This window comes from Amblyomma mixtum, chromosome 5 (assembly GCF_055824585.1).
Source record: "Amblyomma mixtum isolate Tamu chromosome 5, ASM5582458v1, whole genome shotgun sequence".
Taxonomy (NCBI): domain Eukaryota; kingdom Metazoa; phylum Arthropoda; class Arachnida; order Ixodida; family Ixodidae; genus Amblyomma; species Amblyomma mixtum.
In genome coordinates, this window is record NC_143016.1 from 185,234,357 (window position 1) to 185,306,445 (window position 72,089).

Below are 72,089 nucleotides of genomic sequence, written 5' to 3' on the forward strand. Positions count from 1 at the left end.
CTCACGCACGCGGTGTTCTTTTCGTCGGTTGCTCTCTCCCCACGCGCTTACCACCAAGTAGCTGTTCTGAACAATGTTTCAGCAACACTTAGAGCGCTGTTAGGTTCTTGACATTTTTTAACTTTTGGCTTCTGGTGCGTGAAGAGAGGTCGCAAGACACGATTCGTCCATCTTCCAAGCAGGCACTTTCGATAACCAGGGCCGTCCGCCATGCCCGACAGCTAGGCATGCTTATCGCAAATGTCTAAGCAACAAATAAAGGAAAGAAAAAAATGAATGCATGTGTATTAAATAAATAAGTGCTCATTGACTGGCCAGAAATTGCATTCATAAATTAATCTAAAATAAATGTCCGAGCTTGGATCATAGTGGTCACAACCGCGCAATAAGAAGGACCCGGGTCAAAAAGTGAGAGAGGATGCAAAAGCAAACATTTAAGCCACGCGCTTATGTTTCAATGGCAGTTCTTGTGAAGCCCCTGGTACTTCGTCCTTGCCGTTGCTACAACGATAAATTAACCGACTTGATGGGAACCGAGACGGCCGTATGACACGCTGTAAATAAGTCGCAGGATGCGGAGAAAAGCCTCTGTTTTTCAAAGGGTGCGCAGCACACACAGCATTTAGTTCTTAGTTTCACATCGCAGTTATGCACTACGCCATCTTTACGCATTATTGCGGTGGCTAACACAAAAAACGCTGCTTGTGCAGATGCATAGACAGATAAAGAGGGAAGGCCGGGAAGCTAACCGGAAGGGTGTTCCGGTTGCCTACCCTGCAACTGGGAAGAGGGTATTTTTAATGGGAAAGAGTGAAGGGGCAAGGAGGAATCTGAACTGGTCTTTTTGCCGCGGGAACTCCATCTACACATTCCGAGCATTCTTAGAAACGTCGATTTATTGCCCTGTGTAGCTGATTTTCTTAATTAAATCGAATTAACGTCCAGCTCCCGCCTTTTTTTTTAATTCTCCCTCGTACGGTGGGCGGAGTCTACCAACGCGTGGAGTGCCTTTCAGCCAGTCCCGTGGCGACTTGCCGCTCTGCCGTCGGCGGAGTTATACGTAGTAATCCGTAGAAGCAAATAGTCCGCGCGTATTTTTATTTCTGCGGGCTTATTTTGCGGCTATATTATCTGCGAATGAAACTATTTATTCACGGATACCTAAAAAACAAAATAAAGCGAAAGCAAAGCCTCCACGGAGCTGGCTGCAAGGCACTCCACGCGTTGGTCGACTCCGCCCACCGTACGAGGGAGAATTAAAAAAAAAGACGGGAGCCGGACGTTATTTCGATTTAATTAGGAAAATCAGCCACACAGGGCAATAAATCGAATTTTCTAAGAATGCTCAGAACGTGTAGATTGAGTTCCCGCGGCAAAAAGACGAGTTCAGATTCCTCTTCAGTGCACCTTTAAGCCAGTCTAATACCCCTGTCACACTAGCAAATTTAATGTCATTCGAATCGAATGACATCAGCACCTAATGTCATTAATCGGCTGCTACACGGGAACATGTAATGCCATTAGGTTCGAATGACATTCGCCATCGAATCAGTTAGGGGAACTCATTCGCATTCGATCTCGAACCGAATGCGTACTCTGGACACCAGATACGCAGCAGGAACAAGCGACGCGAAAAAATAATGTGCACACTGCCAAACTTAGAAAGTGCATTTATTTAGTTCTGATAAAAAAAGGTAATGTTGGTGTGAATCTGTTCACACTACAGGCTGTCGTGAATAGCTATTACTCTCGTTCTCAGCAGCAGCCAACAGCAGCGGCCGAGCGTGAGGCAGCGTCCTTCCCGCGACCGTCGGTCATTTTGGGTTGCGTGATTCTTGCTGGTAGGCGTTGTGATGGCCCGGTTTCTTAAAATTGGCCTGGGTCCACACTGGGTACGAGGAGATTGATACACAGACTCCAAGAATGATTTTAGAATATGATTTAATTAATGGATCTGGCTTGATGCCGCTTACGGGAAATGCAGTAGGGCTCGTCCACGTCGGGGCTCAGTCAGCTTGTTGTGGCACGGGCTCGACGAATAGCTGGAAGTCTTCTGCGGCCGGGCTGGGGATTCTTCGCGGCTGTGCGGCTCTCGTTCTCGGCCAGGCGTTGGATGAACTGCCAGGTATCGAAGCTTGCTGTCGGAGGCCGAACGCGAGCGAAGGCTAGACCCCGGGCTCCCTGGTCCATGCGCGGCCCCGGTCTTCTGCCTTCCACCGTCTCGTCCGCTCGCTCGAATCGTCCCTGTCTGTCCTTTCCTCCCGTCGGCTCCCCCTTTTTAAGCCTTTTTCTTCTTTCTTTCTGCAGCCTCCACCTTCGCCGTAGGCGCTGGCTGCTTCACGCCGCCCCCGCGGCGCCGCCCGCTCGCCGCTTCCTTTTGTTCCCTCCGCGCAGATCTCCCTCCTCGTGACAGCGTCGAGCCCCCCCCCCCCCCCCCCCCCCCCCCCTCCGTGGCGACGCGACGCCAGTCTCCCGCTTCCCGGGAAAGTCGCTGGCCGGGTCCACTCCGCACAGCTCTCCCCTGGAATCTTCGTGACAGGCTTAATCCCCACCGTAGAGTCGTCGACGGCCATCCTATGCGCTATGTGGCCTTGCCCCTCCGTGGAGACACGCCGCCAGGATGGCGCGGTCTGCCGCCTCCCGGGAGTCACTGACCGTGTTTGTGCGGCCACTGGTGTACGCGCACGAATCGTCACAGCGTGCCATGTTTGTTAAGCTCGAAGGTACTTAAAGACGTAACTGAGCAGTTCACCTTTTGGAAGTCATTTCCAAGCTCCGCGCGCCGCCATGTCAGCCATTTTGTTTGTTTACATTTGTCGGATTTGTAGATTTGTGGTGGTGGTTGGCTTGGCTTTTGTTGTCTAAAGTGGTGCAGAATGGCCGCAAATAATATTTTAAGCTTATAATACGGCACACAAATGTTCTCACTCGCTTTTGAAACACTGCACAACAATTTCAAACATCTTTTATGCGCGCTGATGTCGTTCAGTTGGACTATGTTTTCTTGACTGATCGTCGATGCCGCCATTTTCGAATGACATTATTTTTTTCCTGTAGCACTGAAAGAGACCAAATGACATTCGATGCATCGAATGCCATTAGGTTCGAATGACATTAAATTTGCTAGTGTGACAGGGGTACAAGAGCACTTCCTGCTGGGCTAGTTGGTTTTTGTTCATATTTGAATAGGTGTCAGGCGCAAAAAACAGACGAGACACACAGGAAGGCGCGCTCCAGGAAATTCCTGGAGCGTAGTTCTTGTCGTTCCTGAACTTTAGATGTCGTTCCTGCGCATGTGACGACAAGCTTTATAAGTACGTTTCATGCATGAAATAAAATCAGTTGGAAGTTGGCGCTTCCTCCTGTTACCTTCCTATGTGTCTCGTCTGTTTTTTGCGCCTGAAACCTATTCAAATATGATTTAAGCCAACCGCTGTAAGGTAGCAAAACAGTGCGGTTTCCTTCAGTACGGCAGTGTCCGTTCATGTGTAGGTTCTCGGATAACGGCAGCAGTTAAGTTGAGCCGCAATAATTGGATGTAGCGCGTCCACTACTTGCAGTGCGTTGCGTTCTGCTGGCGTGCGCAGGCTAGAAAGCAGAGCATGAAGGACATCCATAAAAAAAGCGAGCATCGCAGTCACTCGAAGATCTCGGACATGGTCCGGATCGTGGCTGTTGTCTTGGCCAGCCGTAGGCGTTGGACACGTAGAGTGCGGCAACGTCACTGACAGGTAGTGGTGACCAATAAATAGAGTAAGTAGGTGACGCCGGCCTCCCTTCACTTAGCGCGGTTGTTGGAAAAGCCGGACAACCTGCGGTGGCGCTTGGGGCCTAGCAGACCAAAGCACTAGCTGGTAATGTTCTGACACGTCCGGAAAAGTTTTGGACACAGTTCCTGGCGCCCGCGAATGTTTTCGGGGGCATGTTTCGCAAGAAACCGCACGCTAAAAAAAAAAAAAAAACAATCCAACCAATACGTGTTACTATAAAGCGCAATTTTCCTTGCAATAAACGAGCCGTAATTTAAACGTAAAATGCTTCTATTTTGGATTGCATCTGATGTACTTATTTTGTGTTTCGCTTTTTATGAATTGACCAGGGAGAGAAAAAGTTACTTAACCATTGCCGTTAACCTAGTGATAAAAAAATAATTTCTAAAAATTCTAACGATTACAGCTAGTGTACAGGTGTTTACTGGAAACTCTGAGGCTGTCGTTTTGTGGAAGCTTAGTCAATAGGCGATATTCAAAATTCCGCAAGTGCGCTTTCCCACATAACTATGTCGCCAAAAACAAGATGGCCGACTTCGCTGTAAAGCAACAACGTGAAAGGTGGGGATAGAATGTAAGAAACGTATTTTGGAAGAATAAAAAAAAAACTAGTCTTTCTTGCTGTGTTTCAGCTGGAAACGCATGGTCAGCCATCTTGTTTTGGGCAACATTGTTATGCGGGAAAGCGCACTTGCTGAATTTTTAATATCCCCTATTCTAGTCAAAATTTGAATTAACGCGTATTCGCGCCTTCCTCTCGTCACTTTTTGCGGGCTGAAATATCGGCACTCCTCCGGCGGCCACACTCACTCTCTCCCTCCGCTGGCTGCGAAGCGCGCGGGTGGAGGGGGCGGAGCTTCCAGCCGCGGCCATGGGGGCTGCGTGACGTCAGAAAGAGACGCCACGGTGAACCAATCACAGCACCTCGCCGCGACGCAACGATCGCTGCGTGACGCATTGCGCACGGATTCGGGCGAAAGCTCGGCACCACAGGTCGCTGCGAGGCGTGGAAGGGAAAGTTTTAAAATATATACTGCCAATGAATGGCTCGTTTTTGAGGTCCTCTATGCGGCAGACCACTCGGTAGCCTGAACTTTACATAATGCAAGCGTATTAGAGGCAAAATCGAGCACCCTTTTCAGAGACCTTAATCCGATTTACCGCGCCTTCAAGGGAGTCAGGGTGGAATAGAAACTCTTTTGTATTGCAGTGAAGCGGTTGCGTAAGATATTTCTCCCATTTGCTTGGCCGAAATTGGATGGCAAGCCGTTAACCACTTCACCTGTCGCTCTGCACCGTTTGGCGGAAGAAACGCCATATGACCAACACAGCTTCAACCGCATCGTCGCCGTTTTGTATGTGTACTGGTGTTGAATTGCAACTCGGGACCCATGGGTGTTAAAAAATTCCAACAAAATTAACATACATGCGCGTCACCCACAGTGTCTTTAAAGTTTATTCATTTATTTTATTTAAAAAGACGGGATACAACTATTCTCTCACTCCGTGTCTGTATGTAATGGTATAGCCTGCGTGCGTGAACAGCGGTCACGTAATCCCCATCATCTTTCTTTTTAATGTTGCAAATAGAATTTTGAGCACTCTGAACCCTAACGGGCAATGAGAAGTATCTAAAAGGCCCACTTTGTACAATTAAATGTTGGCTTGTATTTAAAGGGTACGACGTTCTTATCACAAATAGCCAAGCTTCGGAAAACCTGCTCTAACAGTATAACAATGCTAGCATGTGCCACGTATTTTTTCCAGAGGAATGTAAACAGCTTTCCTTATTTATTTATTTATTTATTTATACAAGTACCTACATATCGCCCTGGTGGGCATTACAGTAGGGGGGACGAGGCAGAAAACTGGAACACTTGTCAGCGCCAAAGTTCTAAAGTGTAAACAGTACAGGCATCAAATACATTGTCCTGATGGGCATTGCAGAATTGAGGAACGATAGAAACCCATTTCAAAGCATCAGAGTGATAACAAATACAAGAAACAAACGCGGGCAATCAATAATTGCTCCAAAGTAATAAATAAACACACGCAACATACACGGGTAATCAATCAGTAGACACAAAGGGGAAAAATGAAGAAAGTTACGCGTAATGACTAAGTGCATCGACAAACTTTGCACGATCAGCAGTTTCAACAATGTCAGGACGCAGCTGGTTCCATTTACTGATAGTGCACGGAAAAAACGACTTCTTATAAACAGATGTGCGGGCAAAAATTTCTTTAATCTTTAGGCTGTGATCTCGCCGCTCAGATACATAACTCGGTGTCTGTAAATATCTACTTTTAGCTAACGGTGTTTCGTTGTACAGAACGTCCCGCAAGAATAAAAGGCGAAATCGTTCACGGCACAGGGAAATGTCCTCCCAGTTAATCTGACGTTTTATACCGGAGATGCTGCTGGGAAATTGGTAACAACTAGTTACAAAGCGAGCGGCACGATTCTGAATGGCTTCTATACTATTAATAAGATGCTGTGTGGGAGGGTCCCACACAATACAGGCATATTCAAGAATAGGGCGGACATTGGTAACGTAAAGTGTTTCCCTAACGCTTTAATATCTTCTTCGAACACGGATGTTGTTATCGGCTGCGAATCATGGTTAGATGAATCCATTTGCAGCGCTGAAGTGTTTCCTTCTGAATATGTGTCTTACCGAAAAGATAGAAACACACACGGAGGAGGCGTGTTCTTGCTCGTAAGGCAAAATATAGCAAGCTTTGCGGTCACTACTGGTGATATCAAATGTGAATCGGTGTGGTGTAAATTGGTGCTTGAAAATCATGAATACCTTACTATCGGCGCTTTTTATCGCCCGCCTAATAACGACTCCCATTCCCTCAATGCCCTTTCGAATGTTTTGCTGAAAGTTACAACTGATTATTTCCTGATCGGAGGGGACTTTAACATGCCTGAGGTTCAGTGGCAGAATAAATTACCAGTGCTCTCCTCCCACTTGCCTTTGTCCTACGCCTTTAATAATCTTATCTCAACACATGGTCTTTTTCAATTTGTGGCAACTCCGACCAGACGACAAAGAGGGACAAGTTCTATTCTTGATCTCTTGTTTTCAAACTCCCCTTCATTGCTCGACTCTCTCTCGGTTGTGCCTGGAATAAGCGATCATGACGTTGTAGTAGCCCGCGTTGTAAGTCCAAAACCGATCATTCCTGTGCCGCGGCCTCGCAAAGTCTACAACTTCGAAAGAGGAGATTATAATAGTATTATCGTTGCCCTACAATGTGAACTCGACAGCTTTGTTCAGATTAGCGGTAGCCGAAATGTAGATGAATTGTGGTCCGACTTCAAAGATAAGGTCCTGAGCTTAATTGATACTTATATACCTTACCAAATACTTTCGGTAAAACGCAGAAGGTCTAAGCCATGGTTCACGAAAGAAATAAAGACACTTATTAACAAAAGAAATCGCATGTTTAGAACCTATAGAGACCAGACTAACTCTCCTGCTTTTCAGAGACTTGAGCGGTTGAGTGCGGAAATCAAGTCTAAAATCAAAATAGCAAAAAAAAGAGTTCTTTGTTTCACTAGGACCGAAAATTGCAAGTAATCCAAAAACTCTGTGGCATTTAGTTAAAGCCAATAACAAAGACGAGGTCGGTATACCTCCGATAAAAGATGAAGGTAACATTCTTACTAGTGATGCAGATAAGGCAACCTGTTTTAATCAGTATTTCACCTCTGTTTTCTCGGACTTAGCACCAGGGCTTACTTCAGTTACTACGGGTACTGAGACCATGCCTGACATTACGATTAGTAGGTCTGGTATCTTTAATCTTCTGCGAAAGCTAAAACACAATTCTGCTCCTGGCCCTGATGGAATACCGAACTTTGTTCTTAAATCTTGTGCAGACATTATATCTTATTATTTATCCATATTGTTCACAAAATATCTGGCCACAACTGAACTCCCCCATGAATGGAAAATAGGGAATGTAGTTCCAATTCATAAGAAAGGACTAAGGGACTGCGTCTCAAATTACAGACCAATTTCCTTAACTAGCGTTTCCTGTAAGACACTTGAACACATAATTTACACTAATATTTGTTCCCATCTTGATAATAACAATTTCTTTGTAGATTATCAGCATGGGTTTAGATCAGGGAGGTCGTGTGTTACCCAACTAATTGAATTTTCTGAAGACATATTTAGCTCATTCGATAATGGTTTCCAAACTGACTGCATTCTCCTTGATTTTCAGAAAGCATTCGACAAAGTTTGTCACGCTCTTCTCTTTTGCAAACTATCTGCTCTCGGTTTACCTCAGCATATTCTTTTCTGGCTGCAAAATTACCTAACTGGCCGTTCGCAGAAAGTAATCGTAAATGGAGCTGAATCTGCTACCGCTTCTGTGACATCCGGGGTACCACAGGGCTCTGTATTAGGGCCTCTTCTTTTTTTAATTTACGTTAATGACATTGGTACTGGAATAACTTCAAAAATCAGGCTCTACGCTGATGATTGTGTTTTATACAGGGAAATTAAACATGATTCAGATCGATTAGCTTTACAGTCCGACCTCCATAGAATATCCCATTGGTGTCAAAACTGGCTTATGTCTCTAAACGTTTCCAAGTGCTCTTATATCCGTTTCACCAGAAAGCGTAATTTCATGCAGTCAAATTATTACATCGATGGTCAGCCCCTCGCGTCAGTTAACGAAGCTAAATACCTAGGTGTCACATTTTCTTCAGACTTAACATGGAATCATCACGTTCAATGTATAACCCAGAAGGCAGGTCGCGTTCTGAACTTTATTAAAAGAAACTTCAAACAAGCCCCACAAAACGTTAGGGAAACACTTTACGTTACCAATGTCCGCCCTATTCTTGAATATGCCTGTATTGAGTGAGTCATGCTGCCCGTCTGCAATGCCCCAGCAGGACTTGAAAAGAATGCGTGAAGGGTACGATCGAGTATGAAAGAAATGCCTCCGTGTACTCATCTCTCGATTCCTGAATACCCTTCACTCCTTTTTCTTTTCTTTTTTTTTTCACAGGCGCGCGTTCTGCTGCGTTCTTTCGTATGACAGCTGAACTTGCTTCTTTGCGACCCACTGCGAGTTTTACTCATCATGCAAGCACTTCCACAACGTCGCCACGATGCGGTAGGTGGCTTTCGCTTTGTGCGAACCCGTCTAGTCAATTTGGTTTTCGTGCGGAGCCAACCGCATCTGGTGTGCCGCGGTGTCAGTCTCGGACCGGCCTTCACCCTTACAATGTTTTGGGCCCATCTGTCGTACTTTCTCTGCGGACTACCACTTCGCTTGGCTCTCCTTGCGCGCGGCCGCTTTCGAGAAACTGCCCTAGCTGCTCTGTCTTGCGCAGTCCCCTTTCTCGCAGTGCCCTCACCTTTCACATCCGCTCTTTGACTCAGCACCAAGCCGCATGTAAGATCGCGCCTCGTACACGACCTCGCTGGCTCTCCCCTTTGTACTTCCCGCGTGGCTCGCGCAGTGCAGCAACAAATGCGGAAGCAATTACCGGCATGGGGAGGACGCCACTTTGGAACGCAGCCGTGACGCCTCGGGCCGAGGGCGCGCATGCGGCGTGGCCTTGCCGTCCCGAAAGGGGTGGTCTCCCTCCCACCGCGACTGATCAAAGGACTGATCCGCTGACTGATAGCGTTGTAGCCATGCGGGGAGGTAAACAAAGGTCTTCCGGTTGGACGCAGCACGAGAGGGTGGCCGCCTTGAGGCAGTTACGCACGTGCATGCACTTAAGATGAAAAGTGCGTTCTTGGGGGAAGGCGAGGGTGTTGCGTGGAGAGCGTTTTACGAATGTTTTCTTGATTTGTTTATTTATTTATTCGAGCCCTGGTTTCGAGGCTATGCCCAACCCACAGGGCCGTGGCTACTGCGAAATTAAGTAGCGATTGGTTGATCAAAGACTGGGGCGGGTCAAGAGAAATGACCGCCCCAGCGCCTTTGTTTATGTACCTAATAAAAACGGAAGGAAAAGCCAGGTATGGCAGTCCTAAACAGGCTCCGTGCTTCGCACGTACGGAAAACTTCTAGGCTCTAACCGAGACCGCCGGTCGATGAGTAAGATTTTCCGAAGTCGTATCTCTGTGTGAGATAAGTCCCAACCAGGCTCCGTGCTTAGCACGTAAGGAAAACTTCCAGGCTCTAACCGAGACCGCCGGTCGATGAGTAAGATTTTCCCGAAGTTGTATCTCTGTGTGAGATAGTCTCTCTGTGTGAGATAGTCTCTCTGTGTGAGATAAGTGCCTTCTAAGTTACAGTACTTGAACGTCTGTGTGACTTCACGCTTCTGCAACTGAGTTTGCCTTGTATATACTCTGTAAATATAACTTCCCTTTCGTACCTTCTGCTTCTGGACTCCTGTGCTTCAAAACACCACCGAACAATTCACGTTTGGAGGAGGCTGAACTCCCCCGAAGAAAAGCAAACGAACCTGAAGGAAGAAAAAGAATTTACTGGCGCAGTCACGACAGAATTCGGCAATCGTCGACCGTGAGCCGACACCACCATCAAGCCAGCAGCGTCAGGCAACGAGCGTCCGGGAACCCGGGAAGGAGCCGATCTTCAGGTCCAGTCAAGGGAACAAGGTAGTCCAGAGCGCCGACCCTGAGGCGTCCTTCATCCTGCATCTCTGGACGAGGCAGCGGCAACTGAGAGGCAACGGATCCTACTAGCGACACCAGCACGGGTGAGCGGGATTCCTTGCGTACCTCTGAGGTGGTTATGGCTCATGTGTAAACGGGCGTATGGTGTTGACAAGGAGCATGATGGCGAGCTCAGACCCACGGTGCTCAGACCGCAGACAGGAAAATGCGAGTGCATTAAAGGGGATGGCTACAGAGGGCTATGATCAGCCAGGCGAAACGTCAGAGGGCGATGACCAGTTAGGCGAAACGTCGCAGCAGGACGCAGCGATATCAGAGCCGATAGCGGGAGAGCTACGAAAGGTAGCTGCAACGCCGGGTTCCGATGCATTGGCAATCCGCCGCATGGAACTGGATTTCGAGCTTGCGCTCGCAAAGCATAAGCTCGAAGTCGAATCTCGAGAGCGCATCGAATTGCAGAAGCTTGGGATAGCGATGACAGGTGGCCGGCAGACCCCCTTGATATCGGAATCAGGGGAACAACGGCGAACGGGCCTCGATCCAATCTCCCAATGCGCCAAAGTCCTAAAGGGACTCAAGTTGCCGGGCGACGCGGACGTACCGCTTTGGTTTGACGAGGTCGAAAGAGTTTTCACGACGTACGATGTGCCGGAAAACAGTCGCGTACACTTGATCATGCCGACGCTGACCGAGCGTGTGCGGTATTTGCTTCGCGGTCTTAAGGACGACGAGTGCAGCGACTACGAGTCAGTGAAGGCGGCCGTATTAAGCGAGCTAAAGCTGAGCCCCGTCGAGTACTTGGATCGGTTCGAACGCGCCGCAAAGCGTAAGGAGGAGACTTGGGCCCAATTCGCCTCTCGCGTGAAGACATACTTTCACTATTGCCTTCGGTCGAGGGAGGCAGACACTAAGGAAGATGTGGTGGCTCTCGTCGTAGCCGATCGCATGAAAGCTAGCCTGAGCACCGAGGGTCTGGAGTATGTGCGCCTCCGCGAGGGGGAAAAGTGGGCGAAACCGGATGAGTTATCGCAGATGCTTCAGACTTTCGAGCAAGCTAAAGGAAAGGGGCGCGCGGTGCGACCAACGACCGCACACGCGGAGAAAGAAAGGTCCCCATGCCCACCTTCAAGTAGTGACTTCAAACTACAGACACAGTGTTATGTGTGCCGCGCAGAGGGTCACGTCGCTAAACACTGCCCCCGCGCTGCGCAGAACGCGCAGATAAACGATAAACGCGCCCGGGTTCAGAAAGTGGCCGTCGCCAGCGAGGACGCTGCCGAAACCGCTGAGTCGGCCTACTCCCACAGGACTCTGGTTGCAGAAATTAAATCCCCGAGATCGCCAGAAGAAGTGCGCAAATCGAAGCTGCAGCAGGTAGAGATCGAATGCGGCGGAGTACCGACAACGGCGATTATAGACACCGGTAGTGAAATAACGGTAGTCCGAGAAAGCCTTGTGCCAGAAGCGTCTCATGAGCCTTCCGGGAAGATAAAGCTTGTCTCAGCTTTCGGGGAAACAGTAGAAGCGAAGCTGGTTACGCTCGCGATCAGTATGAGGCGGCGCCAAACGCTTGTAGCTCGACCAGAGGCAGTACGTGTCGTGTGCGCAATTACGGGCAAGCTCGCGGAGGGAGTGGACTGCTTGCTCTCGCGAGAAGACTGGGAGCTGCTAGCACAGTGCGAACACGGCAACGAAGCGGTCGCCCGGAGTGAGGCACACATTAAAGCTGGCCCTACCACGGCATCTTTCACCGTTGGCAGCGAAACTTTGGAGCCGGCCTCAACGACAGGCGCGGTTCACGCGAACGATTCGCAGGCAGGCGAGCCGGAGAATAAAGAGTTACCCGTGACATCAGGCGAGCAACATGAAGAAGGTAGTAACGGGTGCCCCGCCGAAGTCCGGCGCTCAACGCGTGACGATGAAGACGAGGCCCCAGAGCAGCGCGAGAGCTTCCGTTCGGCACAGCTGTCAGATGAAAGCTTTAAGAAAGCTCGGGCTGATGCAAAAATAGTAGAAAGTGAGCATGCTCATCCCGTGGTGTGCGTTGGTAAAAAGGACGGCTCAGTGCGTATGTGTATAGACTACCGTGCGCTGAACGCGGCTACACGTACTGACGCCTTACCGATTACACCTCCGCAGGAGTTAATTATGAGGGTCGGCAGCGCGAAGTTCATTACTCTCGTAGATTTGAGACGCGCTTATTGGCAGGTACCAGTGGCCGTCGAGAGTCAGCATTTGACAGCCTTCGTAACCCACGAAGGGCAGTACGCTTGGCGCGTCATGCCATTTGGGTTAAAAAATGCCCCTGCAACATTCCAGCGAATGATGAATACGCTGCTGTCGAGACACCAGAGCTACGCGGCGGCATATCTCGATGATATCGCCATTTTCCCCGCTTCGTGGCAGCAGCACCTGAAGCATTTAAGCATCGTGCTCGGCTTACTACGCGAAGCTAAACTGAAGGTAAGCCCCGAGAAGTGCCAGATCGCACAAGCTCAGATCAAGTACTTGGGTCACGTCGTGGGTGGCGGTACACACGGACCGGACCCCGATAAGCTAGCCGCTGTTCGCTACCTTGCGCCGCCTACTACGAAAAAGCAGCTGCGAAGCCTGCTTGGGCTATGCGGGTACTACCGCGAATACGTAGAGAACTACGCTGAGGTCGCTGCACCGCTCACATCCTTGACGAAGCGAGGCGTGCCAAACGCGATTCCTTGGACTCGGGAAGCGCAGGAAGCTTTTACTCAGCTTAAAACATCGCTTTGCGAAGCTGCAGCGCTAAATACCCCTAATATGCTCAAGCCATACTGGCTGTTCACGGATGCGTCCGCGATCGCGGCCGGAGCTTGCCTGGCCCAGATGGGAGACTCGGGGAGAGAGGAGCCGGTCGCCTTCGCCAGCCACCGGTTCACTACAAACCAAACCCACTGGTCAACAATCGAGCGCGAGGCATTTGCCATCATTTGGGCGCTCAAGAAATTCGACCATTGGTTGTTCGGAGCACAGGTTAACGTGGTCTCCGACCACAATCCCTTATCCTATCTAACGACGAGCACGCCTCATGGGGCAAAACTGGCAAGGTGGGCGCTGGCCTTGCAGCGCTACAATGTCGTTGTGACACACAGGAAAGGCACCTGTAACGGCAACGCCGACGCGTTGTCTCGCGTCCCTAGCACGAGCTGGGGTAAGGAGCAATGAGCCATGGCCCCTCGGGCTACGTGAATGTTCCCGTTCGCCCGCTGCAATTCGTGATGTGATCGGTGATCTGTGGCCAGAACTCTGTGCAAGGATGCTTGCTGCCCCTGACTCTCGTACTGTGACGGATATCGTGTATGCTCTGTGTATAGTCCATGAGTATTTTTGTGCGGTATCGGCGAGTTGTATCTTTGTGACCCGAGAGCCGTTTTTCAGCATGTCAATTTCTTTCTATGCATATTGTGTTTGTAGACAGCCGCGATCTTTTGTTGATCTTGTCTAAACGAGCGGACTCTCAAGCTCGTTTATCCTCTCAGGGGGGACGTGTAAGATCGCGCCTCGTACACGACCTCGCTGGCTCTCCCCTTTGTACTTCCCGCGTGGCTCGCGCAGTGCAGCAACAAATGCGGAAGCAATTACCGGCATGGGGAGGACGCCACTTTGGAACACAGCCGTGACGCCTCGGGCAGAGGGCGCGCATGCGGCGTGGCCTTGCCGTCCCGAAAGGGGTGGTCTCCCTCCCACCGCGACTGAGCAAAGGACTGATCCGCTGACTGATAGCGTTGTAGCCATGCGGGGAGGTAAACAAAGGTCTTCCGGTTGGACGCAGCACGAGAGGGTGGCCGCCTTGAGGCAGTTACGCACGTGCATGCACTTAAGATGAAAAGTGCGTTCTTGGGGGAAGGCGAGGGTGTTGCGTGGAGAGCGTTTTACGAATGTTTTCTTGATTTGTTTATTTATTTATTCGAGCCCTGGTTTCGAGGCTATGCCCAACCCACAGGGCCGTGGCTACTGCGAAATTAAGTAGCGATTGGTTGATCAAAGACTGGGGCGGGTCAAGAGAAATGACCGCCCCAGCGCCTTTGTTTATGTACGTAATAAAAACGGAAGGAAAAGCCAGGTATGGCAGTCCTAAACAGGCTCCGTGCTTCGCACGTACGGAAAACTTCTAGGCTCTAACCGAGACCGCCGGTCGATGAGTAAGATTTTCCCGAAGTTGTATCTCTGTGTGAGATAGTCTCTCTGTGTGAGATAAGTGCCTTCTAAGTTACAGTACTTGAACGTCTGTGTGACTTCACGTTTCTGCAACTGAGTTTGCCTTGTATATACTCTGTAAATATAACTTCCCTTTCGTACCTTCTGCTTCTGGACTCCTGTGCTTCAAAACACCACCGAACAACTCACGTTTGGAGGAGGCTGAACTCCCCCGAAGAAAAGCAAACGAACCTGAAGAAAGAAAAAGAATTTACTCCGCACTTGCCACTTGAACTGTCGGCTCGCGCTTTCGGTGGGTCACTGCACGTCATAGCCCCTAATTGTCTTGAATGCATTTTACTTTCCGCTCAACCTGGCAACTCGGTCTCCTGAGGCTTGCTTGCTATCCGACCCCATAATCCTAGCTACCTGGCCCGCAACTCCACCTGAACCACACTCTTTGGTTAACGCTGCGTTCTGACCTGGGATTTCAGCGGCGCACTCAGGTGACTCACTGTCACTCTGATTACGCTCAAGCGTCTCCAATACTTGGCTACTATTGTTCGCCAGTCGCATCGAAGGAGAGTCCCCTTTGATTCCCTCACTGCGCCCGCCTGCGAGCTCACTACTGTCTCCCTGAAGGAAAGCATCGGCACCACTCGTCAAAGCAGCCTCTGCCTCAGAGCTGGAGACGGCCGCTTTGCCTTTGTTGTCGTCGAGTTGTTACAACTTTTTTTCATCGCCTCTAAGTCGACAAATACTGCCCCTGCAGATGCCGAACTGGCGTTCTTTTCTGGGCTTGAACCTGCCCTACCGTTACTCCCCTCCGCAACGGCTGTGTTCCCAGCTGACCAAGCGGGGTTCCTAGGCCGGTCGCTGACACACAAGTGGGAGCGCTGCTCGCTTCCATCACTTCGGTCTTTGGAGTCCGCCTTTCCACGAATGCCAAAGTACCTGTAAAGTGCTCGTTTCGCGGTCTCATAATTGTCGACCTCCTCGACGGACAGACGCGCTAGTATGCCGCCCACGTCACCTGGGAGGATGGCCACGAATATCGTTGACCAGTAGCCCTGGTCTCAAGCCGGCCTTTTCTCGAGCCGGCGGAGAAAACAGGCGCAGCGACGAAAGTTGGTCGCGTGTTTAGTTCCACTCGGTTCTGGGATATAAGCTCGGATAGCAGTCCATGACAGCACAGCTTCCGTGAAACCGGAAAGCGCCATGTAGTTCAGGCACACTCGCGGGAAAGTGATCGGTGACCCGGCGCCACTCGACAGCTGCGGCGCGTCTGCGGTGCTGCTTGCATAACTGTGGACTATGTACCTGCGCAGAGCCGTTGATTTCCGAGCTGTATTACATAACTGACCGTGATATAACGTTTCATACTTTAATCTTAGGCTGACCTGCAAAAGACATGCGCTTCGTTTTTCGATGGAGTCGTGGCACTGCCTGCTCTTCGTCGTCTTCTACGTGGTACCCATCCCGTGGTTCTGTCTATACCAAAACCGTCTCTTCCGTGTCTGCAGTTGGCGTAGCGCGAACGCTTTGTCCCGCGGCACTTACCGCTCATCGTTGTAATCTACGTAGCGAAAACCAGCGCTCTCGGTTCTCTAATCAGATGGTTGGATCGAAGATTGGAGCGCCCCCTTTGAAACGCGGCGGTGGCAACTGCCGCCGGGATCGGCTTGTTTTTCATATTTATTTTTGTTTAACTGTGTCGTAAATTACTAAAGTTGTCCATTTTCTTCAAATAATTTTTCCTACAATTCTAACCTTCTGTCACCTCCCTGCATTTGAGCCACCAATCTTCCAAACGCTTTTTGCTAACGTCCACCGCAGATTTCTTTGCATTACCATTGTTATATTTAAACCCTAGAGCCTCAGGAAGACTGACTGTGCCTGCATCGACATCCGGATGGATGCCATCACATTTGAGTATGAAATGTTCAATTGTTTCTACAAATGTGCCGCATACAGCAAATGTGTCATTTTCTTGGTTAAATTTCTTTTTTTAGCCGCACATTCTAAGGCAGCCTGATCTACCTGCAAAGAGAAGGGCACTGCCTCTTGAGTTATCATAGAATGATTCCTTTCTGATCTGCCTTTCACAGTATCTATATGATATGATTCTTCCATCCATGCGTGGAGCGCAGCATGGCCCAGGTTGCGATCCCTATCCATGATACCGCTTCTGTTAGCGCGCTGACACCAGCCGTCCCTCGGAAGAGAGAAAAGCAATGTATCATGTGGTTGTGTTTCTCTCCTGCTGTCTCTCTTTTCGAGAAGGGTGAGAACGGACGAGCTCGCCCCCTCGGCGGCCATGCGCTCTTGTGTGAGCCATGCTGATACCGGTATGGCTTTGCACGTGGGGCTTCCTCCTCGCACACCAGAGCTTTCTCCTTCTCCTCCCTCTTGGTTCGCTCTTCAGAGGGCTCTCTACACGCTCTCTCCACGCCCAGTTGTTGTCTGCACTTCTGTGGGGACGGTCGGCTCGTTGTCAGTGCCGCTCGTAGAGACGCCAACGCCATCGTAGCATCGCTCACACGTGGACTCTAGAAGACTTCGACACAGCGCGTCATACTTCTTCTTGCCTGTCAGACCTTTACGGTGAGTGATAACAAGCTCCTACCAAGGTGTTCTTTGCTGCGCTCTGAAAGCTTTCTTTCATTCGAATTCGCCCTAACCTTACGCGAGGCCTCCTTTCCGCGAATTTTCGTTGGAGGAAGCTAGCTTACTCTGAAAGCTCCACTCGCGTGCCGCGCGTCTCGGTTTGAGGGTTCCTTCACAAGCTTTATGCGATCGCCCTTACTTAATAAAAAAGTCAGTCACACAAATGTGGAATTTTTTGCTAATATACAGGAGGAGCTAACCGATTTCTGCCGCCAGAACAATTCCGCCAGTTTCCATCGGCCAATAGGACGCCGAGTAGGGAGTTGCATTTTTGGGGCGACAAACATGGCTGCGCCCTTCGAAGCTGAACCCCTCGGTCATAACTGGTTTGTGACATGGAGGAAGGAAAGAACTAAGGAGAGGCCCTGACGTCACTTTTCATAAAGCCGCCCCGCAACCGGAAGTTGGCTCGGCTCTCCTCACTATCTGCTTTCTCAACCGAGCTACGGTTGCTTTCTCAACCGAGCTACGGCCCGCCGGGGATCGCGCGCGGCTCGCAAGCGCTTCGTAAAAGAAAGGTATAAAAAAAAACGCGCCGCTCGCCGCTACACTCCTACACCTCCCTCCCCGCAAACACGCACCTAGACACAGACCGGCGCACAGGTGCGGTGAACCTTTTCCGACGCCAGGCGAAAAAGACGACATTGCGCGCAGCTCACCATCCTCCTCGGGCTACCGTACACCCGCCGTGTGGCCTTCGAAACGCAGCTCAGCATCGCCGAGAGCGGCTTCATGTTTCTGTGCTGTTTGGTGAGGTGCGAAAGTTCGCTGATCTAAACAATCAACGCTTCTTCGCGTGTCGAAGCGCGGTTCCGGAGTGCCACCTTTTCGCGAGATTCATTTCAATGCATCGATCGCTCCGCGTAACGACACCGAGTTTGACGAACAAAATATCAAATGAGCGGTTATTTGTTTCATTTAAAAGCAATCTTAGATGCGTGCGTAAGGTCACGACGCCAGGCATGTAGACTTTTAACACGCAAGGCCGAACACGCCGTGCCGAAAGCCCGTCCACCGCCACCGAGAAACACTCGGGCCCCTAGCAACAACGACGCTGACGACGCCGTACGCCGTTGCTAGTGGCCCGAGTTTTCTTAGCAACAACGACAACGTTGCTAGTGGCCCGACTTTTTAAGCCTAAATTTTGACGTCACTTCCGCCACATTCTTGCCAATGCATTGGGAATACGAGGGGCCTCTCCTTAGTTTTCCTTCCTCTATGGGTTTGTGAGGAAAGGAAACGACGCAGTAGCTGTCTCACATATCTCGGTGGACACCCAAACCGCGGCGTAAGGAAAGGGAGGAAGGTGGCAGGGAAAGAGAAAGAGGGGCCGTGGCGGAGGTCTCCGGAATAATTTCGACCACCTGACGTGCACTGACATCGCACAGCTCGCGGGCGCCTTGCGGCGTTCCGCCTCCATCAGTTCGGTCTGAATTCTTCGTTGTTGCTGGCTTTTTCATTGCGTTCGCTGGCCATAAATACATTTGCCCATTTTTTTTTTTTATTTAGATGGACGATTCTGCCACATTTAGGCTTAAGAGGACCGCAGGTTTGTTGACAGAGATGGTTCTCGTCCTAACAACCAGATGGCGCAACTAGGCTGTGCTGGGCGGAAAACTCGCCCACAGGGTTGCCAGGTTTGGCTACTTTGCGCCAAATTGGCTACTTTTGAGAGCTGTTGGCGACAAAAATTTCAGCTTGGCTACTTGGCTACTTTTTGGCTACTTTCGAAGTGCTATTTATGTACACCATTATCCTATTGTACCTGCCTTCTTGTCGATAATTGGGAAACAATTTAGTGGGGTTAGGCCAAATGCGAACTAGTTGTGCTAGCACTTCGGTTTTCACTTTGGTTTCGGTTGGAGGCTCGGTTTTCCGCGTCAAGCAGGCTTCAGACAAAGATCAGTGACTTAATCGAACTTTAGATGCGTACGGCTTAAGGGCATGACGAGATAGCATTAATGGGTTAATGCCCCGATATGTGGAATTGTTCATTCTCTACTTTACATTTACTGATCGCTGGGAGTCCCACCACACCTGGTGCAGCGGTCAAGCGATGCGCCACTGCCCTGCGATGGCAGATGCTGCCATCGGTGGGGCTTGTGCGACCCAGGTTTCTCTTCTCAGGCAGCCAGTCACAACCCACCAGTAATTTACCTGCCACAAGCCACAGTGGGGAGTGTACTCATAATCTGGTGTTCGGGGCTTCACTCCTAGAGTTTATAGGGTTTCACCTAGGGCTGTACGTTGGGCTTCACTTCGTTGACTCATCACGAAATCGCGACGGGTCCCCTCTAATGCTCACGCATTAATAACTATGACTGCGTCAAAGGAACATAAAGTATTTGCTCTAACGAGGAGAAAACGATTTCTTCCGATCACTTTTCAACTCCTGTCATAAATACCTCTAGCGTTTTTGTGCTTCTGTTCCGTGGTCATAGTGTTTATTATTTCATCAGCGATTCTCTTATGCTTCCAAGTTATCTACAGGCACTGTTGTCCTGTGTCTTTAAACTAAATTTCCTGCCTCTGGTGACGTTTTTGTGGTGTCTTGGCGCCAATTCTGGCTACTTTTGAGATCGTGGCCGTAGACTGGCTACTTTCTGGCTAATTTTATCATTTTTGCGGCTACTTTTTGAGTTCAGGACCTGGCAACCCTGCTCGCCCATCCGGTGTAAAAAAGGGAATGCGTAACGTACATGATCGTCATGCCATTGCGTCGCTGTTTGCATTCGCGGAACTAAAACTGGGAATGTAAGAAATGGCGTAACCTCTCGCAAAATACCTGCTTTCAGCGTACATTAGCATGCATACGGTCGCCAAGAGCGGCGACGTGGTTGCCGCGAGGTGTGAACGAGGCAACATTCCGGCGGATTTCCCTCGCTCTCGCCGCCGAATGCCCAAGTGCGACCGAGCCGCACCGGTGCGGAATCTGAACGCAAAATCTTCGTCTAGGTGCACTTCCATTGCATTCACCGCGTCGCGAAGCGATCGAGTTGTTGGAGGATATAGGTACACTTCATCGAATACGTATTCACAAGCACGGTTAAAAATTAGCGTGTAGTCGCCCGCGTAGCGGTCAGTCCACGCTGCCATTTCTCCCGCATGTTCAGCTGCGCTCACTCCGGGCTGTCGTCCTTGCGTCGCGTCTCGCTGCCCGCGCGAGTGCGCTGAGTCACTTGTGACAGCAGTGAAGGGAAGCGTGCCTCTAGGGCCAGGAGCGAATAAAGCATGTATGAAGGCAGCTGCTCGCTGTCTTGACTCTGAGCAGGCACCAAGGATGACGACCTTTAGGGCTCCTCAGTAAGCAAGCTTTCAGACTGACATGAGGGGGCCTCACTGCAGTGAAGGCTTCCTTACTGAGCTACGGAAGCTCTCAGAGTTTTGGGGTAAGAGATTTTCTTGTAGCATCCAGTGTGTCTCACGGACAAATGATGTTTGCGCATTGGACAAACGGATAGCGTTCGTGTTTGGCCACGCTTTTCGCCATTTTGTTAACCGCTTGTCATCAGCAGTGCCGGCCGGAGTCGATAGTCTTTTAAACACGCCGGCGGCCGTTCGGACTGCTCCACTGACACTGAAAATGGCTGCTGCCGCTGTGTCGTTGGAGGCGTCAAATGTGCGGTCTATAACATTCTTCTCTCAATGAAAGGGTTGTTCGATTTGGCTGCACTCTCTGCACACGTGCAAGGCGTGCAGCACTTTCGCCTGCCTAGCACTCTCCGAATTGTAAGAGCAGATATAGTGCAGAAATATGGCGCCGCCCATGCGTAGGTCGGCAAAAGCGAAGATATGACAGTAGTGTCATAATAAAACCATGAGGGTAATATGTTGAAGTGAGGAGGTGAGTGCCTGTTCGCGGTGTGATAATAGGCCTCTCCCTGGTGTAAACAGTGTGCCCGATGGGCGAAATATTCCACTTTCGGTTCTGAACCAGTTTTACCGCGGTCGAGTGCTCCCCCGCCCTATTTGTTCCTCGATTCGAGACGCCCCGCAGCCTTTCTTCTCCCTCTGAGAACCTCCACGGTACGGTGCATGTTTTGCCCATCGGTCCAGAAACACGTGCGCTGATGACGTAGGCCGGGAGAGATCTATTGTAAACTGAAGCTCTCAAGACGAGCACCGTGGGCACCATTTTAGCGCATATTCGTGATCGTTGCAGCTGATTAATCAATATTAGATAAAGTCACCAGAAGTTGAAAAACATAACAGGATTCCATTCATGACATTTCGGCTGGAGGGTCAGCCTTTTCCGAGTGTACTACAGCATTGGGAACAAGCAGCTTTTAAAGCACGCACGATGTACAGGAATAGCGTGAAGCACAAGTGCAAACAATGAGGAGGTGGGAAAAGGCTGAAAAAGAGGGGAAAGTGACAAAATAAAATCGGTGAGAACTTGAACAGGGGGGATCCGCTGACGCGGATGCAGGTGTTCGGAAGGAGGGAAGGACAGGAAAATAAGGCGGGGGGGGGGGTGGAAATTTCTTTCCCCACCACCTCATGGCCTTCTTAGAAAACAAAAACAGGGGTGACGCTCGAACTGTCGCCTGTTACCGCATTTCGGTGAGAAGTGTGAAGCGCTTGACCCCTGTGCGTCGAGCAGGTATCATTTCAGGAGAAACTAGTAGGGATGAGGGTCAGTGCCAAAACGGAGCACCTCAGCAGAAACACTATTGCACACGACTGCAAAATCCCCACTCAGGGAGGCGTTGTGACAGCACAACAGGGGCCGAATCCACGAAAGAGTTCGCTTTGGAACGCGTTCGCTTTCTCTCTTGCCACCTCGCTCCATTGGTTGTGTGTCGTCACCGCTGGCGGTGACGTCACTTCAGGGAGGCGGGAACACTGATTTTGTTTACGTCACGAGACATGTCAGTCAAGTGAAAGAGAACGCGTTCGGTCGCTGTGTGCGGAACTCTGAAAGTGGCGTTCGCTTCAGCGCGAGGAGAGACATGCCGATACCTCCCGCCGCCCCGCTGTTCGCGGTGCTCAGCGAATGTGATCGGCGGCCCCGGCGGTCGCGCGTGCATGACAATCCTTTCGACATGCCTGACGATGCTTTCCGAAGGCACTTCAGGCTGTCGAAGCTACTTGTACGCCAGCTATGCGAAGAGCTCAAATCCCTCCTTGGACCAACGAGGAAAAGTGCGCTCACAACAGAGCGCAAAGTACTCTGCTCCCTACGGTTCTTCGCTACCAGGGGCTTCCAGGCGGCAGTCGGCAGCGAGGCAACTATAGGAGGTATTCACTGAGGCCGCGCTACCAGACGGCGCGAGCGTCGTCGCGGCAGGCGCGCCATGTTTGCGGTCGTTTCAGGCCAGCTCGCGCAGTGTCACGGTGCGCCGTGAGGTACCCGGCCTGAACTGTTAGTGATCCGTAACATATTTGTACGTTGTTGAATACGTCAGCGACCACTAATCTTTGTGGAGCGCGTATTGTGCATGAAGTTTGCAGCAGAATTCTTCTGCGCCGGGATATAACCGAGCTGCCTCAACTCGGCAGCAAAACTGGCTGGCTGCGCTGCAACCAAGAACGTACACGACTTGCAGCTTTTAATATCAGTTGATAACTGTCAGCTAGTCATGCAGGGCACATCGTGGATAAACAGCATGATTAATTACCGAAATTCCAGAACTGCCACCGCAGAAATTGATAATTCAAGCGCCTAGCTGTAGTCTGCGAACTGCTGACGCTTCTGAGACGTGCGGTCTTTCAGCAGAAAGGCAAAGCGTCATAGCTGCCTTATTTACCTGACAGAACGGCCAAACAAATACTGCCATGCGCACGCAGCACGAACGGCAGACACAGCGAGAATGTTTTGCAGTTTTGATTGTAGCTACGTAGCGCTGCTTCGTATGCACAAGACCGTTTTCACAACAACGCAGTGTGCAGCCATTCCGCTAGATTCAGTTGTAACACGTCACTTTCAGCAGGTAAAGATGACAAGTTAAGCTACAGCTAAGTGAACAGACCCTTCGAATTACTCACCTCTTCAAAAACGGCACTTCGGCCGTCGGCACCGCGGACGTCGGCACCCACAGCACGACTCTTGGACTCACCCGCTTGTCAAGTAATTGCACCCTCTCATAGGTTTATATCCTTTAATTCCTTGGCCTGCCAGCAAACTTAAGCCGTGCACAAGGTGGGCCTCGATACCGGTGAATTCAACGCGCGGCAGCAGTCTTGTATACGTCGCACACCATGCCGGTGCCTCCGCATTCTATACGGGGGGTCGACCTTTTCACAAAGTAGAACCTTCTGAGCGTGCCCGCTCTTTTCTGCTTCGCACAGTTCACGGAATATTCACTCAGTCACGCGGCGGCACGGGTCGGACAAAAATTACGTGCGGCGAGACGCGAAACACACTCACATTTCACCCATCACCAGCTATTCAAACGCTGCGGCTGGTTTCGGCGGCAGCGCGCGCGACGAACATGGCGAATGCCGCGCCGGCCGCTAGCGCCCCTTGCGGATGACGTCATGTGAATACCTCCTATACGGCTCCCGCAGTCGTCTGTGAGCCGTACTATTTTGGCCGTCGCTCAGGCAATCGTGCGTGTCGGCACGGAGAAAAACTGGGTGTTGTTTCCTTCGACTCCCGAAGAGAAGTCCCGTGCCAAGGCAGAGTTTTTGGAGCGTGGTCTCTTCCCCGGCGTCATCGGGTGCGTCGAGCCCAGACGAAGGCTTCACCATGTAGGTATGTTCCTCTATGAACTCAACGAGCACTTCACGCTGGTGCATCGAGACGGGCGGGCCCAGGCGACAACCTTTGTGCGTTGACATGACGACTAGTGAAAATGTCAAGCTGACAAGTGCTGACACGTGAAAAGTCTCCCGCGCAAGTTCAAAATGCCTATCGTCCCTCTCGCGAACACAAAATAAAACAACACAATTGAGAGCGCCCTCTCGGGAACGCAAAAGGAAACAAACCAATCAAGAAGCATTGAAACCGTCTCAAAATAAAATCTATGCTTATTTTATAGGCTCTGAGTAATAAATTTGCAGCATTATAGCCAAACGCATTCATTTAGAGGTTAAAAACGCAAAGAAGTTAGCATATGTCCCCTTAAAAATACAAGCAACCGAAATGGAACCGCCCAACAAAGCCGATTGGCTGTTGCCAGCCCCCTTGACCTCCCGCAGTGTTTTTCCCACCCTTCTCCCGCCGATGTCAACGTCAAAATGACGTCACGACAAAGCGAACGCGTCCCAAAGCGAACTCTTTCGTGGATCGGCCCCAGGATACAAGAATAGGACATCCGCGAGAATCGCACGTTTCAAATCTGTGCTTACACAATCACTCCGTACATACAAAAAAGAGAACTAGAAACGAACTGCAGTAAGACAAATGGGACTGCAGGATTACTCGGTGTTAAACACATGTCAGTTGCCCCAGTATATATATATATATATATATATATATATATATATATATATATATATATATATATATATCTATATATATATATATATATATATATATATATATATATATATATATATATAAACGTAATTCGGTTGACACACGGTAGAAAAACAACAACTTTATTCTAACGTTTCGACCAGGGTCTGGCCTTCGTCAGAGTGAACACTCTGACGAAGGCCAGACCCTGGTCGAAACGTTAGAATAAAGTTGTTGTTTTTCTACCGTGTGTCAACCGAATTACGTTTATGTTCTACCGGATCCATCCGATCTTCACCCCCTTCTTATATATATATATATATATATATAATAAAATATGCAAATAATATATGCAAAATTTCTGGGTATCACTCCCAGTTGAGCGGTCTTTAAAAATTATTAAAGCTTAAAATACACAGCGCAAAACAGCCTTTCAACAGCACCACTCTGCACAATTTTATTAAGAACTCTCCTAAGAAATTTTAGCATTACATAAAATCTCAGCAGCGCTCCAATGTCTCATCTCATACGGATAGCAAAGGCCGGGCAGACACGTTTAATAGGTATTTTAATTCAATATTTACACCTGATATGAACACTCCAGATCAGTCATTTATACCTTTAAAGGGAGGCAAAAAGCTATTAGTCCATGTTATTAAATATCAATCCAAAGAATTAAGTGTGCCGGGCCAGGCGGAATACCTAACGCTTTCTTAAAACGATTCGCCGAGCCAGTCAGCAAATACTTACACCTCATTTTCTCGAAAGCAATACACGATTGCCGTCTTCCAGGTGAGTGGAAATTAGCCAAATTTATCCCAGTTCTCAAATCTTGTGACAAAACATGTGTGACTTAACTATCGACCAATCTCATTAACCTGTAGCTGCTGTAAAATGCCAGAACATGTAGTTGGAAAGTTCATTACAGAAAGTTTAGAACCCAACTATATAATTCGGAAAAATCAGCATGGCTTCCGACGCGGACTTTGCACTGTTACACAGCTAGTGGAAATTATACACGACCTAGCTCAGGCTCTTAACAACCAGTCGCATATTGATATGATCTTTCTTCATTTGTCAAAAGCATTTGATCGGGTCTCCCACACAAAACTTCTTTTCAAACTTACCAACATTCTCGGAAACGGGCCGATGATACGCTGGATAAGCGATTATATTAGCGATAGGATGCAATTCATACAGCTTGGCAGCCATACTTCTGATATGCTTGAAGCTATTTCCGGTGTGCCACAGGGCACCGTCTTAGCTCCGCTTCTGTTTTTACTCTACATAAATGACCTAGCAAATGAAGTTGACACTAAAATCCGACTATTTGGAGACGACTGCGTGCTCTACCAAGAAGTAGAGCAAAGATATTAATGACCAAATCAAGCTTAATAGTGCTCTAAAGAAAGTTGTACAGTGGTGCGACAGACGGAATATGTGTATTAACGCAGAAAAAACTGTCAATGTGTGTTACGAAGAAAAAAAAGAAACTAGATTTTTCATACTCCCTAAACAGGACCACACTATCCCGTGTCACTTCGCATCAATATCTAGGTGTTCTAATATCCTCTGACCTTACCTGGAGAGCGCATGTGCGAAAGGTAACTAACAGGGCGATGCAGAAATTGTTCTTTATCAAGAGAGTTTTGAGACAAGCGACTACTGAGACCAAACGCCTTGCCTACGTCACACTTATCAGACCTACCTTAGAATATGCAAATATTATATGGTTCCCACACACAAAAGAGAGTATCTATTCACTGGAAATGGTCCAAAGAAAAGCTGCACGTTTTTTCTTTAAGCGCTGCAGTCGTTTCGATTCAGACACAGAGCTTTTACAGCGCGCTGGTCTTCATACTCCGACAAGTAGAGCAAAGCTGCGGCGTTTGAAATTTCTTTGTTTACTTCTTCACAACTCATTCCAGCAAAATTTTTCAGACTTTCTAAATATAAGACATACGCGCCAAACCAGACACATACACTCAAATATGATACAGGAATTTTCTTGCAATAACAACTCTTTCTGGTATTCTTATTTTTTCGTTGTCCGTATGCGAATGGAACGCTTTTCAACCATGTATTACCGCGCAGTCAACGTTGGAAAAATTTATTGCGCTCTCTGAACAGGCAGTTCTCTCTTATACGCATTGTTGACCCTGTTTTGTCATGTCTATTTCTTTTTTGTTTTTTGTTTTTCTTTCTTTTTCTCAACCCACTCCTGTAATGACCCCTCTGAGTTAGTAACTGAGCCCCCATGCGTAACACGTGAATCCTCCAATATCTCGGACCTCATTCTAACTAACCACCCGAAAAGTTTATCATCGCTTACTTCTCTCCGTGAAATTAGTGACCACAAAGTTTTACACGCTACTTTCACCTTCATCCCCCAATCGCGCTTAACATTCCATTAAACGATTCGCCTTTATGACAGAACGAAATACGAAGAAATCAATAATCATTTAATGGCGTTCTTTTCAAACTTTGATACAGGTTTCGATGATCGATCAATTGAGGAAAACTGGCTTATGTTTAAAACTAAAGTTATAGAACCTACAGCGATGTTTATTCCTACCATCACATTTCGTGCGAATCCCAACAAACCATCGTTCACAAAGCATTTGAAAACACTTGAAAATAAAAAGAAGAGAAAGAAGAGAAATTAAAGAAGAGCCCACCAAGTCTTTGGAGTTACAAGATTAGACAAATAAGACAAATAAAAACTGACCCCCATGAAGGGATCGGCTATGCCGTCTCGTTTCCCCAGTCCGTCTAATCAGCGCGGTGATTAACGTAGAATCGATAGTAAGCGGGGTAACGATAAGAGCCGACTATTCCGAGTGTTAAGAGACGACGAGCGTTGAAAGACCCTGGTATCTTCAAGAAGAACTCTGGTTTGGGCTAGTTGGTTCATGATTCAGGAACAAAACGCCGCAAAAAAACGTGGACAAAAGAGACAAACACGACAGGACCAGCGCCAACTTGCAACTGAATTTTATTTCGCACCAAACCCGCCTTTATGTAAGCCAGCACACCGTAACATCCGTGTAATCACGCACAGGCAGTAGAAAAGATCGCTGTAAGATATCTAACACATGAAGCACGATAGCAACCACGTAGCATACTATCATGGATATCCGAAAAAAAAACCCCAACAAATGTATAGCAAACAACACTAAAACGGTCATGGGCAAGCAACTCTTAAACACCGCAGATGATACAAACTCATGAGTGATACGAGATGACCAACAAGAAACGTGGAAAAAAAGGTGAAGAATGAAGCGTTTATTTATTTATTTTATTTATTTATTTACAATACCCCTAAGGGCCCTCGCGTGAGGGTATTACATAGGGGGGGGGGGGGGGGCAATACAAGCATAAAAATATGGCACGGGCATTTGAACAAAATACACGTAATAATGAATTAAAACTACTAATGCACACAAATAACACAACAAACAACGAAGAATAAAATATTCAGTAAATGCACATTATACAACAAAAATACCAAATCTGTTAGTACATGGTTTGCTTTAACGATTGCTGAAATGATTGTAGGTTAACCTCAGTAGCTATGTGTGATGGCAAGTTATTCCAATCTATTATAGTGCGAGGAATGAATGATTTCGCGTAGAGCGAAGAACGGCATGTGATGCGTTTTATTTTGTTATCGTGGTCGCCGCGAGGAAAGACTGCAGGGTGTGGCAAAAAGATGTCGTCGTGGAGGGCGGGATGGCGATACAGTTTGTGATGTAAGGTTAGGCGAGCGAAATGGCGTCGACATGATAGCGGTTCCAACTCGGTGCGTTGTTTTAATGCTGTGACACTGGTGAAGCGTGAATTATCTAAAAAGATGAAGCGAACAGCACGGTTTTGCAGGGATTCAAGGTTGTTAATGATGTAAGCTTGTTGAGGGTCCCATATGGCAGAAGCATACTCAACTTTCGGGCAGATTAGCGTGATGTAAGCAAGTTTTTTTAAGTGTGAAGGCGCGTGTCAGCGTTAAGGCCAAAGTAGTGTCAAAGGCAAAAAAAAAAAAGGTTGAAATAGATGAAGAGTACAAGGCTTAAAATTGGAAAACGAGCAACCTGCAGCCACATGAATGATAACCGGTGACCAACCAGAAAGATGAAAAAGGTTGGACGCGGAGCTGAGACCACAGTCAGCATCAAAGGTACAAAAACGAGAAAAAAAATTGGAAACGAACAACCAGCAGCCTTATGAATGATAAACGAGGACCAACCAGAAACATGAAAATGGATGAACGCGGAGCTCAGACCAAGGCCAGTGTCAAAGGTGTTTAAGGCAGACAGCTGGGCTAGTTGGTGTTTAGATTGAGAGGACATAGTAGTAGCGCTTAAAAAACAAGGACGACAGGGTAGAGAAAGACAGCACAGGCGCTGTCTTGCCTGTGCTGTCTTTCTCTACCCTGTCGTCCTCGTTTTTTAAGCGCTACTACTATGTCCTCTCAGTCAAAGGTGTAAAAACAAGAACATAAATCCGCGCAAACAACCGCACATCGCCAAAACATTGCACCCAATGCCAAAGGGAAGAGCGTGCACAACAAAACAAAACGAAGAACATACAAAAAACTTTATAGAAAAGTGTACTCCTCGTTGCTAAGCGTAATGGATGGCTTGCTAACGCATCTGTTCCCTTCTTTCCTGATGTAAAACGCTTCGACCACCTCTCTCTCAAATCTGTCCTTCCCACTCCTCAGAAAAATAGTTTTCTCGAACTCCGGACGGCAACCACTGCAGGCTTTGCAGTGATCCACTAGGAAGCTTCCTTCGTTATTCCGCAGATTCCGGCAGGCCTCGCTGGCGCGCTCATTAAAACATCGACCAGTTTGGCCAATGTAGCTGAGCGGGCAGCTTAAGGGAATCTGGTAAACAACCCGCGTCCTGCACCGTGTGAACTTGTTTTGATGTTTCACAGTACAAGCCGGTTGTTTTTTTTTCCGTTAGTCATGGCGCAAAGCTTAGAAAGTTTGCAGGGGGCTGAGAATGCGACCTGACATTATGTCTGCCTGCTACTACGCGTCCCTCGCCCTTCACTGTGGGAGGAGTCTTTCTGAGAGACTTGGATGTGGTACATGTGCACAGTGGTGTGTCGGTTAGGCGAAATACGTTAGGATGTACAGCCCCCTTCAAAAGTATACAGCCCAAGGGGTTTGCTTCGAAGCTGTTTAGCGTGGCTCCCTTGTGCATCAAGCAGTCCAAACCTTGGGAGGATTGAGGACGCAACGCCATTCCTCTTTCGAGAGATCACGGTTGCTGAGGATGCATAACGAGCCACGCTGCAGGCCTCGCAATCAAACCCCTTGGTCTGTATACTTTTGACGGGGGGTGTGCCTGGGGTTTTTCGCTCACAACCACGAGTCCATTGGCTGGAGGGGTGTCCTGTGATGAAAAGCCGCTGCGTTCTGAAGTTGTATCCAATTATAGTAAAAAATGGTTTCGTTTACGGGGGTTTAACGTCCCAAAGCAAATCAGGATATGTGGGACGCAGTAGTCGAGAGTTGCGGAAATTCCGACCACCTGGGCATGCACTGACATCGCACAGCACACAGGCCTCTAGGATTTCGCTTCCATCGAAATTTGACCGCCGCGGTCGGGATCGAAACCGCGTCTTTCGGGTCAGCAGCCGAGCGCCGTAACCACTGAGCCACCGCGGCGGCTGAAGTAATACCAGAAGGAGACTAACATGAATGCTGGTTCTTTAAAACAGCGCAAAAGACAGGGACAGAGATAGAAAAGACACACACAGCGCTGGCATTGCCCACGGCGCATTCACTCGCTGCAGGCGCGGATGACCTGTAATGTTTTTCGCGCTAGCGAAGGTAACAAAGTCATTAGTTGATAGTTTAAATAAATGCGACAAAATAGGATGGAAGGTTGCCCTCTTTTGATCCATTTCGAATTAGCAGCGCGAAATGCGGTGAAATGAGCCACACGCTTTAACGTTGTGTAAGTGTGTTGCTTCTCCATTGTTGTGGTTTGTTTTTTCCCGGCGCTTTCGAATTCTCAATGGCACTTAACGCCATTCGAATTCGCAATGGCACTTAACGTGGACTGTTTTCATTTACTTTTGCTATTGGCCAGCGGAGTAATACAAGCCGTCGCAGACCGCGGCCCAGTGTTAGCAACTGCTGTTTTTTTTTAAATTGTATCCTACTATGTTACATGCACCGGAGGTGTTGCGTTCTTTGCATGCTTTCAAAAGCGCATGTATTCCCGCACGATGCAGCCTAATTTTTTCGAGTCACAGGGACGAGGGTAATGGCGTTTTCGAAATTCTAAAAACTGATTTGGCTATTACTAACCACCGGCTACAAATCTCTAATTAGAACTAGGCGCCTAACTTTAATAGTTAAAAAGTTAATTATTAAAAATTAATTAACCAGCTAACTGCCCAAGACGATTCACCGGTTTTCTGGTGGCCGCCAACACTGGTAATACTATGCCACAAAAGCATTATTTTTACCCAAAAAAGCCTATTTGTAAAAATTTTTGAAAGTGTTCGCTGAAATATCTGGCTTATGCAACCGTGCAGCAGAACATGTGCCGAGGGAAAAAAAGATGCAAGCACTGCAAGAAGTGTGAACCACGAGTTCAGGAGATAATTATTCTCGGAAGGAGTAGAGATATGAATGCACGGGAGGTTTAGGAATCGTTCCACTTAAAATTGTGTAAGCGATACTTTTCAAGACCAAGATGTCGTATCTTCAGGAGCGTAAATTGCTAGTCTAGTTGGTTCATAATGTTGACAGGGTGGAACCAGCGGAACACAGACGCAGGACAAGAGAAAAGGAGGAACACATACCACACCGCTGGACTTGCAACTGATTTATTGCCAAGAAAACAGCCACATTTAAAAGTTTCCCTGCGCAAGCGCACACTCTGGACAATGGGATCGACTGCATTAAAGGGGCCCTGCACCATAATCTGAGTGCATTGTTTTGCTTCCTTGTTGTAATTGTTGAGTTATGGCGACGCTATTACCACCGGTCATAACACACATATTTGTTTATTTAATATTTTAAGTTGCTCGAGAATCAAAATCATGGCACTGACGGCGTCGGCACACAGCGGTGGTCTTTTGCATTTTTGCAGCGGATATGACTTCAGCTGGCGTGCGATTATGATTGGATGAACAACTAATAACAAGCTAATTGTGTTCGTAAGCAAAAATATGTTATGTTTTGTTGTGTCCTTTTATATTAAATTGAAAAAAAACTAGCATCTTTTCTTCCGCAAAAGCATTTCAAAGCTTGTTAGAAAAAAAAGCCCCACCAGAGGCGCTGGCTATTACTTTGCAGTAGAGTTACTGTATATGCTACCAAAGGTAGCAGAGTTGCGCGTCTGTTTGATAAAGGCCGCTCGCGACTCCATTGGTAGAGCGCCATCACGTGGTGTCCAAGCAACCGTGTACTGCGGAGAAGACGACGCTCGATGGGCAAAATCCTCCACTTTCGGTTCTGAACCGGTTTTACCCAACGTTACTGTTTTACCGGTGTCGAGGGCTCCCCGCCGCCTCTGTTCCCCGATTCGAGACGCCCTGCAGCCTTTCTTCTCCCTGTGAGAGCCTCCTCGGTACGGTGCATGTTTTGCCCATCGGACCAGAAACACGTGCGCTGATGACGTAGGCCGGCAGCGAACTGGATTGACAGCCGGCCAAGTTCAAAGCGGATCCACTATCCAACAGCTGTTTACATTCGCTGCTGTGGGGTGTCTAGCGTGCGTAGCTCACGCCTTTTTTGTTTTTTTGTTGCTAAAAGTTGCATTGAGGTTTCTTTACCGAAAACAGGCTGGACTAGCGGCTCTGCGCTTTTTCGTGTACACTGCTGAAACGCTAAAATAGAGCTCTGCGTTGCGTATTTATCCCTGTTGGCTTATCCTGAATGGCAAACAATTTTTAATCGAGGGAAACATGTTTAGGCATCTTATTGTTTACTTCAGATGGTAACGTTTATCCAGTTTCGAGTAAACTGTATTTTGGATTTTTATACTGTCCTTTTTATAGTTCCGGCTCATAACTTTTTGCAGGGTTTCGTATTTAGTAAAGGAGACTATATACAGGTTTTTTAACGCAGGTCCGGGGAATAAATGTTGCCGCAATGATGAATGAATGCTGCATTTGCACAGCGTATTTAGAATACTCAGTCTGCCCTTAGGTTATCAGGTAAATAGTTCGGGGAAGGTGACTGTGGGAATCCCATGCTGCCGCAGCTCACGGCGCGCGCTAGAAACAGCACCGTTTTTTCTTGGCTATATTTTTTGACTAGGTTACGCGGTCAGCTTTTTAGATGCTTTTTGTTTGCGATCAATCGAAAAAGTGGTTTAAGAACCTCGGAAAAGCGCCCACGGTCGATCGGTGATGCGCCAGGCATGTCGCCTGCAGAAACGGAGTGCGGCTTCGCCGCATAACTTCGGTTGCTTGACAGGCAAAATTGCGGACCTACGCGCAACTCTGCTACCTTTGGTAGCATATACAGTAAATCTACTTTGCAGCAAAGAACTTCGTGGCCTCCTGCTGCGCCGCTCTGCCCAAGCTCCGCCCACAACCGCACTTCGCCGCCGTGCAGCAGTGCCTGAGCGCTGCTTGGCTTGGTATACAAATATCGCAAGGAAAGACAAGATCGCCTTGTTATCAGAAAGACTGCTAGCTATACTCGAGCAGCGACAAAGCATGCCTGCTTATGTTGCGAGCTTACGGCAACGGCACCTCTCGCGGGCGCTCCGGGCGACGAGCTCTGCGGCTGCCTGGCTGCCGTGGTCGTAGCTAGGCCTATAGCTCGTTTCGCGTCGAAGCTGCTGCGGCCAGCGCTTCGAAAGGCGCCTGCGCTATAATAAAAGGCCTACTCTTCGCACCGTTTTTCTGTCAACAGCATTATCTAGCAATAAAATAATAGCGTGGACAATTTCCGCTACGCCCTCAGCAGCGGAGCTAGCGGGCGCCAGTCGAGCCGGACCCGGTCGGGACGGGATCCCGCCGGCAGACGGGATCCCCTTCCAGAGAGGCATGGGAGACTGCCCTCCTCAACTGCTCCTCGCTTGAGTCTCAAAGGGCTCTGGTGAAACGGGCGAGAGACGGGGCCTCGTCGTGCGGTGTCCCGGACTAGGGACGCCGACCATGTAGCGGGGCCACTCTGTGGCTCCCAAACTCTTTTTTACAATATAAAAGTTTTCACCACCACCACCGTCTGCCGGCGTCCAGGCTGGCCGGCCGGCAGGCTCGGCTTACTTCACGTTCGCACAAGAAAATACAAAAACAGCCATGCTACCTGAAAGGATGCTTTCTAGATTCGAGCAACGACAGCATGCCTGTACTAGAGTGGAGCTTTCGGCTCCTTCGCTCCGTCTCAGTCTAGCGCCCACGTGCTTGTAACCATGGAAACGACGCCGTCAGCGTCAGCGGAAACGTGTTACAGCGACCAGGAAACCATGAGAAGCTATCTTCCGGGACGTTGTGGTGACGTGCTCGTGCACGCTGTTTCGATTGGTCTCGCTGCGTGTCGTCATTGGGTGAGTGAAACGGTAAAGAGAAGACCGGGAAAATTTGAGTAGAGGGCAATTTTTTGTTTGCTTGTATTTTGAAAATTCATTCCTTAATAACTCCCGTTCTAGTGCACCGATTCCAGTAATTCTTTTTGATTCGGTATCTGCGTGTCATGAAGAAATCATCTAAAGCATATGAAAAAAGCGTTGCTGGGCCCCTTTAAGATAAAAGAAAGTTATATTCTTTATCCGTGATAAAAACCAAGGGATCGCTGACACACATCCGATTGTTTTTACTGATTAAAAACGCTTCCAGAATTTACGCTCGCGTCTTGTTCTCCCCCGACCGATAATGCTTGTGCGGTGAAGCAAAGGAAAACATCCTTTGCATACCTTAACATGCAAGGCTAAATTGCTTCCAGTGCCTGAATTGAACGTTGTTCGGTGCATCCTCAGACGTTCATTGATGCACCCCCCGGTTTGCCCGATGTAGGTTTTCCCACAGGACAATGGGAAGCAGTACACCACCCCTATTTCACACGAAGTGAACCTCGTCTGGTGCTTGGTTTTACAGGTCCCCTTTTTCTGCGGACCACCAGAAATATGGGCGCACAAACCAGACAGTTCCCGGGGAGCAGAAAAAACCATAGTGACATCGAATTTTCGTGCCACTTTTTTCAGACCATGCGATGTCTTGTGGCAGTAAGGAAGCACTTCAATCTTCTTCCTGTTCTCTTGCGATGGACTTGCAGACTTTGCCGACAGTTTCTTCATCTTATTCCCCAGTGCTATCTTTAACGGTTTTGTTGATGCCCTGTGTTTTTGTTCTTTGCGCGTGCCTTAATTTTTCTATATATCTGCCTGCTTGGCAGTGCATAAAGTCACATGAAGCGGGCGCATCTCCTGCGTCGGTCTTTCTTGTGCTTGTCTCCCTTTGGCGCTGTTGTTTTTCTGTCTCAAATAACTCTTTAATCATTTATTATATATAACGTAATCCTTAATCCTGCGATAAGTGTGCACTTAACTTCGCCGTACACTTATGGATTCTTCATAAAGTTAACCGCCTATGCTTGGCACGGCCGCTTGATGCAAAGCGCAAACCTCGCCTTGCGCTTTGCATCAAGCGGCCGTGGGCTTGGATTGAGAACAGTTGGGATAAGAGTTTATGAATACTTCAGTAGTATAGATTAGTTGCTGACATTTCCTTGCTAAGTCACTCAGGTGATGATTTGCGAAGTATGATGAAAGACTTAGGCAGAGCAGAACGATGGGTCTAAAAATTATCATGCCGAAAAGCAAAGTATTACTCAACAGTCTCGCAAGAAAACGACAGTTTACAGTTAGTATTGAGGGTCTGGAACTGGTAAGGCAGTACGCTTACTTAGGGAAGGTAGTGACCATGCATCTGGATCACGAGAGAGAAATAACTAGAAGAATAAGAATGGGGAGGAGGGCATATGGCAGGTTCTTTCACGTCGTGATTCCCCCACACAGTAAAAAAAATTTGCACCCTTAAAGGTGCAGCGCTCATGGCTGGACCCATTTCAACAACTTCAATTTTTCTTATTTTTTTTTGGAAAAGGGTGCGCTCAGAACGTTAGCACCTTTAATGCGCCCATGGACCCTTCAAAGCTGCACGGGTGCTGTAGTGCCGGCGCCCACATTTCGCTGGCGGGCCTGTCTAAACCAGCGCTGCGCGCCCGCCGGCGCTCAAAGCAGGCCCAGACTCTCTCGGACATGTCGCGACATGCAGCGTGACTCATCCCGCCACCGCGGCGCCGACACGGACCCTTCCTCCTCCCCTCCTCTCCGTCAGTGCGAACTCCTCCGACGCTCGCCGGCTCTCGACCATTGGTCTAATTTGAACGGTGGCCAGTGCCGTGACCTGATTGGAGGATTTGAACGGCTGGCTGCCGTAACCGTTACCAGTGGCTTTAAAAGCGGAGCCGTGCTGAACCCGCGCAGCAGACGGGCAGCAGAAGAGCCATCACGCCGGAGCTACGCTCGCCGCCGGGGCCGCCCTTCTTCTGTGTGCCTGCCCGTGGTGCTCTTGACCCTTGTATCATGTAAAGCCCTTGTACATACTGTACATAAACGTCCTTTTACTCACCGTCGCCTCGACCGTTTCCTGGCTCGGACTCCCAGTCCCAACAGTGGATGGCAGCTGCGGGATCGACCGGCGTCAGCTACCTCGGCGCGGTGAGTGCCTGATGTTTTCCCCTCAATTCGCCAGACTGCTCTAGCACACGTGATTGTAGTCTAGAGTAGGGCTGTGTGTGTAGCACTGTAGAGAGCTTTGCTGTTTCGAGCCAAGTCGGAGCGCTTTGAAACGAAATCTGGTGCAGAGGGAGTAAACGAGGCGTTTTGGAAAGAATTACTTGAGCGTGTCATGCTAGTAGCGCTATAGTAGTGAACCGCAAGGGAATTCTTAAAGGGCAAGCTGCAAGAGACTATTGTGCGCGATGGAGAACCTTAAACTGAAGGAACTCGTCGAAATTTGTGAAGAGCTAGGCCTTACCGTTGGCCGTGCGAAACGAAAGCAGGCGATTCTCGAGATCATGCGGAAGGAGGGCGTAACGGCTGAAGAAGCCAATGAGGCCTTGGCTGAGATCAATGAACGCCGTGAGCGCGAAGACGCAGAGCGAGAGCGAGAGCGACAAGAACGCCTCCAGCGGGAAGAGGCAGAGCGACAGGAACGCCGAGAGATTAGAAAATTAAAAGAGTTGGAGTTGCTGCGAAGCTCGCCGGCGCCTAGCGTAGCTTCAATGACAGTGCAGGCTAACGGCCAAAGAATCCGAGACCGACTGCCGCCGTTCGTAATCGGCGAGGACATGGCAAAGTACCTCGTGAAATTTGAGCATGTCTGTGAGAGGAATGTCATTGAGCGAGAACTGTGGGCACAGAATTTGCTAGCTCTGCTTCCCGGGGAAGCATCTGACGTGATAACGTGTTTGTCGAAGGAGGCGTTCGAGAGTTACGATGAGGTCAAAGAGGCCCTGTTGAGGAAATATAAGCTGTCACCTGAGGCATTCCGGCAAAGGTTCCGGTACGCGAAAAAAGGCAGTGAGACGCACATCGACTTCGCGTTTAAGCTGAAAGCCGACCTAGTTGAATGGCTCAAGGGCGAGGAAGTTTACGACGATCGTGATAAGGTGGTAGAGTGAATTGCGCTGGAGCAATTCTACCGCTGCATCCAGGACGATGTAAGGCTCTGGCTGCAGGATAGGCTTACTGAGGTTAAGCTCAACAAGGCAGCAGAGCTGGCTGAGGAATACTACACTCGCCGAAACTTGCACAGCAGGGCATTACGCATCGAAAATGCGGAAACAAAGGATGCTTCTCTAAGGAAGCCTGATGTAAGGAAACCGTTCGCGCGTCGCGATTTTCGAAAAGATGCGTCTGCGTTAAAGGAGGCAGTAGGCGAAGAACAAAAGGAGTTAAGGAAATCTGACGATGCTCCTAAGCAGCGCGCTGATGCCGCACGTGCGTTTGAGTCACGGAGGCCTTTGACATGCTACCACTGCAAAAAGGAAGGGCATATCGCGGCAAACTGTAGACAAAAGGTTGCTTTTGCAACGATTCGGGAGACAGATAAGAATATGCGGTTGTTAGAACCATATATGCAGGAGATTATTGTGAACGGTAAGATGTGCAAAGCCCTTTGTGACTCGGCGGCAACTATGGACGTTATCCACCCGTCCTTAGTTTCTCCGAATGATTTTACAGGAGAATGCGCGTGGATAAGGCAAGTAGCCGAGGAGCAATGTGCTTGCTTACCGATCGCTACAGTGATCATTGAGGGTCCTTTTGGTCAGCTCAACACCGAGGCGGCCGTGTCTGCCGCCCTCCCTGAGCATTTTCCTTACCTCTTTTCGAACAGCTTAGAGCAGCTTCTGAGGGATAAAGGCAAATCGTTCTTTGCCGGCGTGGCATGCATGGCCCTTACGCGATCTCAAGCGCGGAAGCTTTCGCAGAAACTTGACCTTGCACCGGAGAGGGAAACACCGTTTAGGGAAGCAGATGAGCATTGTAGCCTAGATACGGTGTCGGTGGAACCTCAGATCGAGGACTCTCGGGGAAGCGGAGAACTCGCTGCTAACGAAACTGAAAACAGTTTCAACGATAGTGGCAACGAGAAGGTAACGGCTACGCCACTGAGCGAGGCGAATTCCACATTGAGCCCAGTTTCCGACAGTTGGCACGAACTAACTCAGGTTGACAGAGCGACGCTCGTTCGGGAACAGCAGGAAGATAGCTCGATAATAGCTTTGCTGGATAAAGCTAAAGGAGGAACAAAGAAAAAGACTGTTTCATTTCATCAGAAATCCGGCCTGTGGTACCGAAATTACGCTGACGCCCGTGGTCGCAAGTACGAACAGCTTTTGATCCCACAAAAGTATCGCCGTCAGCTATTGAACCTGGCGCACGAAAATGCGTGGGCAGGGCACCTCGGCGTGAAAAAGACCAAAGCTAGGCTCGCCCAAGAGTATTACTGGCCTCATTGCTGGAAGGACATTGAAGGCTTTGTGCGCTCTTGCGACACTTGCCAGAGAGTAGGCAAGTCTACCGACAAGTGGAAGGCGCCCATGAAACTGGTGCCAATCATAACCGAACCCTTCCGCCGGTTGGTAATTGACATTGTAGGGCCACTGCGAAGTCCAAGAACGGTTGTCGGTATATTCTGACTGCTCTGTGTGTCGCGACAAAGCTTCCTGAAGCGATACCTCTCAAGGAGCTCAATTGTCGTCAGGTCGTGGACGCCCTTCTCTCAATTTTCGCTCGTGTCGGATTTCCTTCGGAAATTCAGTGTGACAATGGCAGTGTCTTTACCAGCTGCCTAACCTCTACTTTTTTCGAAAGGTGCGGTATCAAGGTCGTACACAGCTCGATCCATCACCCGCAGTCGAACCCAGTAGAGCGTATGCACTCGGTGCTGAAAAGAATATTGCGAGCTCTTTTGCTTTGAGCGCAAACGCGATTGGGAAGCCTGCGTGCCTGCAGCTATGTTCGCTTTACGATCCGCTCCCCAAGAGAGCACAGGCTTCAGCCCTGCGGAGCTTGTGTACGGCCGGAGCTTAAGAACACCGCTGCGAATGCTGCGAGAGTCGTGGGAAGGCGAGGAGGAAGACCCAAACGTGGTCACGTACGTCCTTAACCTGCTTCAAAGGATCGGAAAAACGAAAGATCTTGTCGAGAGCCACATGAAGGCAGCGCAAGAATTGTCAAAAGAGTACTACGACAAGTCAGCAAAGAAGCGTACTTTCGAAGTGGGCAGCCAGGTAATGATACTGCGACCATCTAAGAAAAATAAGCTTGAGGTCCAGTGGGAGGGGCCAGCGAGCGTGGTATCGAAACTTTCTGATACCAACTACGAAGTTAAACTAGGTAGAAGGCCAAACAAAATCTATCATAGTAACCTGATGAAACCGTACATTCAGCGTCACGCTGTCGTCAATGTGATTTTGAATGGTTCGGACGAGGAAGGTGCAGAAATCCTGACCTCTGCGGACATGAAGGAATGCGGTTCGGATGCCTTGTTAGAACAGGTTAACTTAGCACCACGTCTAAGCCAAGCCCAGAAGGAAGACTTGAGAATGATTGTTTCTGAGTTCGAAAAAGTGTTTTCGGATCGTCCCGGAAAGACGACGCTAATTGAGCACGATATCGAGCTAACGTGTGAAGAGCCGATCCGTAGTAAGCCGTATCGCTGTTCTCCCGTGCAGAAAGAAATCATGGCAGGTGAGATCAAGCGAATGTGCGACCTGGGAGTCATAGTACCGGGTGAGAGCGATTACACATCGCCCTTGATACTAGTGCAAGTACCGGGAAAAGATCCCAGACCGTGTATTGATTACCGGCGACTAAACGCGATAACCCGGGATCAGACCTATCCAATACCAAACCTTGAGGAAAGGGTGGAAACAGTGTCAAGGTCGAATTACATATCCACGCTAGACCTCGTGCGAGGCTATTGGCAAGTCCCCCTTACAGAGCGCGCCAGCCGCTACGCCGCGTTCGTTTCCCCATTCGGAACGTTCCGCCCAGTCATGTTGAGTTTCGGACTCAAAAACGCGCCATATTGCTTCTCGAATCTAATGGACCCCGTGCTCCATGGTCTGTCCGAGTACGCGCTCCCGTACCTGGACGATGTCGCCATCTTTTCCAACACATGGGAAGAACATGTAGATCACTTACGGGTCGTGCTTAGCAGGCTGAAAGATGCCGGCCTCACAGTCAAACCTGCTAAATGCCAGCTAGGTTGCGCCGAAGTGACTTACCTAGGGCATGTGGTGGGGCGCGGCCGGCGTAGACCGTCAGAAATCAAAGTAGCCGCTGTCGTAAACTACCCCCGGCCAACCACTAAGACCGAGATAAGGGCCTTTTTAGGCTTAGCTGGATATTACCAGCATTATGTAAAAGACTACTCGACGCTTGCCAGTCCTCTCACAGACGCGCTTCGAAAGTCGGAACCTGTGAAGGTGATAGGGGACCAAAAAAAAGAGAACGCGTTTCAAATGCTGACACAAGCCTTGAGCGAGGAGCCAGTTCTAATGGCGCCTGATTTTTCAAAAGGCTTCATAATTCAATGTGATGCCAGTGATCGGGGCATGGGAGCTGTGCTATGCCAAGAGGATGATGAGGGCAATGAAAGGCCAGTTTTTTATCTAAGCCGTAAGTTGACTTGCCGTGAAGAGGCGTACAGCACTTCTGAAAAAGAATGCGCCTGCCTGGTGTGGGCAGTTCAGAAGCTCGCCTGTTACGTCGCCGGTTCCAAGTTCGTAGTCGAAACCGACCACTGCCCACTAACTTGGTTAAATAGTATGTCATCTAACAGCGGCCGGTTGCTGAGGTGGAGTATGATACTCCAACAGCACAATCTTGTCGTTCGTCACAAGAAAGGCAAGTTAAACGCGAACGCAGACGCACTAAACCGTGCGCTCTGAGCAAGGCTACCTTCGACCTCCTCGTGATTTATATTTTGTGACTTCGCGTTAAAGTTCGCTCGTAAATCGGTGCAAAATTGATGTCCTCATTCGCGGCCTCAGCCGATTGTTTTCCTGCTCAAATGATCTCGAGGGCCCCAATTCACAATCATTTCATTCCTTGTGTTGCTTGCGTTTGACACTTTGTTTGAGTTTATTATTTTAAGAGTTCTGGTATTCCACATGTGTCTGTTGTTGAAGAGGGAGCGAAAAGGGGACAGAACTATTGCTAGCGGAGTTTGTGACCTTTAAGTCTGGTGTATTGACGGGTGACAGAAGGCACTTGCTCGTGTTGGGTGTTGCCTGTTGTCGGTCGGTTCTTGGCAACATGCAGAACGATCAACGACAGATGCTGAGAAGCAAGCTCTTCCGAAGGACCGAGCGAAGCTGATCCAGTCACCTGGGCGACAAAGCTGCGGAGCAGTGATCCTGTCCTGACGAGCGGGACCCGTTCTCGGAAAGGAGCCTGTAGCTACCTGCGGCTGAACACCGGACGAGAACTTGAGGAGCCTGGCGTACGAGCGCGCCCCGCATCCAAGCCACGCGGAAGTAGCTCGTCTTCGTGGCGCATTGTCTGGCGGCGGTGGTGCTGTAGTGCCGGCGCCCACATTTCGCTGGCGGGCCTATCTAAACCAGCGCTGCGCGCCCGCCGGCGCTCAAAGCAGGCCCAGACTCTCTCGGACATGTCGCGACATGCAGCGTGACTCATCCCGCCCCCGCGGCGCCGACACGGACCCTTCCTCCTCCCCTCCTCTCCGTCAGTGCGAACTCCTCCGACGCTCGCCGGCTCTCGACCATTGGTCTAATTTGAACGGTGGCCAGTGCCGTGACCTGATTGGAGGATTTGAACGGCTGGCTGCCGTAACCGTTACCAGTGGCTTTAAAAGCGGAGCCGTGCTGAACCCGCGCAGCAGACGGGCAGCAGAAGAGCCATCACGCCGGAGCTACGCCCGGCGCCGGGGCCGCCCTTCTTCTTCTGTGTGCCTGCCCGTGGTGCTCTTGACCCTTGTATCATGTAAAAGCCCTTCTACATACTGTACATAAACGTCCTTTTACTCACCGTCGCCTCGACCGTTTCCTGGCTCGGACTCCCAGTCCCAACAGTGCAAAGGTGTTGTAGCCCCTTTGGGCGCAAGAGTGCGTAAGAGAGTACGGTATTCTTTGTCTTGCCGAACAACATTCAAGTAGTTCAATCAAGCGTACTTTTAAAATGATGCGAGTGACTTTTTCATTAAAAGACAGCTGCAACCTTGATGCGAGCAGGTATGACTGGAGTCTGTGTCCCCAGAATGTGATAATTGACTGAATTATTTTAGCTGGAGTGCTAAGCGTGTGACTGACTCCAAATAGGGGGTCACTGAAATGGCACATATAAGCTTTGAGAAAGTTTGATCGGAAGGGTAGCTATTGTTTCAGCCGGCGTCTTCGCTTCGGCGGACGCGGTTGTTGCCACGCGCGTCATTGCACAGCAAGGAGGTTCAGAAACACCGTGAGACACAGATCTGTGTATTATAATTATAGTTGGAGATGCCGTAACGTTAGTGCAAAGTTAGACAGGTCGTCGGTAGCTTTTCGTACGAAATGTCTAGCTTATATACAAGAGTGCACCCCAAAAAAGAAATTGATCAGCGCCTTTCAAAAGCAATAGAAACTTATGAAACTTTAAAGCAGTCGGAAAAACAGTGCGACAAGCATACTTTAGCAGGGTACGTTGTTGGGCAAGTTGGTTCATATTGCTTTAGAAAGATGGGATGCGCACATGAGACAATCACAAGAAAGAAGACGGGACGGGCGCCCGTCCCGTCTTCTTTCTTGTGATTGTCTCATGTGCGCATCCCATCTTTCTAAAGCATACTTTGCACCCTTTTACGTAGCCAAAAAAATAAGGGTGCAGCTGTAACGATCCCACCCTTGCTATAGGGAACCCAAGCTCAAGTTTGGGAGCGTGACGCCAGCGCCGCAGAGGCGAGCAGCGGAAACTCGGGGCGCCGCCGGAGCAGACGCCCTGCTAGCTTTGTGTGCACGTGCGACGGGGGAGTCGCGCGAGGCGCAATCTTCGCGCTGACAGACGCGGTCTGGGTGAAGCAAAAAGGAGGTAGTACGCAGGCTGTAAAAACGAAACCGTATGTACACTGTGATCCACTCTTACCCCGAACACGCGAGTATGCGGCCGCGCTCTTCGGAGAGCCAGTGAGTCTGTCCCTACCATGCACGAAAAAAGTGGCAGACGACGCGCAGGCAAGTCGCTCGCTGCTCGATTTTCCAGCCTTGCGACTGCGAGTCGCAAGCCGCTGAACTATTCGGCGAGACCGTCGAGCTTTTGGCAATGACGCCGCCCGCGGACAGTGAAGCTTTCGGCAACGACGTCGCCCGCGGCCACGCCGGGCAACGAACTGCGCTGCTCCCTCGGTGCCGTAGTCGTCGCTAAGCCTAACCGTTTCGCATCGATGCTGCAGCTGAGGGCACTTCGGAACTGGCCAGCGCTGTAATAAAGGTGCTACTCGCGTCACCGTTTTACTATGTTCCTCGTCACACAATAAACAAAGACGTGATCGATTTCCGTGATGCCTTTAACAGCGGAGCCAGGTGACAACAGGCGAGCAGCACTGGGCATCAGCAAAGCGGCTTTGGAAAAGAAATATGCTTGCATCGCAGTTATCACTTCTACCAGCAGCTCGGTATTGACCAACGATCCTCAAAAATGATTCATTTTTGACGTTGCTCTACTCCAGGGCTTGGTATGATTGCGAACAATCAATATTAGCGTATTTTTCTGACTGCGGTGGCAGGCAAACAGGCCGGCAGGCCAGCCCTGAGAAGCGCGCCGCTGCGGCTGTCATCATGACGCTTGTACGACTGCGGTGCACATCAATACCGTCACGACATCCTCCTGGTCGCCGTAGTGCATTGCGAATCCCACCGAGCGCGAGTGCAGGAGACGCGGTCAAAGCAGACGAAATTCTCGAAAGCACGCAAGCAATGTTATTCCGGAGAGTTTTCGTTTCAAGCGAGAAGGCGACCCGCAGGTCGCACTTGCAAGTGTGAACAATGGTGGTCAAATGTTTAGGGGAATCCCCCAAGGTGGAGTAGAATGTTGACGAACTGTTGCCTGGTCGCAAGTCCTCTTGACTCGCACGTAAGTCGATCGCCCTGCGCATCGCATGCAACAACTGACAACTACGATCAACAAGTGTCTCGCTTTATTTCGCAGAGCTGATAGTAATTCGCATATTTCGAGCATACAATTATACAGTGGACTTACCTGTAGTTACATGTCATACAGTACGACGTTATTACTCACTCGAGAAACGCATTTTGCCGTCAATTGGGCCTCCTCGTCGTCGATCGTCTGCTCCACACAGTAGACGCGACTAATCAGTTTCTCCCCTTTAATTAAGTTTGCATTGCGGAACTGCATGTCAGTCTGAACGATCTTATGCGGCTCATGCAGGCAACACATCGCAACTGCGCGGGCGCGTGCACGTGCAAGAAAGCGCGCGGCCAAAGAAGCGTGGGGAAAGCAGCGCGAGCAGCGAGCAGCCCCAGTTTTTACTTTTCTCCCATAGATGGCGCTGCACATCAGGCGCGCAGCAGCGCCACCCGGCGATGCTTTGGGAGCCTATGGGTGCGACGAGCATACTTTGCACCCTTTTGGGAGGGTGCAAGGGTGTGAGTTACAGACACGGAAATGCACCCTTAAGGGTGCAAATTTTTTTTACAGTGAGAGAAAACTATATAACGGCTGTATGTTACCGGTGCTAACCTATGGAGCAGAGACGTGTACGTTAACGAAAATGGTTAAACTTATATTGAGGACAGCAGAGCGAGCTGTGGAGAAGAAAATGAAATGCGTAACGTTAAGAGATCCGAAGCGGGCGGAGTGGGTGAGAGAACAATCGCGGGTTAATGGCATCCCAGTCGAAATCAAGAGAAATAGACTTGGTCAGTACATGTAATGCGAAGGCTGGATTACCGATGGTCGTTAACGGTAACGGACTGGGCACCAAAAGATGGCAGGCATAGCACGGGGCGGCAGAAAGTTAGATAGCAAAGCCGCCGCGGTGGCTCAGTGGTTATGGTGCTCGGCTGCTGACCCGAAAGACGCCGGTTCGATCCCGGCCGCGGCGGTTGAATTTCTTTGGAGGAGAAATTCTAGAGGCCCGTGTACTGTGCGATGTCAGTGCTCGTTAAAGGGTCAGTCTACTGAATTTTATCGACCATATTTTCTTTGCGGCAACCGATAGCTCTTTACTCAAATTACCGTTTAGCCAGCTGTGGTGCCAAGAAGTGCGGTAGAACATTTTAAAATAGAATTTATTGATGTGGGAGCACATCTGTATGAGATGGTAGTCTCATCTGGCAACCATCTGGATTTCCGCCGCGCGGCGACAAACATGGCGGCGCCCGTCGAAGCCGGACCTCTCGCTTCGGACTGAATTCTTATTGTTGCTGCCTTCTTCACTGCGTTCACTGCCCATAAATGGGGCGCCGGTCTTTCGCTTCGTGTCATCTCGCCTATAAGAAAACATATAAGAGGTAAATTTGCTTTATTTTAATAATTAGAGTGACGATTCTGCCGCTCCTAGGCTTAAGTGGAGAGTCGGTTTGTTTACAGCAATGGTTCCCGTCCTGACAACGAGATGGCGCCACTATACGTTGAGTTTATTTTTGCGTCTCTGCTAGCATACGCTGAACTAAAAGTGGGAATGTGCGTGCGTTTTGCGTACGTGTAACTATAAATATTCATGTGATTTACAGAAAAAGCGAGCGGTACGCTTTCTACAGTTTATTAGAACGAAAATTTCGTTTCTCTGACATTGGGGCATACAAATGGTACGTAGTATATTCACTTATGCTTCTACAAAAAAAGACTACCACTTTCTTGAACAAAATGAACGTTTGGGGTCGCCACCATGCATTTTTACGCGACTTTTCACGCCGAAATAAAATATAAATTCCTGCCTAAACCGGGAGCAGTTCCCTAGTTATTGATGTTATATTTATTTATTTATTTATTAGAGATACTATCAGTCCGGTCAGGACCAAGATAGGAGTGATACAAGGTACAGATTACAAAGGCGGAACACGACAAACAAAACACCAGCACCATCCAGTCGGTGCCAAGTTTTAACATATTGCCACGTATCATTGTAGCGTCCGTTCGCTCGAGCAAGGCCGCAGAAAAGGGGTGTTATCATTTTTGTTCGTGACGCGAGAAGCGACCGGTCTAATCTCGATTGTTCACAGCCATGAACAGCTGCATCTACGTGTTTCCAGATTACTCTAGATGATCTCGACCTGTTATCTCGAAGTTTCCTTGCCGGCTTTAAATTGAACGATGCCGCGAGCAGCGGGCATTCGTAGTTCGACGATTGACGAGCACGCTTGTTGCTTACGCCGCCACCGAGTGATTCAGTTCTTTTGCGGGCGCAAGTCAGCCCAAATAAAGACCTTCGTTTGCAAGTATTTCTGGTGTCTTCCTGACCGCTGGACTGCCGTCACTACAACGTGACAATATCAAAAAATGGAACTGACCTCTAAGCAACAAATAAAAATGCGCAAAAATATCGCTGCAACGAAACAGAAAACAATGTGAAAACACCATGCCCAACACAAATGCAAGGCGCATTATATCAGGCACTATACCAACCAATCACGAACTCCAGCAGAGAACACATCCACACCCGATGCGAGCACCACATTCTCTGGCAGTCTGTTCCATTCTCTCGCTGTGGACAGGAAGAAGGAATGCTTGTAGCAGTGCTTAGAAAACTTTTGTTCTTTTACGTGTCTGCAATGTTTACCCCGAGTGATACGTGAAGTAGTTTCGCTTATGTATTGCTTCTTATCGATATGTACCATGTTGTTCATAATCTTATAGAAAAGAATGAGTCACTTTTGTTTCCGGCGACATTGAAGAGGGCGCAAGTTCGCTAAAGTGTAAAGTGGGGTTACCTGATCTTGTCGTCGGAAGCGAGAATAGATAAAGCGAAGTGCACGTCGCTGCACTCGCTCCAGTTCAGCTGCAAGTGTTTGAGTGTAGGGATCCCACACCTCACACGCATATTCCATTATCGGGCGTACGAGCATCTTATAAGCCGTAAGTTTAGTATCCTGTGTAACATGCTTAAGTGACCGCCTAATGAATCCTAATCTTTTATTTGCTTTAGCAACAATGTTATGTACGTGAGTGTTCCAACGCAGGTCTGAAGTAATTGTCACTCCCAGGTATGTGTATTCTGTTACTCGATTAAGTTTGTTTTCTTGTAATGAGTAGTCAAATTCGAGTGGCTGATGTTTGTGTGTGATTGTCATACATACTTTTTTACTGGGGTTTAAAGACATTTGCCACTTTCTACACCATTCGCTAATGTTGAGCAGGTAACCATTAAGCTTAACTTGATCTTCAACTGAATTAACATTAGTATAAATAATGCAATCGTCTGCAAATAATCTGGCCTTGATTTATGAATCTTCAATGAGGTCGTTTATGTAAACAAGAAACAATAACGGTCCGAGTACCGAGCCTTGTGGTACTCCCGATGTCACGTCACACACTTGGGATGCGCTCCCGTCAATACTTACAAATTTCCTGCGGCCCGCAAGAAAACTTTCCAGCCAACGAACTATATTTGAGTTTTTGAGTACTGATTGAAATTTGCTTAAAAGTTTTCTATGATTTACCTGATCGAAGGCTTTCCTAAAGTCTAGGAATATTATGTCAATTTGCCCTTTCTGCTCAATGATTTCGCTAAAATCGTGCAAAGTTTCTATTAATTGTGTAACCGTCGACATGCCCTGTCGAAAACTATGCTGACACCTATTCAAGAATTCAATATCTGTTAAGTATTGTCGAATGTGCTTTGAGACAATGTGCTCTAGAAGCTTACAACAGGTTGACGTTAGTGCGATGGGACGATAATTACTGACCGTTTTTGAATCTCCAGTCTTGAGAATAGGAATTATTTTGCTAGTTTTCCAATCATCGGGAACCGTGCTTGTTGATAGTGACCTCCTAAACACTAGTACGAGGTATCTAGCTGACCATTCTGCGTATCGCTTCAAAAACAGATTAGGAATATCATCAGGGCCCATTGATTTTGTTGTTTTTAGGCTCTACAATAAATTCAGTACGCCTTCTATCGATAAGGTTATGTCGTGAATTGCGCGTGTTTCAGCAGCGAACTTAGTATCCGCTGGCTTGTTATCGTCTTCACTGAAAACACTTGCGAAGTATCTACTGAAAAGATCGCACATTTCAGTCTTATCACTTATAGGTCCGCTCTCTGAGCTTATCTCCGCGACTTTTTTCTTTGGTACTGCCAAGTGTCTCCAAAACTTTTGAGGTGATTCTCGTAGAAAATTTTCCAATGTGACGTTATAAAAATTAAATTTAGATTCTTTTATGTGTGACCTCATATTACTACTTAGAGCTAGCATGTCACTCAACGCAGCCGGGTCGAGTGTGCGTCGGTACTTTTTCCTACGCCTGCTGATTTTTCTTTTTAGTTGAATAATGTTCCTTGTTATCCACGGACTGCACGCACGTTTCTTTTTTGTGACCAGTGGCACATAACGAGTTATGCACCTATGGACTAAAGATTTGAATTCTAACCATAGTTCATTAACAGTCACTGATTCGTTACAACTTAGCTCTTCAAACGGGCCAAAGCAGTAATCTAGCTCGTCAAGTACGGCGGTGTCGTCTGCCCTGTTAAAATCTCTATAAGATGACACTTCAATCGTCTTCTTTCGAAAAGAAGCAAAGGACAATTTCATACTAACTAAACAATGATCGGAAAGACCAGGTAACACTTCTACCTCGACCGGCTGTGACGAAAGACCTTGAGTTAGAAAAAGAAGGTCTAAAACTGATTTGCTGTTACCCTGTACTCTTGTGTACTCTCGTACTACCTGCTGAAGCCCATGAGAAAAGCACAAATCTAGAAGACCGAGCGCTGCCTCTCGTTCACGTTGCCCCGGCATCATTTCATCCCATTTCACATCCGCAACGTTAAAATCCCCCGCCATTATCGCGTTTTTGTTTTGAATTCGCAACTGGTGTAGAAAGTCGTTCAATGCATCAATGACGTCTGAAGTTGCACCCGGAGGACGATACACAGCGCCAATTAAAATTTCATGTGTTCCGCGATATACTCGGCAAAAAACGGATTCGATGTTATGAGGGCCTGAAATAACCGTGTGCTGCCAACTACCAGGGTGCCAACTACCAGAATATGCCATTATTTATACACCCATCTCGGTGAGTAGACTGACCCTTTAAAGAACCCCAGGTGGTCGAAATTTCCGGAGCCCTCCACTGCGGCGTCTCTCATAGCCTTAGTCGCTTTGGGACGTTAAACCCCATAAACCAACCTAAACCAACCAACCAGATGGGTGGATGGGATAAAAAAGTTTGCGAGGATCAGCAGTGCGCAGTTGGCACATGGCTGGGTTAATTGGAGATGAATCGGCGATGCATTTATCCTACAGTGCACGTAGGCTCATGATGATGATTGTACATTCCGCAGGACGCCGTGACACTCGAGTATTTTTGGCTTCATTTATGATTTCTCCTTTTTTCTCTTCCATTATTTATGTAAGAACGCATCCTTGTGACAGCTTTTTAAGGATATTTAATCATCCTCTCAAGCTATATTTTCATCTCTTCACTGCATGGATAAATGGTTTGCACGCGACGTCATCAGTTCCATGCTTGAACTGCAGGGATAGATCTCATAGCACAGGGTAGGGGCAGAAGGCGATTTCAGAGAACTCTTAGCTCGTCTCATGCTCAGGAATATCTTTCCAACATGTTTTCCAGGCAACCTTACACTCCAACTAGGTCGCTGTGGATCACGCCCGTTCGAATAATCAGACGAATCAACGAGATCATGGCGGTGCGGACGCGTTGCTGTAAAACATGCATGGTGAATGATTTACATTCAAGCTGTTGTACGTTCCTCATGTCACGAGCCTGGGCGAGATCAGCAGGAAATGTGTTTCGTAATTTTAGCTGCGCCAAGGGCCTTTTATTCATCCCGCGATGCTTTCTTGCAGGGCGGTTCCATCCGGACGGGGCTGCCACGATGCCCAAGCGGAAGCGGCCAGATGAAAGCGCTGCCGCCAAAACTAACCAAAAGGAGGTTGTGGCGCCCAAAAAGATTCCGGAGTCCAAAGAAGTTCCTGTGGAGGTGCAAGTTCCCGAGGAGGCTAATGTTCCCGAAAACAAAGAAGTACCCGAAGACGAGGAGCTACCCGCCGATGTGGAAATGCCTGCCGAAGTCGAGGCATCCCCAGGCACCGAGAAGCCCGCAGGCGTCGAGGAACCCGCAGGCGCAGAGGAGCGCGAAAACGAGGAAGCGCCCGAAAACTTGGAGGTGCCCGAAGACGTTGAGGCGCCCAAGGCCCCGTCACTGCCACTGGAAGAGATGGACGGAGTCTGCAGCCATTACGCCGGTCTAAGAGTAGACCATCGTCGACCATGCACGAGCCGGGAAGGCCACCTGTGCCACATCGTTGCCAATGTGAAAGCTTGGAACAGCTTCTTTTGGGCCGTCGGGCTGGAACTACGAGAGGACGCTGCCTCCCAGCTCATCCTCGTTCCGGCGAGGGACTGGGCATGCACGAGTAACCCCAGAATGACGGAAGAGAAGTACCGAGCCGCGACAATTCTGTACTATCTGTTGACTAAGCACCGGTGCGTTGCGGAAGTCACCATCAACGACGAAATCATCACCGCCCATGAAAAACTCGTGTGCCTTGCAATTCGAGACGCGCTGGGGCTGAAGAGGATCTCGTTGGAGTTCATAGTACCGAATGTGGTTATCTCCAGCGCCCTTTCAGCAGCTATACTTTCCTTGACACGGCTGGAATCACTCGACCTGTTGGTGTACACAAACGGGCACTTGCTTGCCGATCTTGCGCCTCTGCTCGCGGGAACTGCTACCTTGAAGACGCTCATAGCCTTGGGGGTCGGTGTGCAGGGTGCGGCCACGGGCACCTTCCTGGCAGGGCTGTTCCGAAACAGGAGCATCAGAGACCTGTCAATCACGTCGAGGATTCTCAATGGTGGCAGCACACCGTGCAGCATAGGCAACCCGCATGTCGCTCTTGGAGCGTATCTGAGGCTGAATACGTCTCTGAGATCAGTGTTTATAAAAGAAGCTAAACATGGTCCAGACATGGACGTCTTGACTATCTGCGATGCCCTGGCTACTCAAAAGGTGCTGGTTAGACTTAAGCTAGATATGATCACACTCAGGTTGGAGTACGCCAGTGCAATAAAACAGCTTCTCTACACCAACAAGACGCTCAGGCACTTCAGCCTCACGTGCACCATCACGTGCACCGTGATTGACGATGACGACGAAGTCGGTAGCGAATATGGAGAAGAAGAAGAAGAGGCCAACAACAATGAAGAACTTGCAGAGGAGTGGTGCGTTCGGTGCGGGATTGTCCACTTGCACGATGATGACCATGTAAAGCCCTGGATCTCCGCTCTTCTCGAGAACGAGACGTCCATCACGGAACTGAGATTTTCAATGTGGTGCTTTAGTCTGTTAGAGTGCCAGAAATTTTGTCGAGCGGTGTCCGCCAACAGGTCGCTCAAGAAGGTCATCCTTGAAGACTTCGGCAGACATACATTGGAAATCTGCAGAACCATCTCTGAATGCGGCCTACAAGACAGAGTCGTGGTCAACAGCCAATGCATGGTGGACTACCCAGGCAGAGACTCCTATCAGTACAGCTGGCCCCCTTGCGCCGTGCCGTTCGGCCTCCTCCAAACCGGTGCGGACACAATGACCCTGCCTCGCAACCTCACGCGCATGAGGCTACGAGTGTACTCGCTTTTGCGCGTTGTCGGTGAAGCAGAGCCAGCCTCGCTGCCCATCGTTCAGTTTATCCAGGGAGCGACTTTCATCGAACATCTGCAGCTATCTCTGGAATGGGAGTGCTGTACCCAGAGCTGGAATCTGTGTGGTCCCGCTATATGCGAAGCCGTGTGCCGAAATCCGAGCATCAGAAGCCTTATTGTCTTCTTCCCCTATCGGTGTGGCTATGACTTGGCACCGTTGGCCAGCCTTTTACAACGAAGCCGAGCTTTGCGTTCCTGTTGGTTGTCACCTCCCGACGGTAAAGCCTTCGCTGCGCTCATCACGGACCTCTCAAAGCCGGAGCTTGAGAGTAACTACTCCCTGCAGTACCTGAGAGTTTTATACAGCGGTGATGTGAGGGTGAGAGAGTGCCTGAACATCCAGGACGTCCTGCGCAGGAACCTAGCCTTGGCAAAGCGCGCTGCTCGCTTCGTCACCGGCTCCCGTGTAAAGTACACTGCGGAGGCTTTTGAGCAGATCTCCACCTCTCCGACCTTGGTAGACGAGCTTCAGGAGACGGCGTTCGTTGAGGAAGCTGAAGCAAAGCAACTGATTTCCCGGTGCGTGCTCCAACTTCAAGACTTCACAGAGTTCATGCGCCTCGCAGGCGTTGTGCAGGACTCCGTGGAGAGTAGTAGCACAGGTGACGGGAAGATGCACCTGTGTGACTTGCCCGATCTTTGTCTACGTCACATACGGCGTTTCTTGCGCTTGAGCGACGTGCTCGTTTCACCGGAGTAGAATGGTGCCGTGCTGAATGTTATTCTTGTGTGTCCCGTGTAGCTTTTTGCTACGTTTTTGCACTGTATAAAATGTCACTCGCTGTATAAAATGTTATATTGCATATATGCATTGCATAAAATATCACTCACAAAAAATATGCACTATACGCCTTCGGTGTTCTTTCCATAAGTTGCTGTATTCCCCCGCGCATAACAGTAAGTAGCTGTTCTGAACAATGTTTCAACACCGATTAGAGGTCTCTTCGGTGTTTGTGGCATTTCCTAACCGTTGACTTAGGGTGGATCCGAAGAGATTGTAGCAGCTTTCTTCCTTTCTTTCCTTCTTTCTTCCTTTCCCTCTTACTTTCTTCCTTTCTTTCTCTCTCTCTTTCTTTCTTCCTTTGTTCCTTCCTTCCTTTCTTTCTTTCTTTTTTTCTTTCCTTCTTTCTTTCTTTCCTTCTTTCTTTCCTTCTTTCTTTCATTCTTCCTTCCTTTCTTTCCTTCTTTCTTTCTTTCTTTCCTTCTTTCTTCTTTTCTTTCTTTCCTTGTTTCTTCCTTTCTTTCTTTCCTTCTTTCTTTCTTTCCTTCTGTTGTAGGTACGAATTGCGCACAAAAGACACACACAGGAAAACACACGAGAGAGACTGAAAGAGCGCAAACTATCAACTGGTGTTTATTAGATTCAGTGCCGCTTTATAGGCAGTGTGCACACGTGCCTACAAAGAGGGGAAGGAGAGGATAAGGAGGCGAATCAAACCCTGCGCGACAAACCATCAGAAACGCTCCAAAAAATTCTTTTCCGCTTTGTACAGTGAAACGGATGTGTCACACACACAGTTATCACCTCTTGCCTTGATATGATATGCCTCTAGAAGTTCACGGGAAACTTTGTCCTTGCTCCTGCCCAGAATTCTGATACTTTTTAGCAGTGGCTCACAACCGTTGCATGCAATGCAATGAGCAGGCAAATTAGCTCCTTCTTTGTTCCGAATTGAACGCTGATGCTCCCCTGCGCGTTCATTCACGCAGCCTCCTGTCTGGCCCACATACACGCGACCACACTTGAGCGGGATGAGATACACAACGCCCGTGGCGCATTTCACAAATTGTGCCGCATGCTTTATCTCGCATGCTCTTCGTCGAGCGCCTTCCGCGCTGATCCTTGGGCACAACCCGGCGAGCTTGCGTAGCGCCGAAAACACCACAGAGACGCCATGCCTATTCGCCACTTTTTTTATGTTGTGGGCCACCTTGTGTATATACGGGACGACCGTAGTCTTTCTACGTGGTAATCGCTCCTCGTTGTTGGCGCGGTTTCCTTTTTTACCTTCCGAAGAAGGTTCTCGGCCACAGCTGAGATGACCTCGCAGGGGAAGCCGGCTGAAAGTAGCCTTTTTATCTGATTATGGAAGCTAGTGTGCATTGCATGCGGGCATGATTTCGTCAGAGAAGATCCCAGGCACGAGCTAACAATAGCTCTCTTGACTATCTTCGAATGGGCAGAGTAATAGGGAAGAAGCCCTTTTTGCGCTCGCGGTGCGTAGTGCCAGCAGACGTGATGCAAACCTAGCTCTAGGTTGATATCTAAAAATTGCAGCGAACCATTTAGATTTCAATTTTTAGATATCAACCTAGAGCTAGGTTTGCATCACGTCTGCTGGCACTACGCACCGCGAGCGCAAAAAGGGCTTCTTCCCTATGACTCTGCCCATTCGAAGATAGTCAAGAGAGCTATTGTTAGCTCGTGCCTGGGATCTTCTCTGACGAAATCATGCCCGCATGCAATGCACACTAGCTTCCATAATCAGATAAAAAGGCTACTTTCAGCCGGCTTCCCCTGCGAGGTCATCTCAGCTGTGGCCGAGAACCTTCTTCGGAAAGTAAAAAAAGGAAACCGCGCCAACAACGAGGAGCGATTACCACGAAGAAAGACTACGGTCGTCCCGTATATACACAAGGTGGCCCACAACATAAAAAAAGTGGCGAATAGGCATGGCGTCCCTGTGGTGTTTTCGGCGCCACGCAAGCTCGCCGGGTTGTGCCCAAGGATCAGCGCGGAAGGCGCTCGACGAAGAGCATGCGAGATAAAGCATGCGCACAATTTGTGAAATGCGCCACGGGCGTTGTGTATCTCATCCCGCTCAAGTGTGGTCGCGTGTATGTGGGCCAGACAGGACGCTGCGTGAATGAACGCGCAGGGGAGCATCAGCGTTCAATTAGGAACAAAGAAGGAGCTAATTTGCCTGCTCATTGCATTGCATGCAACGGTTGTGAGCCACTGCTAAAAAGTATCAGAATTCTGGGCAGGAGCAAGGACAAAGTTTCCCGTGAACTTCTAGAGGCATATCATATCAAGGCAAGAGGTGATAACTGTGTGAGTGACACATCCGTTTCACTGTACAACGCGGAAAAGAATTTTTTGGGGCGTTTCTGATGGTTTGTCGCGCAGGGTTTGATTTGCCTCCTTATCCTCTCCTTTCCCTCTTTGTAGGCACGTGTGCACACTGCCTATAAAGCGGCACTGAATCTAATAAACACCAGTTGATAGTTTGCGCTCTTTCAGTCTCTCTCGTGTGTTTTCCTGTGTGTGTCTTTTGTGCGCAATTCGTACCTACAACAGTATGCACCAACTCGCCCAACAAGAAGTTCTTCTTAACTTTCTTTCCTTCTTTCTTTCTATCTTTCTTTCTTCCTTTCTTTCTCTCTTTCTTTCTTTCCTTCTTTCCTTCTTTCTTTCCTTCTTTCTTTCCTTCCATCTTTCTTTCCTTCTTTCTTTCTTTCTCTCTTTCCTTCTTTCTTTCTTCCTTTCTTTCTCTCTTTCTTTCTCTCTTTCCTTCTTTCTTTCTTCCTTTCTTTCTCTCTTTCCTTCTTTCTTTCTTTGTTTCCTTCTTCCTTCTTTCTTTCCTTCTTTCATTCTTCCCTTCTTTCTTTCTTTCCCTCTTTCTTTCCTTCGTTCTTCCCTTCTTTCTTTCTTTCCTTCTTTCTTTCCCTCTTTCTTTCTTTCTTTCCCTCTTTCTTTCCTTCTTTCTTTCCTTCTTTCTTTCTTTCCCTCTTTCTTTCCTTCTTTCTTCCCTTCTTTCTTTCTTTCTTTCCTTCTTTCTTCCTTTCCTTCTTTCTTTCCTTCTTTCATTCTTCCCTTCTTTCTTTCTTTCCTTCTTTCTTTCGTTCTTTCTTTCCCTCTTTCTTTCCTTCTTTCTTTCCTTCTTTATTCCCTTCTTTCTTTATTTCCTTCTTTCTTTCCCTCTTTCTTTCCTTCTTTCTTTCTTTCCTTCTTTCATTCTTCCCTTCTTTCTTTCTTTCCTTCTTTCTTTCCCTCTTTCTTTCCTTCTTTCTTTCCTCCTTTCCTTCCTTCTTTCCTTTCTTTCCTTCTTTCTTCCCTTCTTTCTTTCTCTCTCTCTTCCTTTCTTTCTTCCTCTCTCTCTCTTCCTTTCTTTCTTTCTTTCTTTCTTTCTTTCTTCCTTTCTTTCTTTCTTTCCTTCTTCCTTTCTCTCTTTCCTTCTTTCTTCCTTTCTTTCTAACTTTCTGTCTGTCTTCTTTCTTTCCGTCCTTCCTTTCTCACTTTCTTTCTTTTTTCTTTCCTACAGTGGTCCAGATTGACAAACAGCTGCGTGCCTCAGCCTGTTGATCTTATTAAAAACGAATACGTTTATATTGATTGCATAATTCCACATTGAGTGACCAGAAACTACTTTGTAAATTAATCTCAAAATAAACGTCAGGCCTTGGAAGCTTTTCATAGTTGTTGCAGCCCCGCAGTGATGACCCGGGTGAAAAGGTGATGCAAGAGCGAAAGTTTAAGCCAGACGCCTATGTTTCAGAGGCAGTGCTTGTAAAGTCCTGTACTACTTCGTCCTTGGTCTTTGTGTGCTGTTACAGCGATAAATTAACCGACTTGATGGGAACCCGAAATGACAGTGTGACAGCTGTGCGTAATACCCGTTCCACACAGGCTGATGTAATGCCATTAAAGGTGCACTAGAGAGTATTCTGAACTCGTCTTTTCGACACGGGAACTCCACCTGTGCGCTCCAAGCATTCTTAGAAACTTTGAATTAAGGTCCTGTGCGGCCAATTCTCGTCCCAGATCTCGCCTTTTTTTTTTTTTTTGAACTCGCCTCCGAGAAAAGGAGGCAGCCAACGCCGGGAGTGCCTTTAAGCCAGCCGTGTGGCGGCTTGCCGCTACGCCATCGGTGGAGGGATACTTGAAGATCCGCGAAAGAAAAGAGTCCATTTATTTATTTCTGTGGGCCTAATTTGGGGCGATGGAGTCCGCGACTGCAGCTATTTATTCACGCAAACCTACGAAACAAAATAACAGCGAAAGCGAAGCCGCCACGCGACTAACGGAAAAGCACTCTACATGTTGGCTTACTCCTCCTCTTTTCGAAGGTGAGTTGAAAAATAAAGTAGTAGGGGGAGCCGAGATGTTTAATTCGATTTAATTAGCCTTACTGCAATTCGCACCCACCGCGGTGGCTCAGTGGTTACGGCGCTCGGCTGCTGACCCGAAAAACGCGGGTTCGATCCCGACCGCGGCGGCCGAATTTCGATGAAGGCGAAATTCTAGAGGCCCGTGTGCTGTGCGGTGTCAGTGCACGTTAAAGAACCCCAGGTGGTCGAAATTTCGGAACGTTAAACCCCAATAAACCAAACCTTACTGCCATTCGCGACCTACTGAGTTCACAACTCATTCGCCCGTGCAATGCGTACTCTCGTTCCCATTCCACACGCAGAAAAGCATGCAGCTTTGTTAGTAACAATGTCCTAACCAGTAGGAAATGGTTAGGTAATTCTGAAATTTGACGAAAAATGAAAGGCACCGACCGAGAAAGAAAGATGGAATGACGTTTCGGCTCCCACACGGGAGCCTTGTTCACAAACGTCAACGTCATTCTGAAACGTCATTCCATCTTTCTTTTTTGGTCGGCGCCTTTCATTTTTCGTCATGTCCCATCCCGACCAGACGGGCTTTCGTCAAACTCTTGACTTCAATTCTGAAATTTCAGTCAGATGAGGCATCTATACCGCATTTTCGATGCGAAGGACGCCATTTTTATCAGCATTTCTGACATACTCTCGACCTGTGTGCCGGCATGCGAGTTTATGGCTGCTTTTCGACTTCACAAGCATGAACAGCCGTATTTGGAAAATCATTTTAATGCGAAATCATTACTTGGCCATGTCGAGGAGGCCGTGTCATAGAAATGTGTCGGCAGCGGTTGTGGCGTTCTTGGAGGAGGTAGGATCAAACTAATGGTTTTAATCGATAGAGAATGATGTGAGGATGAGCCGCAAAAAATTTGATGTTGGTAGTAGCATGCTTGGTTAATTGATTATAGCAAAAAACGTCGAAATAGCGCGGACATCGCACCTCTGGCGCTCCTCCAGCTGAAGGTCCGACTGCAACACCCTATGACCTTGGCTAAACATGGGTTAGCGGAGCTATCGCTCCTCAAATACATATAAAAGCGCGATTCTCCTGCAGCGAGCAAGCCATCGTTTTTACGTACAATGCTTCTGTTTTGTATTGCATCTGATGTAAAGAGTGTTCAGATTTCGACTTGAAGGTCCATCATAAGGAATCCAAGCTCAAGTTTGGGAGGGCGACGCCAGCGCCGCAGCGGCGAGCCGCGGAAACTGGGGACGCCGCCGGAGTAGACACCCTGATAGCTTTGTGCACGTGCGACGGGAGAGTAGTGCGAGGCGCAATCTTCGCGCTGACAGGCGCGGTCTCGGCGAAGCAAAAAGGAGGTAGTAAGAAAGCCGTAATGTAAAAACCAAAGCGTATGTACAGGGTGATCCACTCTTACCGCGAACACGCGAGTATGCGGCCGTGCTCTTCGGAAAGCCAGTGAGTCTGTCCTTACCATGCACGAAAAAAGTGGCAGGAGACGTGCACGCAAGTCGCTCGCTGCTCGATTTTCCAGCCTTGCGACTGCGAGTCGCAAGCCGCTGAACTAATCGGCGAGACAGTCGAGCTTTTGGCAACGACGTCGCCCGCGGACACGCCGGGCGACCAACTGCGCTGCTCCCTCGCTGCCGTAGTCGTCGCTAAGCCTAACCGTTTCGCATCGCTGGTGCAACTTAGGGCACTTCGAAACTGGCCACCGCTGTAATAAAGGTGCTACTCTCGTCACTGTTTTACTGTGTTCCGCGTCACATAAAACAAAGACGCGATCGATTTCCGGATGCGCAGAGCCGCTCTGCGCATCAGCAAAGCGGCTCTGGGAAAGAAATATGCTTGTATCGCAGTCATTACTTCTACCAGCAACTCCGTATTGGCCAGCAATCCTCAAAAATGAATCGTTTTTGACGTTGCTCTACTCCAGGGCTTCGTATGAACGCTTAAAAACAGTATTAGCGTATTTTTCTGACGGCGGCGGCAGGTATACAGGCCGGCAGGCCGGCCCTGAGAAGCGCGCCGCTGCGGCTGTCATCATGACGCTTGTACGACTGCGGTGCACATCAATACCAGCACGATATCCTCCTGGTCGCCGTAGTGCATTCCGAATAGCACCGAGCGCGAGTGCAGGAGACGCGGTCAAAGCAGACGAAATTCTCGAAAATGTTATTCCGGAGAGTTTTCGCTTCAAACGAGAAGGCGACCCGCAGGTCACACTTGCAAGTGTGAACAATGGTGGTCAAATGTTTAGGGGAATCCCCCAAGGTGGAGTAGAATGTTGACGAACTGTTGCCTGGTCGCATGGCCTTTCGACTCGCAAGTAAATGGATTGCCCTGCGCATCGCATGCAACAACTGACAACTACGATCAAAGAGTGTCTCGCTTTATTTCGCAGAGCTTATAGTAGTTCGCATATTTCGAGCATATAATTATACAGTGGACTTACCTCTAGTTACATGTCATACAGTACGACGTTATTACTCACTCGAGAAACGCATTTTGCAGTCAATTGGGCCTCCTCTTCGTCGATCGTCTGCTCCACACAGTAGACGCGACTAATCAGTTTCCCCCCTTTAATTAAGTTTGCATTGCAAAACTGCACGTCAGTCTGAACGATCTTATGCGGCTCATGCAGGCGACACATCGCGACTGCGCGGGCGCGTGCACGTGCACGTGCAAGAAAGCGCGCGGGCAAAGAAGCGTGGTGAAAGCAGCGCGAGCAGCTAGCAGCGCCCCAGTTGTTACTTTTCTCCCATAGATTGCGCAGTTGGCAGTTGCGGACGATATTGTACTGTTAGCAGATAGCCAGGAAGATTTACAAATTTCGGTTAATTGCTGTGGAGACGAAGGAGACGCTCTAGGATTCAGTTTTAGCGCAACTAAATCAGGTGTGATGATTTTTAACGATACAACTGATCAGGTGCTTACAATACAAGGTCACGAAATACCCAAAGTGGCCGAATACAAATACCTCGGGATATGGCTAAACGAAGGGCAGATATACACGGACAAGCATGAACAGTCTCTTAGGGCAAAAGGACGAAGAGACGCCGGGATAATGAAACATAGGGCATTATAGGGGTACAACAAATATGAAGTGCTGATAGGTATTTGGAAAGGAATAATGGTGCCGGGGCTTACTTTCGGCAATGCGGTTCTGTGCTTAAGGGTAGAAGTTCAGTCGAGATTAGACGTAAATCAGAGAGCTGTTGGAAGATTAGCACTAGGTGCCCACGGCAAAACCACAAACGAAGCAGTACAAGGGGATATGGGCTGGGCATCGTTCGAAGCATGTGAAGCTAAGAGTAAAATACTATATGAAGAACGCCTGAGGAAATTGGACGATAACAGGTGGGCAGCTAAGGTATTTAAATATTTATACAGAAAGAGCGTTGACTCACAGTGGCGGAAAATAACTGGAAAACTAACCAGTAACTATGCCGGTCATGAGGACGGAGAAAGAAAGGGCATTAAACGACAGGTTAAAAACGCGGAAGTTAGAAATTGGATGAATTCAATGGAAAAGAAACATAGTGTAGAACTATATCGATACTGGAAAAGGCAGATCAGGAAAGAATTTTTCTATGATAACTCAAGAGGCAGTTCCCTACTTTTTGAAGCTAGGTCAGGGTGTCTTAGAACGCGCAGCTACAAAAAGAAATTTAACGAAGAAGATGACACATGTGCAGTGTGTGGTAGATCTGTGGAAACAATTGAACACCTCATAATCAAATGTGATGGTATCCATCCGGATGTCGATGCAGGCACAGTCACTCTTCCTGAGGCCCTAGGGTTTAAAGATAACAATGGTCATGTAAATAAATCTTCAGTGGAAGTTAGCAAAAAGCGATTGGAGGATTGGTGGCTGAAAAGCAGAGATGTGGCATAAGGTTAGAATTGTAGGAAACCGTAGGTAAAGACGATGGCGAATCTTAATGACAATTGCCAACACAGTAAACAAAAAAATAGTATAGAAAGAAAAGCTGAGCATGGTGGCAATTGCCACCACCCCGTTTCAAAGGGGGCGCTCCGATCCATCCATCCATCCAGCAGCGCCACCCGGCGCGCTATTTTTATTACGCATTTTATGTGGCCATGCACAGAAAAAGTGAAAGAACAATTGCAGTCAATCTAACAATTAAGCATAATGTTAAAGCTTTGTACAAAATCAGAGCTAGCATGCACGTGTTGACTGGAAACTCTGAGGCGGTCGTAATGCTAGTCTGCCTCTCCTGGCAAAATAATGACACGCGCCGGTTCCCAGATGCTCCCCACATGAGTATAAACTTGAAGGTGCACTGAAGAGGAATCTGAACTCGTCTTTTTGCCGCGGGAACTCGATCTACACGTTCCGAGCATTCTTAGAAACTTCGGCTTATTGACCTGCGTGGCCGATTTCCCTAATTAAATCGGATTAACGTCCTCTCCGGCCTTTATTTTTTGAATTCTCCCCGCACGGTGGGCGGAGTCGACCAACGCGGGGAGTGCCTTTCAGCCAGCTCCGTGGAGGCTTTGCTTTCGCTTTATTTTGTTTTTTAGGTTTCCGTGAATAAATAGTTTCATTCGCAGAGAATATAGGCGCGAAACAAGCCCGCAGAAATAAAAAATACGCGCGGACTTTTTGCTTCTAGGAATTACTACGTATTACTCCGCCGATGGCAGAGCGGCAAGCCGCCACGGTACTGGGTGAAAGGCACTCCACCCGTTGGTCGACTCCGCCCACCGTACGGGGAGAATTAAAAAAAAAAGGCGGCAGCCGGACGTTAATTCGATTTAATTACGGAATTCGGCCGCACACGGCAACAAATCGAAGTTTCAAAGAATGTTCGGAACGTGCAGATTGAGTACCCGCGGCAGAAAGGCGAATTCAGATTCCTCGTCAGTGCACCTTTAATCCAATCTACCACGCATTCAAGGTAGTGAAGGTTGACGAGAAGCTCTTCTATATTGCAATGAAGCAGTTCTGTAAAACACCGCGTCCATTTCACGGGCCTAAAGTCTAAGGCAAACCGTCATCTACTGCACCGGCCGCTGAGCGCCGTTAGCGGATGAGCACTGGGTCTACGCGATCGTCTCCGCATTTTATGTACGATTCACGCGCATTGAGCTGAAACTTTCGAGCCTAATTTCTATGGACGCGGGGGCGTACAAGAACTAATGGTGTAGTAACGCAACCGCGTCTAAGGTCTTCGAAATTTACTCATTAATTAATTCATTTAGAAGGTAGACGTCAATTATTTCTTTACTTCGTGTTTGCATAATCGAATAACCTGTGTGTGGAAACAGCTATGTACTGCTCATCGTCTCGTTTTTTTAAAAATGCTGCAAGTCGAATTTTAGCACGCTTTACAGTGATGACTATGCGCGAACTCACAGCCCCGCAGGTACCGGTTCCGAAGGACGATGTCGAACTCCGTTATGGGGGAAACTGTACAGTAGGTGTATTTGTACATATTTACAGTGGAGATAGGAGTGTCTCGGTAACAAAGCAACATCCCGTTAAATACGCTTCGTGGCCCCCAGATCCCTGGCTGGGGAAAGAATTTCGGGGAATGATGTCCAATCAAGTGGGAAGTTGTGGAGACCGGTGGTTCCACCCACGGCAGGGGGCGGCGCTGATGCTCCGGTGCTCCGGCACAGTCGAATAGTGGAGTCCTATAATCTTCCCTAGCCGATGAGTCACTTGCACGAGAAAAAAAAAACTAGAGGTAAACAATGCACAAAATATACTTGAATAAGGCTGGAACCAAGGCTACTGTGGGCATTTTTATGCAAAAACTTGTCCAGTATTATCCAACAAGGCTGTCCCGCGTTTGGTCCACATTTATTTATTTATTTTTTTATTTATTTATTTATTTATTTATTTATTTATTACAGATACCTGCAGCGCCCAAGGGCATTATAGCAGGGGGGGGGGGGAAACACAATAACATCTGCTCATTTGGCCGAAAGATGCACGTAATAACAGAAATACAATCACACAACTAATAGATGACAAAAAACATGCACTGAGGAAGACAACCACGCTCGACAAATAAAATAAACTAATGAAATGAAAAAGACACGCGCAAGACAACTGCGCGCCACGTCACACATCAGATAAAAATGCGCGGAATTGACCTTCCGTGCAGCACTCAGTGACGCCGGCTGGTAGCCTGTACCACTCATTGATCGTCCGTGGAAAGAACGAGGTTTTATAAACATCTGTGCGGCACTTAATCTCTCGGATCTTCCACTGATGATCAACTCGTCTAGAAAAAAAATGAGGTTGAAGCAGATACCGGTCTTTGTCAATGCTCTGCTTTCCAAAATAGATGCGATGCATGATTTGTAATCTCAAATGTTTCCTACGGTTAGCTAAAGATCCCCAGTCAAGGTGGTTTTTAAGAGACCTGACACTAGTTGAGAAGCTGTAATTTTAGGACACAAATCTCGCAGCATTATTTTGGACGCGCTCGAGCATATCACATAAGTAAGCAAACTGGGGGTGCCATACAGGACAGGCATATTCAAAAATTGGTCGGATGTAAGTGAAATACAGGAGTTGTTTGACATTAGACGGTGCTTTATGGAAATTTCTTTTTAAGAAATTAAGCATTCTGCAGGCTTTGGATGTAGTGTACTCAACTTGCCTCGTCCATGTTAGGTTAGATGAAAAATAAACGCCGAGGTACTTGTATTCAAGTACTTTTTGCAAGGGAACCTTATGTAGCGAGTAATTTGTTTGTAATGGGGAACGCTTTCGAGTGAAAGAGACAAATTGGCATTTTGTGGCATTCAAAGACATTTGCCATTTTGAGCACCAGGACTGGATGGAATCCAAGTTTCCCTGTAGTTTTAACGCATCAGAGGAATTTTCCACAACAGTGTAAACGACACAATCGTCAGCATAGAGCCGAACTTTGCAGGTAAGATCCAAAACAATATCATTGATATAAATCAGAAAAAGAAGGGGTCCAAGAACAGACCCCTGCGGTACACCTGAGGAAACGTTTACATAACCTGAGTGCGAACCATTAATCAAAACACGCTGCATGCGGCCCTGAAGATACGAATGAAGCCAATCGATGACACTGGGGTGCAGACCAAGACAACTTAACTTATGTAACAATAGTAAATGAGGTACAGAGTCGAAGGCTTTCTTAAAATCTAGAAATACGCAATCTATTTGAGAGCCACGGTCAAAGGAAGAAACCAGATCATTACTAAACTCAAGCAACTGAGTAGTACAGGAAAAACCTGACATAAAGCCATGCTGAACTTCTGTAAAATACCCCTGCAAGGTGTTTTATGACTGCGCTATAAATGATGTGCTCCAACGTTTTACAGCACACACTCGTTAAAGAAATCGGTCGGTAATTAACAACAGAGGTTTTTGAACCACTCTTATGCACTGGTACCACATTAGCATTTTTCCAGTCATTTGGCAGAGACGCCGACTTAAGTGATGATCGGAACAAGATGACTAAGTAGTAAGATATTTCATTCGTGCAAGACTTTAAAACAAAGTTAGGAACACCATCAGGACCACCGGCAGAAGAAGAATTGACATCACTAAGCAATTTTGACACACCTTGGTGAGTAAAAACCAATTCAGACATGGTTTCAGTGACAGATTCACGAGTTAACGGAAGTTCTCCGATGTAGTACATTGGCGCAAAAGAAGACTGAAAAAAAAGCATTAAAGCAGCATACCTTATCACCATCATTACTGATAACTTCCCCATCATGGTCTAAATTCGGTATTCCGACTTGTTCACGTCCATTGTGTTTCAAAAACGTCCACAATTCCTTAGGATTAATACGCAGTTTTGATCCCAAGTCATTTAAAAAGCTATTCTTAAGAGCTTTAATTTCATTTTTTAGTGTACTGCCAAGAGCCCGAATCGACTGCAATACTGCAGGGCACCGATTTTTTTTGTATGATTCTAGAAGGTGATGTTTTTTCCTGATAAGCTGCCTGGTTTGCCGTGTGATCCACGGTTTGTCGCGGCGGCGCCTTCCGGAAATGCTTTTAGATGGGATATATTGGTCAATTAGGCATTCCAGCTTACTCTTGAATACTTCCCAAAGGGAACTACAATCTAAATTCTGGTTAAGATCAATAAATTCAGGAAGGAAAGACGCAAGTTCGTTCCTCATTGACGTATAGTCTCCCTTATTAAAAAAGAAAACCTTTCGTGATCGACCTTTTGAAGTTAAATAAGGAAAATGCCGAACATTAGCGACAACACAACTGTGGTCGCTTATTCCCGGTATGACCACAGTGTCACGCACTACTGAAGGCCGGTTGCAGAACAGTAAATCTAACACTGAAGATGAGTGCTCAGTTTCTCGTGTAGGTTCAGTGACGTACTGATATAGGTCATTAGTAGTAATTAATTCATAAAAGGATGAAGATAATGAAGAATGATTCGCACGAAGAGGTTTGTAGTCTACCCATTTGAAATCAGGCATGTTAAAGTCCCCACCAAAAAGAAGGTCATTTTTTAAGCTGAGTAGAAATTCAGACAACGAACTGAAAGCGTCAGGGTTGGTAGCGGAAGGAGGACGGTAGACAGAGCCAATAGCCAAATTCTTTCCATTGTTTAGGCGAAGATTACACCATACTGACTCGCAACCATCTAGAGGCGCTGTTATTAATGAAGAGCTAAAACATTGGTCAATAAGTAAGAACACCCCCCCACCATGCAAGTGTCGATCACTACGGTACGCGTCATAACCGGAGGGAAATACTTCGGGTTGGTTGGTTTATGGGGTTTAACGTCCCAAAGCGACTAAGGCTATGAGAGACGCCGTAGCGGAGGGCTCCGGAAATTTCGACCACCTGGGGTTCTTTAACGTGCACTGACATCGCACAGTACACGGGCCTCGAATTTCTCCCCCAAAGAAATTCAGCCGCCGCGGCCGGGATCGAACCCGCGTCTTTCGGGCCAACAGCCGAGCACCATAGCCACTGAGCCACAGCGGCGGCCCAGGAAATACTTCAGAGCTGAGAACGGAATTATCCAGCCATGATTCAGTGCCAATTATAACATGAGGTTTTGCAGAGGAAACAAGAGTAGCAAATTCATCTGTTTTATTTTTGATACTCCTGCAATTCACGACGAGAGTTAACAATTCAAAATTTGATGACGTCAAGGGCACAGATTCTAAGGTGGGCACGAGCAGCGGAGCGGGCAGTTACCTCCCTTTCTGTCATTCTCGAAGCTCGACGACACGGTCATGTTCAAAATCATAGACAAAACACTTTTTGTTGCCGAGAAGCTTATCAAATCGTAACTTGGAAGGAAAAGCCAGGTCACGTGCGTATTGTGAAAGCATTAAGCGTGCCTTTCTGACTGCGGGCGTGAAGTTTTCGCGTATGGCATACTTAGTGTCCTTTAGCTTAAAGCCGCACGATAAGATATTGTCTTTGACTTTATAACTACAAAATTTAACGACAATCGGTCGGTGCTTTCCTACACCAAAACGACCTATTCTATGAGCCCTTTCGATGCTTTCAAGTGGAACATTTTGGTTAAGATGAGACGAGAAGAATTCGCGCACATTTTTTTGAGATTCAGACCGACTCTCTGTTGCGGAATCATTTAGACCTAGAATAAGCAAGTTATTCCTGCGGGACTTATTAGAAACATCTTCAAAACAGGCCTTAAGTTGGGCAACCTCTCTGGTCAAGGCGTCAACACACGATGATGCGTTTTAATCACCAGCCCTTGTGGCCAGCCGTGAGGAATGCATGTCGTTCTCTAGTGTAGCGATCCTGCCCAGTAAACATTTTAAAGACGTACTTGTAGCGTCCTGCTGCTGTTTAAGCATATGCAGTTCCTGAAAGAACTGCGACTGGCGAAGTTCCAGTCGTTGTATGGCAGCGTGAATGCCATCAATGGTTTCATTATCCGAATTCATCTCGTGTGTATCGAAACCGGGACCGGGGTTGCTCTCGACATCACCGCATAGCAGCACTAAAAGTTTACATAAAAGACCATGACCATACTTCAACTTAACAACACACTTTTTCATAACACACAGCAAGTTGTCGGGGCACGACACCGCAATAATACATCGATTGGAACTACAATAGCATTCAGCGGGAGACCGGTAACTAACCTGGGCGAAAAACAGTGGTAAGCGCATGGCCGATGCGATGTCGCGCCCCCCGAGATAATGGCCGAGCTCCGGTAGTGCCGTGAACGCGCAAATCGCGACAGAACGAATCATTTTATCATGTCCAGCGAGGAGCAGCTATAGCGGCCTTTGCACTTAGGACAGGACGCCATAGCTTATCGCGCCGAGCTACTTCGCTCCGAGATCGAGCACCCGAGTTGTCGGACATGCGTTGGCAGCACCTAGCAGCAAGTCATGCTGGCTTTGGTATTTTTTGCCTCCGGCTATTTTTCCGTGACAGCCGGGGATATGTTCTCAGCCCACGAATCGGCGATAAGCCACATAGTACTCCGAGTTGCTCTCATCTGCGTCCGCCGCAGTAGTGATTGGATCCGGTAAACCACTAAACTGCGTCTTTCCATCGCTGGTTTTATGGTTTTATCACCGCTCAGTTAGCTTCGCTAGGCGCGTTCTCACGGGCATTGTTTGCACGTACTTGTTTTGCATGTACCGGACTGCAAGTGAATATGTTGCATGTGGCCTGAAGGTATCGCTCGCAGTGAGTAACGTTGCAAGGCTTGCGCGCAGTTTCCGATTTCGTTCTCTGGAATAGACGTCATGCGTGTCTTTCTGGTGGTCAGCGTGAGATTAACACGTGTACAAGCTATTTGAACACTTTGAGGAAAGTTGGAAGCGCGTGCCCGCTCCGCTCCGTGAAGCGGTCTCGCTCCCAGGAGCGCCACCGTGATCGGCTGTGCGCACACCGAGCTCCAGCAAAATCACGTCTACGTCCAGGTTCCTGACCTCGGATCGCCACCAACCGCTCTACAGGAGCGCTACTTCATCGCATGTACGCCTGGTAAACAAAATTCCAAGCGTTCTGCGCCGTTTTCTGGCACATCAGCATCTGGCTGGCCGCCCACGCCGGGCGCGCTAAGCCAAGCCTACATCTGCACCGCCGGGGCAACGCCCCCCGCGCTCGCCAGCATGCTCGCAGCCGGAACGGCGGCGAGCTCACCTAGCCAGTCAGCAGCCCCGGCGCTGAATCACAAGCACTGTGCTCCCGCGGCGCCCCGGCAAGCCACCGCAGCCACGATCGTCATGAAATTTGCGAACCACCTCAACCTCGGCAACACTTCATTCCCTGTGCTCTGTCGGTCCGTCATGGATTCCGCCCGCCTAACCAAGACTGAACGTGACAATACCTACATCAAACTCCGCACCTCGCAAAACATCCTGGCCATCGATACCCACCGCCCAGCCGCTGCTGACAAGCTGCTCCAACTCAAGCAAGTTTCACTGAACAACACCCAGTACGAAGTCACCTCGTACGTAGCTAACGACCCCCTTAAGGTATGACGCCACTTTTTTCAAAATTTTTTTAATTTTTGAGCATTAAATTTTTATTTCACATTTACCTTATAAAGCACCATTTTATATGATATTCAAAAGCACAAAAGAGTGAAAAAAGCCATTCTGGCATTTATTATTCACAAAAAATTGCCCAAACATGGCTGTTATGCAAACATTCATAACCGGTGAATGAAGAGCAGGAATTGCAAACTTTTCGGCACAGCGTTAGCCAACTAACCATGCTGTGCAACCAACTAGGATCTTTGCCATCCCATAATTAAGAAAAAAGTTATAGCAAAAATGCTAAAGAAAACAAAAAAATGTGTCATTTTTGCCTACATTCCTCCACATAAAACATGATTATATCAAAACTCTCGATTCGATTTCATTTATGCTAGTTCATTGCACAGGCTAGTAACAAAGGAGCGAGTGTGCAAAGTTTCATTGAAAAATATTTATGCATTTGGAAGTTATCACTGTTTGCGCAACACGAAATTGCGAAAAATAAAGTTTTGAGGAAAACAAGATTAAAGTTTTTCAATCCTTGTAGAAACAAGATCATCATGCCCTAGGAAGTTAAAATCCTCCAGGTTCATAGCTAGGGCCCTCCTTAGCTGACACGAGCTCTCTTTTGGCATTTGTTGCTGCCCGTCTTTTCTTGCGGAGATGTTTTGCCTCGCCCGTTGATTGACGCTGGGCCTTCGTCACACGGTAATGGTCACTGGTGCAACATGCTACGAGAGTGTGGAGGCCATATTCGATGCCTGCTTCCCTGAAAATATCTGCTGTACTTCTGCTGCCATCATTGAAGGACGAATCCGGTAGCATTCAAAGCGATAGCGTGAAGTGCGCGCAAAGTAAATAACTGAGACGCTTGTAGCGTCTTGCATCCCTCTTGTGGAAATTTAAAGCAATGTTTTAAAAAAAGGAAGCCTTACAAATTGCCTCTGAATAATCTTTTACATATCAGACTAAAACAAAACAGGAAAATTTTCAATATACGCCGCTGATTATCGCTGAGTTATCATTTTCTGTTACCAAACCATATCAGTTTCGGTCTCAGAACTGTACACCATCTGTTCGAAAGTTGGCTATAACTTTTGAACAAATAAAGATAAGAACATTATTCATCCTGGAAAACATTTTCGAATGTTTTGGGATTCCCGAAATATAAAAAAGAAAAAATGTCATTTTTACAAAAAAAAACGATTTTTCAAAGGTGGCGTCATACCTTAACGCCCGTGGTGTTATACACGGCATCACCATGGACTTTACCGAAGACGACTTTGCCGCTAACCTTCGTGTTGACGGCACCCGACTCCCAAGCGCCCGCGCCGTCTCGGACGTACCAACACACTTCTGCTCACCGTCGAAGGGCCCCGTCTACCACGCTATGCCGTCTTCTACAGCGGAGTGTACCGCGTCTACCCGTAAAAGCCCCACAGCAAACAATGCACGCATTGTCACGCCATAGGACACCGTGCCGACGTCTGTCCTAACAAGCCTAGCCTTGTTTGGTGCTCGATTTGCAGCCAACCGTTTCCTCCTGACCAAGACCCAACGACTACCCCACACGAATGTGAACCACACTGCTGGAACTGCAAAGGCGACCACACACCGTCTCATCCTGAGTGCCCCGAAAGGAAAGACGCCGACGCTGCAGTCCTAAAGTGGCACCGCGCCCAACGACGCCATCGCGCCCGCGCCGCCCCTCCACCCCCTAAAGCCGACGCGACCATCTGGCCGCCCCTGCCTACCTCGAACCGCTACGAGGCCCTTCAGCTCTCCTGCAGCAGCAGCAGCAGCAGCAACAGCCCGGGGCTTGAGACCGCGCAAAGAAGTCAATCTCGAACCAAGCCCTCTGCCAAGCGGCCACCGTCCACCACTTCTGGTGCGGCAACCAGCACCTCCACCTCCTCTACTAAACCGCAAGCTTCCGTGATGCAGTCACAGACTCCACCAAGTCACCAGGTGAGCGGTCCATCTCCCACATCCATCGCACCCCCTCCCCCTTCCTTCCAACACCGGTTTTACTCACGTCCCTCCACACCTACACCACTTTCACCCCTCCCTACCACAACGCTATTGCTCTCATACAGCAATCCCTTGCTCCCGTCCTATTGGCCTTACAACAACTGACGGCTCGCGTCGAGCAACTAGAGCACCATCTCCTCTCCCTCGCGTCCTCTGCCCCATGCTCTCCCGACAGAGACTCCAATGCTCCCCCTCGAAAGCGCGCAAGCGCCCCTCCAGTGCCTAACCTCGACACAACGGAGGAAGACCCGCATGATGAGTGATATCATGCGACCCACATCCCCACCCCGAAACCCTCTAATTATTTGGCAGTGGAACTGCCGCGGTTTTCGTCGCAAGAAAAATGCCCTCTTGCAACACATGCGGATTACTGGCGTTTACCCAGAAGTCATCGCACTGCAGGAAACGCACGGTGCCTTTTCTCTGCCAGGTTACGACCATTTTACTCAGTTAAGTATAGTCATGAAGAGAAAAGGACATCAAACGCCCCCTTCTCCGCCGATTTTGACGGTTACATACATACGGCGCACGATACCCACCATTCAGGAAGATACATCCCACCTCAACTCCGGGAAGAAAGAGCATGTCCTGACACACGCCACCTATCAGGGTCACCGTATCACGATTTTAAACTGCTACTGGACTCCCTCCGACTCCAAAACCAGCATCCCACCTTTGCATACGACCCTTCCTGCCTCTAATGTCCCTACTACTTTCGTCCTTCTTGGTGACTTCAACTGCCCACACCCTGCTTGGGGATACGACCGTACTTCAGCCTCCGGACGAAAACTCGACCGCTTCGCCAGTATTCATCACCTCTCCCTCCTGCATGACACGTTCATGCCTACACGTCTAGGATGTGGAGCACAATCCGACACAAACCTTGCATGGATTCGCAGCGATCTCCGCGCTTCTTGGAGTAATACGGGTGACACGATGGGGAGTGATCACTGTATTCTTCAGATAACGCTCACGTCCCAGCGACCCTCCAGACCACCCGGAACACATCTACCTCCCACTATGCTCGTAGACTGGCCAAAGGCTCGGCCGGCCCTCGACTCCTTATCAGTCTCACTCGAGGACCCCGAAAAATGGTGTAGCGCCATTATGGAGACCGTCTCCCAACACACCAAACATATCCACCGATCTCCCGACTATCCATACATTGACACACACCTACTTGGGCTATGGAAACAACGTCGCCGGGCCATAAAAGCTTGGCGCAACTGTAGATCTAGCCACGCATTGAAAAGAAAAGTTGCTGAACTAACGCAAGCAGCCCAAGAATACGCTGACCAACTAGCCACGAACAACTGGCTTCAGCTCTGCGATGACATGGTCGAGAGACTCCACACTCCAAAAGTCTGGCACATTATGCGCACCCTACTTGGGCAGGGTAAACCTCGTAACACACTTCAAAAGCTACAGTTGGCCCTCTCCGTCTCACAAGAAGAGCTGGTTGAGCAAATCCGA

At 48.5% G+C, this 72,089-nt stretch overlaps 1 protein-coding gene and 1 pseudogene across 1 annotated transcript; both read left to right on the plus strand.

Annotated features, from left to right (window-relative positions):
• Positions 1–10,873: 10,873 nt before the first annotated feature.
• Positions 10,874–20,530, plus strand: LOC149345104 (uncharacterized). Its single transcript, XM_089547367.1, has 2 exons — positions 10,874–11,948; positions 20,508–20,530. Exons 1-2 carry the CDS (start codon positions 10,874–10,876, stop codon positions 20,528–20,530), a joined length of 1,098 nt encoding a protein of 365 aa, XP_089403493.1.
• A 16,070-nt stretch (positions 20,531–36,600) lies between these two features.
• LOC149345105 (uncharacterized) lies at positions 36,601–37,121 on the plus strand (annotated as a pseudogene).
• Positions 37,122–72,089: the final 34,968 nt, after the last annotated feature.

Coding starts and splice junctions, on each gene's coding strand:
- LOC149345104 (XM_089547367.1), top strand. CDS start 10,874: ATGACAGGTGGCCGGCAGACCCCCTTGATATCGGAATCAGGGGAACAA. Junction 11,949..20,507: donor GCTGGTTACGCTCGCGATCA/GTATGAGGCGGC, acceptor GACTCTGAGCAG/GCACCAAGGATGACGACCTT.